General features: G+C 40.6%; 2 protein-coding genes and 1 non-coding gene across 3 annotated transcripts; 1 reads left to right on the forward strand and 2 right to left on the reverse strand.

Moving 5' to 3' along the window:
• Nucleotides 1–7821: 7821 nt before the first annotated feature.
• Nucleotides 7822–10744, reverse strand: LOC104613052 (1-aminocyclopropane-1-carboxylate synthase-like). Its single transcript, XM_010280741.3, has 4 exons — nucleotides 10472–10744; nucleotides 10167–10298; nucleotides 9882–10042; nucleotides 7822–9102 (listed from the first exon to the last, which is right to left on the reverse strand). The coding sequence occupies exons 1-4, from the start codon at nucleotides 10634–10636 to the stop codon at nucleotides 8112–8114; spliced, it is 1449 nt and encodes a 482-aa protein (XP_010279043.1). The 5' UTR covers nucleotides 10637–10744; the 3' UTR covers nucleotides 7822–8111.
• Nucleotides 10745–22969: 12225 nt separating this feature from the next.
• Nucleotides 22970–24436, reverse strand: LOC148791029 (uncharacterized). The gene has a single exon (XM_088890377.1). The coding sequence runs from the start codon at nucleotides 24434–24436 to the stop codon at nucleotides 22970–22972; it is 1467 nt and encodes a 488-aa protein (XP_088746503.1).
• An 88-nt stretch (nucleotides 24437–24524) lies between these two features.
• On the forward strand, nucleotides 24525–24631 carry LOC148791030 (small nucleolar RNA R71). The gene has a single exon (XR_016078026.1). It is a non-coding gene; the product is annotated as a small nucleolar RNA R71 (small nucleolar RNA).
• The last annotated feature ends 47458 nt before the right edge of the window (nucleotides 24632–72089 follow it).

Raw genomic sequence — 72089 nt, forward strand, 5'->3', positions numbered from 1 at the left:
GAGTAGAGAGTGCAACACTGTTCCTTGCAGCCGAGGGAGAGATCCTCTCTTGTCGGGCAGTGCTTGATCATTATGGGCTGAGAGGTTAAGTGTAAGGCCATTTAGGATAATACCTGATGGGCTAATCTTGCATCTACCCACAGTCCCTGGGTTTTTATTAGATGGCTTGGCCCAGGGACCACTTAGTGTAAGTGTTGGGCCCATAAGGTCCATGTGATGGGCTCAAGGGGTTCCTTGGGCTTTCCAGTGAATTTGGCTAGGCCTTGTAATAGAGGCTGGGCCGAACCATGTGGCTGGTGTGTAGATCAATGCTTGGGTCCCACGCCACACAAAGAAACCCAACTGGGCAGCAGTTTGGAAGACTATTGAGCACTTATTACATATTGGGCCTAAAGCCCATTTTGATCTGGGCTGATTTGATCAGTCACTTAAGGGGGCGGATCTGAGATTAGGTTAAGCCCAAAAGCTGATCTAATCTGCAGATAAGATTAAGAAGAGTCCTAATCCAAATACAGATTTGGTTAAGGGCAACTCTTGATATGATTAGGAGGTTTTCTTAATCATTAAAAAAGAGGAGGAAAACCCTAATTTCGAATGACTTGAATTCAAACCTAGGTGTTTTCAAGAGAACACTCTGCATTCTTGAGATAGGATCTCAGAAACACTAGAGAGGAAAATAGCAGTTCGCCATCTTCTTCTCTAGCATTCTCCTCCAGCAGCCGCCGCCACCTTTTTCTGATAGTTCGAGAAGATCAAGAAAGGTTCTTGATTGTTCATGTGGTGCTCACAGTCTTCCACCGAGTTCTTCAGAAGAACCTGGTTTGTGGGACGAACACTGCTGGTTTGGCTCCATCATCACTGTGTCATCTTCAGTGGGAGCTGATCTTGGTGTCTTCTTTGGGCGTGAACACCAACTTTGGGAGATATTACTTCTCTGGATCAGGTTAATCACTCTCTTCTCCTTTCGTTCAAATCTGGTTTGGTTTGGTTCAAGTAGGATCATTGAATTTGATTCTAAAATCAGGGAATGCGATTCCCAGTTGGAAGGAAGGTAGGAAATTTTTTGAAATTCGCCCACCCATTCCGCAACAGTTTTGGCGTCCATACAATGGATCCTACCATCCCTTTCAGTAGTATCAGAGCCACAGGTTCGAATCTTGAACCAAAAAGATCAGATCTGAACCTGTGCAATTCGGTAGAAGTTGTTATATCCGAGTATTGCGCAATTTGCTGTTTTATTTCAAGAAACTGTTTCTTGTTAAGGGCGATTGATCTGAAATTTATTTAGAATTGTTCTTTATTTATTTCTTGATTTAATGGACTGTTTGTACATGGAGATCAAAGTGCAGCCTTGGCACATATTGTCTGCGCATTCTTTCTTTGCAGTTTCTATTCAATTCGGTCTGTAAAATAATTTTTTTTTTATTTTTCTAGACTAAATGTATAGGATTCAATCAAGGATGTAATTAATTAATAGAAATAGGATTTTTGTTTTTTATTTTATTTTCTTGATTGGAGAAGGCGGCGGCACTGGAGATTTGCAGATGGAGGGATCACATTCTGCGTTTTTGTAGTTTATGAAACTGCAACCCTAGTGACTAACCTCTGTTTTGCAGGTGGTGCGAACAATCCATGTCTGATTTATGATTGTCTAAAATCAGAAATATTAATTTCAGATCTTTCCTGAATTAATTCTTGAATTGAAAATCAGTTTCAAACCATCTCGGACCAGATTGGACCAAATCTAGGGTTCGAAAGGGGACTGTTTTCAGTCCAGATTTCTCACACTTTTAGGCCCAAACTTGATGTTCAATTGCAAGGATTAATTTGGCCCAACCTATAAAGCCTAGTTTTAAAGAGTTAAAACTACAAAAGTCCACTTTTGTGAGAAAAGCTATATGGGCCGAACTGCTAACTGCTATTCAACCCATATACCTAGATGATAATAATTGTTAATATTGTGTTTTTTGTTGGGTTGATTAATGGGCTTTACAATAGTTAATTGATTGGATCAATTCTTCCATATCATGTGATGTGTGGGTGTTTGATGTGTTGCGACCATGGGCCATAAGTACTTGGCCCATGATGATTCGTTAGTGGCTCTTGCGCACACCATGGCTGAATGCACATCATTTCCATGGTGTCCCCTAAGGTCATTGGATGACCCCTCCTTGCATGGTGGGCCCCACAACCCTGAAAAGGGGCGCGTACGGAAACCCTAGCCGATTTAGGCCCACCAGAAATCTGACTTTATGAATGTTAGTGGGAGCCACTTTGGTTTGACCTAAATTAAAATTAGGGCGTAATTTTGTTCCCTCTGGTAATATGAGTGCATGTGATAGGGAGATCCATATGATGGACTCTCTAAAGGCCTTCCATTATTAGCATGATGATGGGTCCTTTAGTAATGAGGAAATGCACCATAAAATTGGGCTATCCATTTGCTGTTGGGTCTGTCAGAGTGTTTCATAAGATGATAGGGGCGTCATAGACCGATGTGGGAGGGGCTTCACTAGAAAATGGAAACTCTCTCACGGTACCTTGGCGTAACCTGAATATGATGGGTGAGCACTCACTGAACAGAAAAGTTTACTTGAAAACGACTCTGAACCTTGTCTGACAGGGGCCAAAGGGAAACTCATATGATGAGTGGATGTGATCCGTCGCAGAAAGGTGGTGGGGTTATGCAGCTGAAACAGTTGGCTCCACGCACCCTATGTGATTTCCCACATTTCCAGAGACATTTTGCCGTCTCCATCACTGAGATAGGAGGGAAATCTCAGAGATGAACAAATGGAAATGGAACATAGATTAAAAGTCATATCTATGTAGATAACATGAATCAAACTAAGGTTGTGGACTAACGTTTTGTTGTTTTATTAGAAAATGGTAAACGAATAATTTGCTAAGTTGCTTGATGACAACAAGCTTAAGGACCCAATTATGTTGACTGGTACAGAAACCTTATGCTGGTCCTGGCTTCAGAAAAACTAGATAAGGTGGCTAAAAATCCTGATCCGGATCGTCCGGGGGATAGGGCTTCTGAGGCCCGAAGGAGAGAATACCAAGAATGGGAGGATAAAAACTCCCTAGCCCACTGCTTTATCATAGCATCTTTGGACAATCCGAATACAAAGGCAGTTCGATCAGATCGAACTCACTAAAGACATATTGGATAGTCTGAAAACTATGTACAAAGAGCAGAATCATTCTACTCGACAGAAGGTCCTGAAACAGTTCATGACCGCACAGATGACTAAGGGGCAGCAAGTGCATGACCATTATCTTCAGATGATGGGCTATAGAAACGAGTTGGAGGCCCTTGGTTCTAGGCTAGATCTGGTCACAGAGATCGATGCTATTCTCAACTCTCTGCCTCCGTCCTTCAACCCGCATTATGAATTATAATATGAACAAGCTGAATGTCAGCGTCCAAGAGCTCAGCAATATGTTGCAAAGAGTTGAGGAATTAATAAGGAAGGATGAGCCAATAGCCATGCTTGTTGAAACTAGCAAATCCGGCAAGAAGAGGAAGGCAAAGAGAAAGCCCCAGAAGAAGGCCACCAAATCTAAGAAACAAAAGAAAGACAAGGCATCCGATGCCTGTCACTTCTGTAAGCAAGCTGACCACTGGAAGAGGAATTGTCTTGCCTACCTGGAATCTAAGAAAGGTACTTTCGAAACTTGTGTCATGGAAACTAATTTATTAGTGACTTCTGTGTCCTGGTGTGTTGATTCCGAGGCTTTAACTCATGCGTGTAACTCACTGCAGGGGTTCAAAGTAAGCAGAAGGCTGAGTGAAGGAGAGGTGACACTTTACTTGGGGACTTCTGCAAGTGTTGCAGCTACGGTGATAGGAACCATAGAATTAAGTTTTAGAGAAGGGATTTTTGTACTAAAAGACTGTCTTTATGTACAAAATCTAAGAAGAAATTTGATTTCTATTTCTAAACTGTGTGTGGATGGATATACTGTCTCTTTTAGTAATGTGATTACTATCAAAAGGAACAACAAATTCGCATGCGGGGAACTAGAGAACGGTCTCTATGTTCTACATCCTTCTCTAGAAACTAACTTAACCAAAATTACGGCGGTCGAAATCCCCAAGAAAAGGACTCGTGACATAGTTAGTTCCACGTGCCTGTGGCATTACCGACTTGGCCATATCGGTATTGACCGAATCACAAGATTGACAAAGGATGGTCCTTTGGGTTTTCTAACCGTAGAAAACCTTCCCACTTGTGAGCCTTGCCTTAGAGGTAAGATGACAAAGCGATCATTTAACGGTAAGCCTGAAAGATGTACAAGCACGCTTGACCTTATACATTGTGATGTATGTGGTCCCCTGAGTGTTAGGACCCGCAACCAACATGTGTATTTCATCACCTTTACCGGTGATTTCTCACGATATGGTTACATGTACCTAATGAGACATAAATCTGAATCCTTTGAAAAGTTCAAAGAGTTCAGACAAGAGGTCGAGAAACAGTTAGGGAGAGAAATTAAGGCCCTTCGATCAAATTGAGGTGGCGAGTATCTCTCTGACAAATTCAGGGACTATTTGAAGGCCAATGGGATTATCTCACAATTAGCTCCTCCTGCAACACCCCAGCTTAATGGTGTTTCAGAGAGGAGGAATAGGACATTGTTAGACATGGTCCGGTCACTTCTCACACGCTCGGAATTGCCCACATCCTTTTGGGGATATGCATTAGAGACTGCAATCTTTGGGTTCCAACCAAATTGGTTCCGAAAACTCCATACGAACTATGGCTTGGAAAGAAACCGAGTGTCAGACACTTGAAGATTTGGGGTTGTCCTACGCACGTTAAAAGAATGAGTGTATCCCCGATCATTACCTTTGTCCGACAAAGGGGCTGATCCCGTCACTATGATCACCCACTCAGATGAATTCTCAGACTGTCCCAACATACCCAGGTTTTGACCCCCGCTAAGGATCTCACTGATTGGCATATCAAAGACAACCCAATCCAACACCTAGTGCAGTACCATAATCAGGTCTAGAGGTCATGTGTAACTTTCCAGTTTTGCCCATCAATCTCCAAGGTCCAGGGCAATACTGGAAATCTGGTCCGATTCAATGGTTTAAGTAATCCTACACTGCATGTGCCTTGGGTCTCACCCTAGCGGCTGAGACAAGCCACCCCAACAGTTGGCAGCACCCTAGTGTCAGCCTTGGCAGGATAAATCTCCCCAGACTTATCCAACGACTGTGAATATTTAAAACCAACACAAGCCTCATTAAGTGTCCATTTTTAGGGTCTTACACAGAAGTATACCATACAACATGAATCAAACATGTACTTCATTTATTTACATTAAATATCAAAAGTACATCAGAATTGATTGAAGCTAAGGGCATACAAAAACTGTCCAACACTTCCTTGGATGAGTTATAAAAGAAAACAAGAAAAGCAGATGAGACGACTTGCTTTTGCGAACTCAAAACCGATAGTCAAGGGGAAAACCTAGACCTGAAACCATGAAATTCACCGAAGTATTGCCCACCCAAAAAGTTGTCAAGGATTTTTAAGGGGAAAGGATTTCTTGGTGAGATGTAGGCTTCTTCTTCCTTGGATGAGTTATAAAAGAAAACAAGAAAAGCAGATGAGACGACTTGCTTTTGCGAACTCAAAACCGATAGACAAGGGGAAAACCTAGACCTGAAACCATGAAATTCACCGAAGTATTGCCCACCCCAAAAGTTGTCAAGGATTTTTAACGGGAAATGATTTCTTGGTGAGATGTAGGCTTCTTCTTCCTTGGATGAGTTATAAAAGAAAACAAGAAAAGCAGATGAGATGACTTGCTTTTGCGAACTCAAAACCGATAGACAAGTGTAAAACCTAGACCTAAAACCATGGAATTCAGCGAAGTATTGCCCACCCAAAAAGTTGTCAAGGATTTTTAAGGGGAAAAGATTTCTTTGTGAGGTGTAGGCTTCTTCTTCCTTGGATGAGTTATGAAAGAAACCAAGAAAAGCAGATGAGACGACCTGCTTTTGTGAACTCAGAACCGATAGACAAGGGTAAAACCTAGACCTGAAACCATGAAATTCAGCGAAGTATTGCCCACCCAAAAAGTTGTCAAGGATTTTTAAGGGGAAAAGATTTCTTGGTGAGATGTAGGCTTCTTCTTCCTTGGATGAATTATGAAAGAAAACAAGAAAAGTAGATGAGACGACTTGCTTTTGCGAACTCAGAACCGATAGACAAGGGGAAAACCTAGGCCTGAAGCCATGAAATTCAACAAAGTATTGCCCACCCAAAAAGTTGTCAAGGATTTTTAAGGGGAAAAGATTTCTTGGTGAGATGTAGGCTTCTTCTTCCTTGGATGAGTCGACCTAAAAGCTTACTCTATGAAATCGAAGGCAGTTCAAGGTCGTTCAGAGTTGTTCTACTCCGTTTTTACTCTGTTTCTCCTCTATATACTCCATTTCTACGTAGTCACTCGCAGCTACCTTTGGCTCGCAATTCAGAGTCGCTCTCCGTTCTCCTCTCTCTTTTCTTCGAGTGTTTTGGAGAAAAAAACTCAAAACCAATGAAACCACAATACCTATTTACTTCGACCGACCATAGGAGCAAGTTTTTCTTTCATTTTTAGAAAGTAATATTTTCTCCTCTTTTAGATACAAACCTAAGAAAATATACAAATTTCATCGAAAATTCATGCTTTTTTGAAACCTAACCAAACGAATGCAAATCTGAACCGGAGTGCAAATTTGCAACGGTTCAAATTTGCACTCCAACCAAACGCAGCCTTAGGCTGAGTTTGGAAGAAGTACAAATGCAAATATGTAGAATGCAAAACCTTATATTTTGTATTATTTTGTATGTATTTACGCTGTTGTACTGCTTCCAAACTGAGCCTTACCGATTTTTGGACTGCATTCCCCCTCAGAAATCTGAGTTACAGCCCGCTAGTCTACTAGTAGCCCCCAATAAACCGCATGCATCCTGCTCGTGAATTTGACATCAATCCACGGTCAAGATTCAGTCCACCCCTAGATGGACCTCTAAATTTTAAGGGTTGGACTGACCTATAAAAACCCCTTCTCTTTATTAATGATTCAAATGTCTTTCTTCTAATAAATTTGAACCATCTCTAATCTTATCTCTTCTCAAGTTCACAACATGCTTTTCTTCCCTAAAATGACACCATGAAATCACAACCTTTCTACAAGAAATTATTTAGCAACTAGACATTCTTTTCCTTAATCAAATGTTCCACTCTCACCATATATGGCCAAATTATGATGTCCTTCAATTGGTGGTCAACAACTCTCCTACCCTTTCGAAATAATTTGGGTCTGGCCCAGTCTCCATTTGAAGGTTAAAACTTAAAAACCACAACTGCAACAAGATCAGCCTGGTTTCTATCTAACTTTGAATTGAGGCAGCGTCAAATATTATTGCAGCTCCACCACCAATCTGCAGCCTTTGCCAGACTCACCATTTGGGTAAAAAGTTAAATGATCTTATTATCATTATACATGTACGACCTGGATCACAATCCACCGCAAAATGGCTACTAAGTAATATATTAGAAGGTCAAAGATTCAATCTTCCTCATATCAAAAAATGAAAAAGAAAAGATTAAATCTTACGGGAAAAAGAAAAGATTAACATACTTGAAACTACAAGGTGGGATTGGTGGTGGAAAAAGGAAAATATCTACATCCAAATTTAATTCATTCATATTCCAATTCAAATGGAACGTTTTCTGTTGTGCATTAATATTCCGATTCAAAAGGAAAATGTCTACCAAAACAACGTTTTCCACTATTATTGTGCCTTCTTTCAAGGTAGAAGACAATGACCAATGTCTTCTTTTAAATGATAGTTTTGACATTTTAAAAAGTTTTAAGTGATACATATCATCATGTGATACAGACAATTGATGAAGTATTAACGGCAGAGACCTATATTAGAGGCATTTTGAAAGTTCAGATATTACAGAGACACGTTTTAAAGTTTGGGGACTGACTTGATACAAACCCTAAATAAAAAAGGAGTACAAACTTGAAGTCAAATGGGATGTGAGTGAACGGCAATATCATCACTAATTCCTTGGCGAAAAGAATAAGCTAGTCAAGTCCTGGCACTAACAAGAGGCGAGTGAGGCGATATCAAGTGTGGTGACATGACCACCTCTTCATATCTCCGAGATGATAAGCTTAATCGGAGGTTATTTTTCAGCCAACTCTTGTTCTTTACAGGCACGTTTGCTTCCTTGGGATGAAGCACGAAGTTCTGAATTCTCCGCAGAGCCACTTCCATAATTTCACTGTCCATATTCGCAAAGCATACTCTGAACCAACCAGGTTCCGTGCAATGGAAAGATGAACCAGGCGAAACATTGAGCTTAACGTCGTTGATAATCACACGCCACAGCTCCATCTCTGCTTCGGCAGTTGGTTCTTTGAGGAGACCCCTCAAGTCCATCCAAAAGAAAAGACCGGCGTTGCTCTTCAAACAATCAATTCCCACTTGGGCAAGCTTCGTCGTGAAGATCTTATGTCTCGTCGCTAGCCTTATTGCACTCTCCTGGATGAAGCTCTCAACAAACTCGTTATCTGACAAGATCGATGCGATTAGGTGTTGCGTCTGTGTGGAGACAAGTCCAAAGCTGGACATCTTGCGACTGCTGTTCATTACGGCATCATTATATGAGTACACTATGCCAACCCTGAAGCCTGGTAGTCCCATGTCCTTAGAGAGACTATAGACGATGTGAATGAGATCACGATTGCACTCGGTGTCTTCCTCTATTATCTCAGAGATGCTTATGAAATTGGTAGGATGGCTGAAGACAGTTCCTGCGTATATCTCATCAGAAACTAGGTGGATGTTCTTTTGGTTGATGAAGCTTACTAGGGTTTTTAATGTGTCTCGATCTAAGATTGTCCCTAGTGGGTTTGATGGATTTGTAACGACCAAACCCTTTACTTTGATGTTGGCCTCTTGGGCTTTCTTGTATGCCTCTTCCAGTGCACCTCTAGTGATATTGAATTTGTTAGAGCTGTTGCAAATGACTGGAACAAGTTGAACTCCTGTTCTCCACCTCAAATCTCGATCAAAACTGCAGCACAAGTGTACGACAAAATTAATGAAGGATGCACGACAAACTAACAGAGAGAGAGAGATTACACGAGTGCAGGATGGCAATGGGGCAGGGCACCTCCTCCCTGTAGCCAAAATCTCTTACCCCGTTTCTGCCTATCGGGATGGGGAATCCCTAAATTTCCCCCCTTTTGAAATTAAATTATTAGAATTTAAAGGTATTTTAAATATTGGATTATGAGAATTTAAGGATATTTTAAACATCAGATTATGATCGTAATGGTTTTAGGAATTTAGAAGAAATTTAAAGATATTTTAAAATTAATATTAAATCAAAATATATTTTAATAATTTACCATTGAATTTGAAGAATTATATATATACAAAACCCATCGCCACCCATCCCCATTTCAACAGGAGTGTCACAACTGAATAGTCATAATAAAATCGAAAACGTAAAACCATTCCCAACCATTGAATAATCGAGACTCATCAGGTTGTTTAGCTGAAAAGCTTTGGCAGTTGAGTGTTTAGATCCATGGCCGGACTGGTCAAACAATAAACCGTAGTTGATAAATCTTATTACATTGGTCAGCTTCAATCCCTTTTTGCTTTTAAGCCTTTTAACCTAGCTAATAGCGATTAACAACTCCTAGAAAAGGATGTCAGCAAAAAAAGAGAAAACAAAAACGAAAAGCAAACACCTGGAATGGTATATTCATATAACAGTCATCACTGTAACTCCTAGAAAATAAAAAGTTTACATAAATTAATTTGAGAGAGAGAGAGAGAGATTACGCAGGATAGTAGGGTGAGGGGACTAGGAAGGCATCACCAGGGTCGGCCAAACAAAAAGCTAGCATTTCTTGAGCTCCAGTTGCTCCACCGCTCATGACTATGCGCTCTGGGTCGAACGTGATCCTACCTCCTCTTACTCTCCCCATAAAATTTGCGACAGCCTGGGGAGATTGAGAAACATGTTTTATTAATATAACATCTCGACCACTACAACTGAACTAAATTTCTGATTATAACAATACCACAGACAGTAATATTAACTACTAGTAGCGATCGAGTTCGTACCTTTCTGAAGGACAACAACCCATGATAGTCCTGAAAGATAGCAGTATCCTTGAATCCGTTAACTCCTTGGGTGGTGCAAATTGAAGCTTCCGGGTGTCTGTTAATCCAGTCTTCAATCAAGTCAAAGCAAAGCTGCAAATGCAATTAAGCAAGAGAACATGATAACTGTAAGGAACAGTGTATAACCTTGTATTTTATATTATTTTGTATGTATTTATACTATATATATTTGTATTTATATTCCTTCCAAACTAAGACTAAGGAACAGTGTATAAAAACGATATCAAACCAATCCTTCAAAGGACCTGATTTTCTGCAAGACCCATCTGTATAACTCCATTAGGATTCTGAGTAGGGTGAAAAGGATCCCTATCGTAAGCCTTCCATCCATCAAAGTAAGGAGACTCTTCGCTGTGCCCGTCGTTGGTTGCAATCTTAGACAACACGTTGTATTGTTGTTCGCACCCCATTATCGATGAAATGTAGGTAGTGCTAACAGCAATTATAACTTGCTAGTTGCTAGCTACCAATGCTGTGAGAGATGTGGATAGCAGGTGGAGATGGAAGGAAGAATTTATAGAAAATGGAGATAATGGCAACTAACCCAGTCATCATCACTCATTGCTGGGAAGAGAGGAAACAGAGGGGAATTCAAAGTCGTCTATAGCAATTCTGAAACACGTGATATTGAGACATGGAAAACTGAAAGTCTTTTAATTGGACTGAAGTTTTTGATTCTTCGTTAATTAGCTTAGTAGATTGCAGCTGGTAGTGCCTTTGATTTTTAACCGCCTTCTCTTCTTCTGAAGCTCATGAGAGAGCTTAGGTCTTAAAACGAAACTTCGTGCGAAGAAACTACCATTGAAAGTTTGACAAATTCTCAACCCAGAAAACTGAGCCAAGTTAACTGCATCCCTACAGACAGCTTTATCAGTACTCACAAATCACAAGCTAATCAGCTTAAGAATGGGAAATTACATTTAGCCCATCTAGTTTTGATAAGATGGAGTTTTATATCGATTTTATCAGTGCTAACTTTTCAGTGTTATTTTATACTCATTTAAGATGTAAAATAACATCTCATCCAAACGTAGGGAGAAGTACCGATTAACCCAGCTCAGAATTTACTAGCCACGAAGTACAGGGGGAATGCATCCCGTGAATTGAAGCCAAATTCACTGGCAGGATGTGGTTTATAGGGGCATGAAGGCTAGTCGTAGGGAGTGGCTGGAATTCAGAATTCTGCATCATGTGTATTCGTACTTTTCCCATATAAAATCAAACGAACATCTAAAGTTTACCTTGATTCGATTTTTCACCTCAAACGAACATGTAAATTACGGGACCATATAATTACCAAAAAAAAAGGGGGACCATACGTGGGTTTTGGCCCCAAAGTTCTATATGTTTGTTTTCTCCCATGCATAACTTAATTTTCTTCACCTATTCCGTGTTTCTTGCATTGGGCCCTACCATGGTTGAATCTTGTAGTTTGGACCTACTTTGACCTTACTATATTTATATGTCGGTGGAGAAGTTTCTTAAATTTAAAAATAAAAGATAAAAATTAGGATGAAAAAGAAAAAATAAAAAAAAAATAACCTCTTAGGATTGGCAATGGAGCAGGGTGAGGCCGGGTTTTGCATAACCTGTCCCGGCCGACCCCAAACTTAAATGTCCCACTATGTTCCTGACCCGAACCCTAGCAGGACCAGAAATCCTAATCCCATCGTTATGGGGAATGGGGATTTCCAAATTTTCTATGCCCGACCCGAGTCATTCTTATTTGTATATTTATAAGTTTTTTTTTTTATTTTTTTTACTTGTATACTTTCAATCCTGCCTCACGCATCCAAAACGTTTATTGTTAAGCTCAGGTGGTATTATTTGTCGCTTTTTCCTTTCTCTTGAGTCTTGATGCAGTGAGATCCGGGCACTCCTAACAGGCTAGAACCTGGCTCCTAGCTGTGATTGACAGCACCAGAGACAAAGAGGAACGTGAAGAATTTCCGGGGAGCTCTCTCGGCGGGAAGGCTCCGATGCTTAAGTTAGAACTTTGAGAAGACTCAAGGAAAATGCAGAGAGAAAACTAAGAGTGCTGATAGTGCTAGCTTCAATACCTTTGTTTTGCAAGGGTCGGGGTTCTCTTATACCGAAGATCTGTCAAATCAGGTGTAACCGCCTCTTCCGTAGTCGTTACTACTAGGGCTGAGGTGACGGGTGTAGGCAGCTGTTGCAAGGTACGGATTCATCAAGCGTGCCATGCTTTTCAGAGATGACAGGCACGACGCCGCCTGACGAGGGACGTGGACGCTACCTCCAGATTCGGCAGGTACGACTGTCAGGCGAATCTTCCCTGCAGGTTGTCGATCTACTTTGCACAGATCTACCTTGGGCTGAACTACCTTGCACCGAGGTGCTTACACTGGAGGCGAGCCTCAAGCAAGTATGGACAGGAGTGTTGACAGTGCTGGCCCGAAGTGTTTCTACCTTGGGACACTAGCCAAAAGTCGGAGTGTTCCCTTCTTAGGAAGGAAGAGCTCGAGATTCATTAGGGAGAGATTGGGTCTCAAGGGGAGCTTGGGTCTCCTCGCATGGAGGGAGCTTGGGGCACTCCACCCTTAGGGAGGATTTGGAGTGAGCTGGGTCTTGCTTTCCGGCGAGTTGCCACATCCGCTAAGTCGTTCGGCCAGGCCTCGGCGAGCTTGTTACGCCGAGTGTGGCCAGGCTGTCGCGCTAAGTTATCACCTATACCAGGTCATGTCCACATGTCCCCGTGCTACGAGGTCGGGCCAAAACATCCCCTACAATTGCCCCCCACTCCCCGTGCTGGGGGTTCTGACCCAGCGCGGGGAGTTCGCGGTGTGCCTGGTGGATTTGGCTCGGAGCTTAGGGCTTCTTGTCCGCCAGCTCATTGGTCAGACCAGTTCTCTGCTCGGCTAAACCAGGAGCAGCCCGGGTCGCGTACAGTCTACGCGCGAACATCACGCGATTTATGAACTCCGCGGACGTCAAAAATGTGCTAAATTGAATTCGCCTCGAGGGTCGTGTAGCTGGTATTCATGAGAACCGTCAGATCATTTGAATCTCGACCGTTGACGCCCGCGTATAGTGGCTATAAATAGTAGGGCTCCTGGCCATTTTTCCTTCGCCATAAGTTCCCAGCCTTTGTCTTGAGCTCGCGTCCAAAGCCTCCAGCTCGAGTCAGTTCTCCCTAGTTCAGTTGTCTTCCTTTGGTGAGTCACCTTAGCCTCCTTTTCTTCCAATTTCTTTTCATTATGTCTAGTTTCGATAGTCAGTTAGACAAGCCCGAGGTGGGTACCTCAGCTCAGGGTGACCCCGCCGGAGTCCAGTCTCCCGAGGTGCGGGAGGCCTCGGGTAACCTGGCGTCCACCTCTCATCGAGGTCAGATGCCGGATAGGTTCGGTCCTTCCACTATGACCTTGGAGAGGCTCTGATACCTCATCCGGTAGTACAATCTGCCTAGGGAGTATGCCTACAGTCTACCTGCAGGTAACTTCCCATGGGAACACGGCCCTGACGAGGTCGTGATCTTCCAGGAGCATCTTATAGCCGATCTCCATCTTCCTTTCCACCCTCTCATTGTAGAGGTCATGAACCATTTTAATGTTACAATAGACCAACTTCACCTGAACTCCGTTCGTAACGTAGTCGGGACCATCTCCCTCTGTTGTGAGTACGTCCTCCCTTTAAATTTAGACATCTTTTGTTCCATCCTAACAAAAAAGAAGAGTGCTTCATGCTTCCCGAGCACAGGAGGGCCTACTACTTGTCCCCTCGCCCGGGCTTCAAGCTGCTACACAAGCTTCCTAGCAAAATCCCGGCCTACCGGAACACTGCGGGGTGGCCCTTCCCTACTCATTGGAGGGCGGCTGTTCAAGACCCCAACATTATTCTGGATAAGAAGACAAGGGAGACGCTCTAGTCGTGGGCTGAGCTCGGGTTTAATTACAAGAATTATATCGTCGAGAGCAAGCTCATACAGGCCGACTTGAGCCCGGGTAGGTAGTCTTACTTAGTACCTTAGTCACTTGGCTTGCACCTTCTTGTTTTTTGAGTTTACTAATGTCGAGCTCTGTTGCAGGTCCCATGGAAGCAGAGAAACTTAAGGGGGAGAAGCTCTTCAACCACATGAAGGGGAGAAAGAAGCGGGCTGCCAAGAGAGCTCGCATCGAGTCCCCACAAGCCCCCACTCCCGAGCCCAAGCTCCCGCAGGCTCCTATTTCTGAGCCCGAGCTTCCTGATGCTCCTCCGATCATTGATTTGGAGGAGTCCTTACCACCTCGGGAGCCCAAGACCTCGGCTTAGCCTGCTACAAAGGCAGCTGCGGAGCCTAAGGTCATCACCGGGGCCACCGACGCAGCAGCTGAAGCCTCCGCCGAGCCCATCCGCACAGCCGAGATGGCGATTTCCAGCTCTGGGAGTCAAGAGGGAGCCCGAAGCATCCTGGTCCCTCATTGCAGTCTTCAGAAGAGCAAGGGGGCTGTCTACGCCGAGGAGGTCTCGATCTGGGCCGACCTCACTCCTGCTCATCTCGGAGCCCGAGCTGCTACCCACACAATGGTTGTAAGTTTTCTCTCCCTTTTTTTTTATATCTCCCCCTTTTTTTTCATTATCTCTTCGGTGCTAACCAGCCTTTTTTGTCAGGCGAACTCCATCATGCATGCCTTGACCCTTCAGTCTAAGAGGAACCTAAAGCGGGCTCTAACTGCCAAGGAGTCGTCTCGCGCAGCCCACGCTGATTTGAGGGCAGCTTGCGGCCAAATCCACCATCTGGAGAGTGATGCTGTGGCTTAGAAGAACGTCATCGCAGCACTGATGGCGGAGAAGGAAGAGTTGGCACGTGAGAGGGACGTGCTGAGGAGTGAGGTGGACGCCCTCAAAGAAGAGGCAGAAGGCCTCAAGGAGAATAAGAAGGCCCTTCTACACGAGGTGGAGTTCCTCAAGGTCGATATCGAGGAGAAGACCAAGATCTTCGCTCAAGCCATAGACGAGACAAAGATCAAGGTTGTTATGGACTATGTCCAATCGGACAAGTTCGATGCCGTTCTGGGGCAGGCCTATCGTAAGGGCTTCAAGCTCAGTAGGTGGTTAATAAGGCATACATACCCCGAGCTCAACACAAGTGCCATCACCACCTCACGAATCACGAACGAGGTAGCCCATCAAGCTATAGAGAATCCGGATTCTATAGCGGAGAACGGTGACGAAGAGGCAGATGTCACCGACCGGGCTGAAGCTTCTGAGGAGGTCCCGTGCAGAGATGACGAGCCCTCGAAGTAGTTGTTCTTTGTACTCCGAGCCTGCGAGCTCAAATTTAGTTTCCTTTTTCCTTTCTTTTTGTCAAGCTCATTGTACAAAACTATCTATTAATGAAATTAGCTTTTTTTTTTTTGCCAAGTGTTGTTACTCGCCAAAGTAATTGTTTTATCCGAGCTATCATAGTTAAGCACGAAGTAGGGTTTCTCAACCGTTTCCATTTCAAACTGTCTCCCAGTACCTCGCAAGGGTGGTTTTCATGACGTACACCGAGGTGACTGACATAGTAAGGCATATGCCCGAACTGTCTTCCAGTTGTACGCCGAGGTGAGCCAAGCATCATGGAATCCATACCAATCTACTTGCGTCCTTGACATACTATGCACTGTGGTGCCAAGCCCCTTGGTCAGCTCGGTATTTTAGCCCTTTGGCTGGGGGGGGAGTGGCTTCAGCCACTTTGAGTTCTCGTGTCATAGAGGCGACTAGGTTTTTACGTTGAGGTCTTTTGTTAGTTCGGCATTTTGGCCCTTAGGTTCTGGGAGTGACTCGTGGTCTACTCTTGGAGTTCGCCCATGGCATAGAAGCAATTGGGTCTTATCGCACCAAGGTCTTTGTTTGCTCGGCATTTTGGCCCTTAGGCTCTGGGAGTGACACGTGGTCTACTCTGTTATTTATAGGTAATATTGCCTTAGGTTGACAATATTCCATGCCTGAGGTACTTGTTTCCCTTCTAGGGTTTTGAGCTCATATGTTCCTTCCCCGAGCACCCACTTTACTCAGTAGGGTCCTTCCCAGTTCGGACTGAGCTTACCAACACCGGGCTTAGGCCCCTTAACCTTACGGAGAACCAGGTCGCCGACGCGAAGAGTCCGCTTCTTGACCCTGGCGTTATAGTACTGAGCTACTCTTTGCTGGTAGGCCGTGGTCCTGATGTATGCGAGGTCCTGTACTTCGTTAAGTAAGTCGATGTTGGTATGTAGCTCGTCTTCATTTTCCTTGTCATCATACACTTCTAGTCTCAGCGAGGGAACCTCGATATCGGCTGGTGTGGCTGCTTCGGTGCCGTAGGTGAGGTTGAAGGGGGTCTCTCTTGTAGCGGTCTTTACCGTGGTACGATAATCCCATAATACACTGGGCAGCTCGTCTGCCCATAGTCCCTTAGCTCGGTCCAAGCGTGCCTTTAGTCCGCGGAGGATAGCTTTGTTCATGACTTCCGCCTGACTATTTGCTTGAGGGTGCGCCACTGAGGTGAAGTTCTATTGAATTCCCATGACTTGGCACTAGTTCTGGAATTTGATGTCCTCGAACTGCTTACCGTTGTTGGAGATCAGTACCCGAGGTAGTACAGAATGACACACTATGCTCTTTCGAAAGAACTTCTGCACATTCCAGGCTGTGATTGTTGTGAGAGGTTCAGCCTCGACCCACTTGGTGAAATAGTCAACTGCCACCAATAGGAACATTCTTTGCCCTGTTGCTGGTGTTAATGGCCCGAGTATGTCGATCTACCACTATGCGAATGGCCACGGGCTAGTGAGGTATTTTAGGTCGGCGGCAGGCCGGTGGTGGATGTTGGCGTGCTTCTGACACTTGTCGCATTTTTTGATGAGCTCGGTCGCGTCTGCCTTCATCGTTGGCCAGTAATATCCCTGTCGCAGTGCTTTCTGAGCGAGGGCTCTGCCCCCCAAGTGTCCATCGTACAGGCCCTCATGAGTATCGCAGAGTACGAGTGATAGCTATAAATATATAACCCTAGAAAATGCACTAGTTATCAAGTAGTAGAAAAATATCGTTCCCACAGGGATTTAACAAAATAAGTATTAGAACTACCGTCTTCCCTAATTATCTGGACAATCGAATTTCAGATTTGAGCAAGATCTACTGAAAATAAAAACTAGGGAAAGATAATAGAAACAAAGGTGATCACTAACCGAATATGTAATGGATGAAATTGCTAGGGCATTCGGTCCACCTAACCAATGTAATGAATATTGATGGGTTCGATTAACCAAGATTATTTGTCATTCCCATAAGCTGAGATCTTTCCAATGTTATTTAATATTCTCTCTCGAGATATACTAAACCTACGCCCATCAGGTAGTCCTTCGATCTCTCGAGTAGAGCTCTCAAGATGGGACTGCATTAAGTCCAAGAAGACCATGAAATTAAGATGAATCATGTATATATATCTCTATATACCATTCAATTCACACTATGAATTATTCAGTCGATTATGTGAATTCCTCTCTCAATTCATTCACATAACTCAAATCAATTAAGAGGTGGCCAAGCTCTTAATTGCATTAAGCACAATAATTCATAGACTATATGAAAATCACAATCTTGGATAAATCATAAAGATAAAAATATATTTATTAACATGATTAGGCTTTCCTCAGCCCTAGCAAGAAACAAATCAGTTCATGATAGAAGAATTAAAGCAAACAAAGGGAAAGAAAGAACTCTTGGAATCGCCCATGGTGTTGAGATCTCCTCCTCTTGCCACCACCTTCTTCTTGCAGTTTCTTGAGTTCTTGCTCATTTCTTGATTGATTGCTCCTTGCTTCTTGATTCAATCCCCAAGATTGAGTGATACCTAAAGCTGGTCTGCCCTCTCCTTTATATAGCTTAAAGGGGAGGGGGTGGTCTCCTACTTCCTCTTGAAGTTGATCTTACAAAAATAGAAAGTCCTATCCTAATTCTACTCTTATCACTTTATCTAATGAACTCAATCCCTTTATCTCTCTAAGATTACATCAAGAATTTAGATCTGTGAGGACTCTTCTCAGTTTCTTGTTCTTGGATTCGTATTAGACGTCCTCTGCGAATTGGGCTTCAGCCAGGCTTTTCTGCAAGTTGGGATTCAGCTGCGGATTGGGCCTTCCTATGAATTTTCCCCAACTTTGGACCCGGATTTGACCTCGATGCAGGCCAAATCTGCGAAAGCCCAAAACATGAAAGTTGTGGATTTTCCTCTTATCTTTCCCGTGGGTCTTGAATCAGCCCAATCGGAGTTTGGAGACACGAGTTAGGCCCAGATTACTGAACGATGTTGAAACTGTGAAAAATCATTCGATTTGTCTTTCTTTGCTCCTGATGCCTTTTTTCATGCCCTGAACTGAAATACAAGAAATATGAGTCCAATTAAGTACTAATTTAGTATCAAAGACAGAATAATTGGGGATAAAAAATATGATAAATTCTACTCTCATCAAATCCCCCCACACTTAAACTTTGCCCGTCATCGGGCAAGAGAAAACTCAACACAAAATTAAAACAAGAACAAGCTAACTAAAAGATTGTTTTGGATTTTTCTCAACAGGGTATTGGTTCTCCCGCATGCCTTGATCCAGTATTAAAAGTCCTTCCATTCATCCATTTCTTTTCCTCTTTAACTTGTCAAAGAATAATCTTAAATTGCCAATCCTCATGTCTCCAAGTGAAATCGCCAATCAAGGGAAAGAGGCACCTCTTCGCATGAATAATTTAGGGCTAGAGTAAGCCTTCTTTGTTTTCATAATCACATGCAGCAAGATTCAAAAAAAATACCCTCTCATGATTTTTTTCAGAATGAAACAAGGAATGTTATTACATAAGCTTGCTCATGTATCACATCTCCACCACTTATCATGAGTCCAATGCATCAAAAGGTGAATTAGGGTTTGGGATCTAGGGATGAGTGCATTTTATGCTCCATCTCACCATTTCCTTATTCTTTTAGTGTGAGTGCATTTTATGCTCCGTCTCACACTAGTTCTTTTTTTCTTTCGGTGTGAGTGCATTTTATGCTCCATTTCCCACGAGTATATATATAATTTTTTTTTTTTGGATAAATAACACGTTCCAATACATGAACTCATTATCGTGGTCTCAACATGCCTAACAAAACAAGTTCTAGAATAATCAAACCATGTTTGTCCGTTAAAAACCAAATGCTCACAAGGGTCAAATCTGTATTGCATCTTTCCCGTTGATCATTCAAACTACTAAGATACCTTCCATAGCCAAAACTTTCAGCTAGATTTGCTTGCATCCTTTCTTGTCTATCCTACCTAAGCACATGATTCAAGGTATTTTGCAATCATTCACAAACAAGTCTCTAAGGAGCAGAAATTTCAAAAGGAAAGGTTAAAAAGTGATGATCAAAGCATGCTAGAGTTCTAAAAAAAATTATCAACCCCTTAATCCTCCCCCACAATTAAGATATACATTGTCTTCAATGTATGGAATATGCATAACAAGAACAAGGAGAGAAAGATTTAAGAGGACTTCCTTGAATGCCTTGTTGAGATCCTACAGATGTGAGATATGAAAAAAACACACTCATAAGAAAAAAAAATGAACAAAACAAACAACTAAACTTAATGGGTTGCCTCCCACAAGCGCTCTTTTTAAGTCGTGAGCTTGACTTTCACATTTCTTTCATGGCAGTTTCAAAGAGAGAATGGGCCCATGGTGGATGGGTTGCTCTCCTTCAATATAATGTTTCAACCGTTGTCCATTTACCTTGAATGTACTCCCATCATCATTATGTAGTTCAATTGCTCCATGAGGGAATACCTTAGCCACTACAAAGGGCCCACTCCACCTGGTTTTCAATTTCCCAAGAAATAGCTTCAGGTAGGAATTAAAGAGCAGCACCTTATCTCCTTCCTTGAACTCCTTCCTAGCAATTCGAGAGTCATGCCAAGCCTTGGTTTTTTCTTCGTAAGTGCAGGCATTCTCATAAGCTTGATTCCTCCATTCATCTAACTCATTGAGCTGAAGTTTCCTTGCATCACCTACATTGCTTAATTCAAAATTCAAAAATTTGGTAGCCCAATAAGCTTTATGTTCCAACTCGACGAGTAGATGGCATGCTTTGCCAAAAACTAATTGGTAGGGAGACATACCAATTGGGGTTTTAAACGCAGTACGGTAAACCCAAAGTGCATCATCTAACTTCAAGGACCAATCTCTCCTGGATGTGGTGACCGTCTTTTCTAAAATCTGCTTTAGTTCCCTATTAGAGACTTCTACTTGGCCGCTGGTTTGAGGGTGGTAAGGGGTTGCAATTCGGTGTGTAACACCATATTTATTTAACAGTTGTTCAAATTGTCTATTGCAGAAGTGCTTTCCCCCATCACTTATGATAGCTCGAGGTGTTCCAAAACGAGTAAATATGAATTTTTTCATAAATTTAATGACAACTCGAGCATCATTAGTAGGGTAAGCCCATGCTTCCACCCATTTGCTCACATAATCCACAGCCACAAGTATATAAGAATTATTAATAGATTTTGGAAAGGGTCCCATGAAATCGATGCCCCATACATCAAATATTTCGCAGACAAGAATGTTGCTTAAGGGCATCTCGTTTCTTCGGGAGATATTACCTGTCATTTGGAAATGATAGCAAGCACTTACATATGCAAAGACATCCTTGAAGAGTGATGGCCAATACAAACCGCTTTGGAGAATTTTTGAGGCGGTTCTTGATGCTCCATGGTGACCTCCTGCTTCTTTGTCATGATAGAATTTTATAACACTTTGTACTTCCCCCTCAGGAATACATCTCCTTATCAAACCGTCCCTGCAGATTTTGTACAAGTAAGGTTCGTCCCATAAGTAATACTTAACATCAGAGAAAAATTTCTTTCTCTGCTGATATGTCAGGTGGAGAGGCATCACATTCCCTGCCAAGAAATTATCCAAATCAGCAAACCACGATTCATTATTAGCATTAATTGCATATAGTTGCTCATCTGGGAATTCATCATGTAAGGCTGAATTATCAATATTTTCAACATACTTTTCATCCAACCTTGATAAATGGTCAGCTACTGTATTTTCACTACCCTTCTTGTCCTTAATTTCTAAATCAAATTCTTGCAACAACAAGATCCATCATAGCAGCCTAGATTTTGCATCTTTTTTAGCAAGCAAATATCTCAAGGGAGCATGGTCAGTGAATATGATAGCTTTAGATAAGAGCAGATAGGATCTGAAATTTTCAATAGAAAATACTACTGCAAGTAGTTCCTTTTCGGTAGTGGAATAATTTTTTTGTGCTTCATTCATGGTCCTACTTGCATAGTAAATGGTATGAAATTTCTTATCTTTTCTTTGCCCTAACACTGCGCCCAAGGTATCATTGCTTGCATCACACATTATTTCAAAGGGTAGTTCCCATTTAGGAGCTGATACAATCAGCGCTTGAACCAATTTCTTTTTAAGAGTGTTGAATGCATTCAAACACTCATCATTGAAATCAAAAGGCACATCCTTAACTAGTAGATTTGTTAGGAGCCTAGCGATTTTAGAGAAGTCTTTGATGAATCGCCTATAAAAACCGGCATGCCCGAGTAAACCCCTAACATCCTTTAATGACTGAGGTGGGGGTAGCTTTTCAATCAGTTCTATTTTAGCTTTATCAACTTCGATGCCCCGGGAGGACACCTTATGCCCTAGAACGATTCCTTCCCTAACCATGAAATGACATTTTTCCCAGTTCAAAACAAGGTTAGATTCCTCACACCTTTGAAGTACATTTTCCAAATTAAGCAAGCATTCATCGAATGATGATCCATAAATAGAGAAATTGTCCATGAAGTCATCGATGAAGTGACCAAATAATGACATCATACACCGTTGGAAAGTGGCAGGTGCATTGTACAGTCCAAATGGCATTCTGCTAAATGCAAAGGTTCCATATGGGCAAGTAAAAGTAGTTTTTTCCTGATCTACCAGTGCAATGGGTACTTGAAGGTACCTGGAGTAGCCGTCTAGGAAGCAATAATATTCATGCCTTGCAAGTCTCTCTATCATCTGGTCAATAAATGGCAAAGGGAAGTGATCTTTCCTAGTGGCCTCATTTAGTTTTCGATAGTCTATGCACATCCTCCAGCCAGTTATTATTCTTGTAGGAGTTGATTCATTATTTTCATTTTTAATTACAGTAATCCCACCCTTTTTTGGTATGACTTGAATGGGGCTTACCCATGATGAATCTGAAATTGGATATATAATACCTGCTTCGAGCCATTTCAGAATTTCTGCCTTTACTACCTGTTGCATTTTAGGATTTAGCCTCCTTTGCGGTTGTGCCTTGGGACTGCAATCTTCCTCCATTAGAATTTTGTGTGTGCATACCAACGGGCTGATCCCCTTTATGTCTGCGATGCTCCATCCTATGGTCGGTATGTGTTGCTTGAGCACCCTATAAGCTTTTCCTCCTGGAGACCTGTCAATTTAGAAGAGATAATTACAGGTAAGGTGGAACTGTCTCCCAAAAACATATATTTTAAATGAAAAGGTAAGGGTTTAAGTTCCAAAGCTGATGGTGCTTTGATGGAGGGTAATAATTGTTTAGAGGAAGTCAGCCCATCTAATGGTAGAAATCTCCCTTGTCTTGGCTTGCACATTTCTTGGCCGGCCTCTAAATAATTTATTGCCTCCTCTACTTCGTCCTCCATTACCTGCATGTTATTACAAGAATTAATGAGATAGTTTGCAAGGGGGTCATCTAACTTTGATTTATTAATTTATGCTGCCACCACATCAATGGAGTCGATTACATATATTTCATGTTCTTTCGTGTTAAGATACTTCAGGGTTTGGAAAACGTTAAATATCATTTCTTCTCCATTAATCCTAAGAGTAAGTTGACCCTTTTGTACATCAATTAAGGCATTACCAGTAGCAAGAAAGGGTCTCCCTAGAATTAATGGCATCGATCTGTCATCCTCCATATCCAACACAATGAAATCAGTAGGGATGATGAAATTCCCTACTTTAACTAAGACATCTTCCACTATTCCCCTAGGGTATTTAATGCTCCGATCGGCCATTTGTAAGGTAATGGTGGTAGATGTTAGTTCATGTAATCCAAATCTCTTAAAAATAGAGTAGGGCATTAAATTTATACTAGCACCAAGATCACATAAGGCTTTATCGAATTCAGCATTCCCTATGGTGCAAGGTATAGAGAAACTCCCTGGATCCTTCAGTTTTGGGGGTAGCTTATTTTGAAGAATGGCTGAACATTCTTCATTTAGCTTTACCATCTCGCAATCCTCCCATTTCCTTTTGTTGGATATCACTTCCTTCAGAAATTTGGCATACTTGGGCATCTGTGATAATACATCAAGAAGAGGAAGGTTAATATGAATCTTTTTAAACACTTCCAAAAATTTTTCAAATTGCTTATCTAATTTAGCCTTCAAGACTCTTCTTGGGTAGGGAATAGAAAGTTTAATTTCATGTAAATTCAGTTTAGGGGTACTTCCCTCATTCTCCTTTTGCAGATGGGTCGATTCAGCTTCCTTGTCGTCTTCTTGGGCTTCACCGATTGTCTTCCCGCTCCTTAAGGCTATGGCATTCACATGCTCTCTGGGGTTCTTTTTTGTATTGCTCGGTAGCCGTCCCTCTTTTCTTTCTGACAGCATGCTTACAATCTGCCCCACTTGAACTTCTAAGTTCTTAATCGATGTTTCTTGACTTAAGAACCTCTTATATTGTTCTTGAAATCTTGCTTCAGTAGCAGTAATGAACTTAGAGATCATATCTTCCATATTACTCTTTTTTTCTTGTGGGGGTGGCTGTGGTTGGAAACCCATGGGTGCCTTTTGCTGATTATTACTCCATGAGAAGTTTGGATGACTCCTCCACCCTGGGTTGTATGTATTTGAGTATGGATTGAAGTTTGACTTACCAACATGAGAGATAAAATTAGCAATCTCATGAGAAATAAAAGGACTATTTAATAGACAATCAGAATTAGTATATCCCATTTGACAACATAAATCGCATGAGATGCTAGATGGTGTATTAATGGCTGCAACACTAAAATTATCTAGTCTCTTATTCAGATTAGCAATTTGTGTAGATAGGGATGCAAAGGAATCAATGTGGTGTACTCCCCTCTGATTATTTTGGTCATTGCTCCACTGGTAGTTGTTTAATACCATCTCCTCCACTAGGTCATATGCTTCGTCTGGAGTTTTCCTCATGATCGTACCACCTGCGGCTGCATCAATAATGGATCGGTTAGAGGAGGTAATACCATTATAAAAGGTCTGAATTTGACGCCAAGTTGGTATCCCATGGTGAGGACACTTCCTAAGCATCTCCTTAAATCGTTCCCATGCTTCATACAAGGATTCCCTCTCAAATTGAGCAAAAGTAGTAATATCATTAATTAGCTTTGCTGTTTTGGAGGGTGGGAAATATTTAGCCAAATATTTTTGGGTTAGATCATTCCAAGTGGTGATACTTCCTACAGGGAGTGAGTTAAGCCAATCTTTAGCTCTATCACGCAATGAAAAAGGAAATAATCTAAGCCTATTTGCATCATCACTAACTCCATTATGTTTAAAAGTATCACATATTTCCAAGAAATTAACAATGTGTGCATTAGGGTCGTCACTTGGTAACCCACTAAACTGAATACTTGTTTGGATCATTTGAATTATTGCAGGTTTGATTTCGAAGTTGTTGGCATGAATGGTGGGCTTGCAAATGCTGGATGTTGCCCCATCAATGTTTGGACAAGCATAGTCCAATAGGGTGCGATTTCCTTTTGCCATCTCTTCTTCCAACTCTATTTCTGGTTCGCCAATAACAACCTCCTCTCTTGTCTTACATTTGTTGGCCCTTTGCAACAAGTGAAGGGTCCTCTCAATTTCTGGATTGAATTCAGCTAGTCCTGGCAATGGCACCAAAAACTTGATAGCTATAAATATATAAACCTAGCAAGTGTACTAGCTATCAAGTAGTAGAAAAATATCGTTCCCACGAGGATTTAACAAAATAAGTATTAGAACCACCATCTTCCCTAATTATCTGGACAATCGAATTTCAGATTTGAGCAAGATCTACTGAAAATAAAAACTAGGGAAAGATAATAGAAACAAAGGTGATCACTAACTGAATATGTAATGGATGAAACCGCTAGGGCATTCGGTCCACCTAACAATGTAATGAATATTGATGGGTTCGATTAACCAAGATTATTTGTCATTCCCATAAGCTGAGATCTTTCCAATGTTATTTAATATTCTCTCTCGAGATATACTAAATCTACGCCCATCAGGTAGCCCTTCGATCTCTCGAGTAGAGCTCTCAAGATGGGAGTGCATTAAGTCTAAGAAGACCATGAAATTCAGATGAATCATATATATATATATATGTATATACCATTCAATTCACACTATGAATTATTCAGTCGATTATGTGAATTCCTCTCTCAATTCATTTATATAACTCAAATCAACTAAGAGGTCGCCAAGCTCTTAATTGCATTAAGCACAATAATTCTTAGACTATATGAAAATCACAATCTTGGATAAATCATAAAGATAAAAATATATTCATTAACATGATTAGGCTTTCCTCAGCCCTAGCAAGAAACAAATCAGTTCATGATAGAAGAATTAAAGCAAACAAAGGGAAAGAAAGAACTATTGGAATCGCCCATGGTGCTGAGATCTCCTCCTCTTGCCGCCACCTTCTTCTTGCAGCTTCTTGAGTTCTTGCTCATTTCTTGACTGATTGCTCCTTGCTTCTTGATTCAATCCCCAAGATTGAGTGATATCTAAAGCTGGTCCGCCCTCTCCTTTATATAGCTTAAAGGGGAGGGGGTGGTCTCCTACTTCCTCTTGAAGTTGATCTTATAAAAGTAGAAAGTCTTATCCTAATTCTACTCTTATAACTTTATCTAATGAACTCAATCCCTTTATCTCTCTAAGATTACATCAAGAATTTAGATCTGGGAGGACTCTTCTCAGTTTCTTGTTCTTGGATTCATATTAGACCTCCTCTGTGAATTGGGCTTCAGCCAGGCTTTTCTGGAAGTTGGGCTTCAGTTGCGGATTGGGCCTTCTTGCGAATTTTCCCTAACTTCAGGCCCGGATTTGACCTCGATGCAGGCCGAATTTGTGAAAGCCCAACACATGAAAGTTGTGGATTTTCCTCTTATCTTTCCCGTGGGTCTTAAATCAACCCAATCGGAGTTTGGATACGTGAGTTAAGCCCAAATTACTGAACAATGTCGAAACTGTGAAAAATCATCTGATTTGTCATTCTTTGCTCCTGATGCCTTCTTTCATGCCCTGAACCGAATACAAGAAATATGAGTCCAATTAAGTACTAATTTAGTATCAAAGACAGAATAATTGTGGATAAAAAATATGATAAATTCTAATCTCATCAATGAGCTCGGCTTCAGAAGGTCGCATGCAGCGCAGATAGGGGAGCGTGTAGGATATTCGGTACAGCCATTCGTCTATCATGACGTATTTGGCTGCCTGACGCTCTACTCTTCTGGAGGCATTACGATCCGTAGGGAGGGTCCCGTGTAGCAGGAAGCTCACGAGCGGATCAATCCAACTCGGCTCTGCTTGAATGACGGGAGCGACCTCCTCTGCCCCCTGAGAATGCTAGGTCGAGGCAAGTTCTCTATATACATGGTTTTCATGGTGTTATCACTAGTGCTGGATAACCGAGATAGGGCATCAGCCTCAGCGTTCTCTGATTTCGGGATTTGCTGGATGAAGTGTGACTGGAAGTTGAGCAGAGCCTCTCTTACTTTGGCTAAGTAAGCTATCATGGTTGGCTCGTGAGCTTCGTACTCACTCGTAACCTGATTGACCACGAGCTGGGAATCGCTACAGACGACAATGTGCTGGGCTTTCACTTCCTTTACTAGATCCAGCCCGGCTAGTAGTGCCTCATACTCTGCTTCGTTGTTGGATGCCACGAACTCAAAGCATAGTGCGTACTCCAGTTTCACACCGCTTGGCACGTACAGAATGATCCCAGCTCTGCTGCCCTACTGGTTTGACGAGCCATCTACGTGAAGGATCTAGGGCTCCTTGTCCCAGTTCGCACTTGGCCTAACTAGGAGAGATGCCGCACTGGTTGCTACTTCACGGTGCTCGAGCTCAACCGGTCTGGGAACCTCGGGCTCGCCCACACTAGGGGCCTCGTGTTCGACCGACCTGGGGACTTCGGAGCTAAAGGTGCATTCTGTGACGAAATCTGCTAAGGCTTGGACCTTGATAGCAGTTCACAGCTTGTACTAGAGCTCGTACTCGTTGAGCTCGATGGCTCACTTCGTCAACCTTCCAGAGACCTCGGGCTTGAGCAAGACTTGCCTCAGAGGTCTATTGGTAAGGAGAACAATGGTGTGAGCCTGGAAGTACGGATGGAGCTTCCGGGCTGCTATGACCAGTGCATAGGCTATCTTTTCTATCTCTGGGTACCTCGTCTCTACTCCCTGCAACACTTTACTAACATAATAAACTGGTCATTGGACCTGATCTACTTCTCTTATTAGTACCGAGCTGACCACCTCGTCACTTGCCGAGAGGTATAGCTCTAAAATATCACCCTCTTCGGGTCGGGTTAAGACCGGGATGCTGGCGAGGTACTTTTTGAGGTCGTCAAACGCGAGTTGGCACTCTTCGATCCATTCAAAGCCTTTACCTTTTATGGCCTTAAAGAAGGGCAGGCAGCGATCTGCTGACTTGGACATGAAGCGACTCAGAGCGGCTAACCGGCCATTCAATTTCTGAACCTCCATCAATTTCCGGGGTGGTCTCATTTCTAGGATGGCCTTAATTTTGTCCAGGTTAGCCTCAATGTCGCACCGGTTAACGATGTACCCTAGGAATTTACCCGAGGTGACACCGAAGACACACTTATTTGGGTTCAATTTCATATTAAACTTACGCAGAATTTCAAAAACCGAATGCAAATCTTGTATTAAATCATGTGAAAATTGGGTTTTGACGACCTTGTCGTCTACATAACACTCTATTTTCCTGCCAATTAATGGCTCAAATAGTTTATTTACAAGTCTTTGAAAAGTTGCCCTAGCATTTTTCAACCCAAAGGGCATGACCTTGTAACAGTATAAGCCGAGCTCGGTTATGAAGGCAGTCTTCTCTTCATCAGCTGGGTCCATCCTGATCTGGTTCTAGCCCGAATAGGCATCCAGAAAGCTCAGCAACTCATGCCCCGAGGTCGCGTCCACTAGGTGATCGATCTTGGGAAGTGGGAAGCAGTCCTTTGGGCAAGCTCGGTTCAGGTCGGTGTAGTCGACGCACATGTGCTATTTACCGTTAGCCTTTTTCACCAGAATGGGATTGGCCACCCAGCTCGGGTAATGGACTTCCCTGATAAAATCGGCTGCAAGAAGCTTTCCAACCTCCTCGTCGACTACCCTCCATCGCTCTGGGGCTAGGTTGCTTTTCTTCTATCTAACGGGCCTAACTACAGGATTAGTATTAAGATTATGAGTTATGATGCTAGGGTCTATGCTGGGCATTTCTGCCATGGACCATGCAAAAATATCTAAATTCTCAAGTAAGAGACTTACTAGTTGAGATCGCAGAGGCTCCTCAATAGAAGCGCCGATCTGAAGTACCCGAGCTGGGTCCTCTGTCGAAGCCGGGATGGAGACGGTCTCTTCGGTGAGTGTGGCTTGCTCTGCACACTGCTCCGTGGGTCGTTCCAACTCGAGGTTGTCTGCTACCTTGGCTTTTCCTTCAAGGGTGGCTACAAAGCACTTGCGGGACTCAAGTTGATCGCCTCGCGTCACCCTGACTTTGAAGTTTGTAGGGAACTTCGTTGCCAGATAGTAGGTGGAGACCACTGCTCGTAAGGCGTGGGTGATGGGCTGACCTACTATTGCATTGTACGGGGAGGGAGTCGTGACCACTAGGAAATCATGGTTGAGCCTTACCACGCTAGGCCAGGTGCCGACCTCCACAGGTACAGTGACTCTCCCTAAAGGCCTAACCTCCTCTCCATTGAATCCCACCAGTGGAGTGTTTGCGGGCTTTAGGTCGCTTTCTTGGAGCTGAAGTTGGTTGAAGGCTGCTTTGAAGAAAATATCCGCTGAGCTGCCCGAGTCGACGAGGACACGCCTGACTTCAAAGTCGTTGATCTTTATCTTTATGACGAGCGCGTCATCATGGGAATAGTGGACCCCTCGCACGTCGTCCTTTGTGAAGAAGGTCGGTTCCTTCATCCTTGGCTGCTTCGGGGGATTCTGTTCTTCCCTGGCGGCCTCGCAAGCTGATGACCGAGATGCAGCCGAAGTGCAGCCCGCGATAATTGATCCTCCAACAATTACATGGATGGTCCCCCGGACTAGTCTCTCTTCGGGGGGCTGCCTCTATGACTGTTCTGCCTACTTGCTGGACTCGGGAGCATCTCTACTCTGCTCCCCCTGCCGACCTGCTTTATTACTATTATTGTTTTGTACAAAATTTCTCAGATATCCGTGTCGGATGAGTTCCTCTATCTCGTCGCAGAGGTTTTTACAATTCTCATTACTGTGACCGTGATCTTTATGAAAACTACAATACAAATTCTTATTTCTAACATTAGGGTCAGCCTTCATCCGAGATGGCCACTTCACATACGGAGCATCCTTGATCGCCATGAGGATCTCGGCCCGCTTTACATTGAGGGGCGTGTAGTCCCTTTCTGCTACTGGAGCTCGGAAAGGCTGATTTGGCTTTGCCATGAGCTTGGTCCTTCTTCTTCTTGCTATCGCCCTGAGCTGGGGGCTCTGGTTCCCTCTTTCTTTTCTCAAGCGTCTGCTCGCCCTTCTGGTTGATCTCTTCCTCTATCCCTATGAACCGATCTACGAGCTTGAGGAACTCGATCACGGTCTTGGGCTGATTGACAACTACGTGCCACTTGAACTCTTTGTGGGTGATGCCTCGCTTGGCCGCAGTGAGCCAGACTACGGGGTCCAGGTCGGGTCTTTGTAAGAAAGCGTCATTGAATAGCTTGATGTAGCTTCGGATGGACTCCCCTTTCTTCTGAACTATGCCAAGGAGGCTCTCTTGAGTTCTTGAGCACCTCTTGCTAGTGACAAAGTGGGAGGTAAAGACTTGCACGAACTGCGCCCAACTTCTTATCGAACCGAGCATGAGGTTTCGGTACCAAGTGCGGGCTACCCCTTTAAAGGTGGTGGAGAAGGCCATACACATGCAGGATTCATTGGCACTTGTCAGGTGCATTTGGGACTGAAAGGCATCCATGTGATCATTCGGATCGAAGGATCCATCATACTTGTCAAATGGGGGGAGCTTGAAGTCCCTTGGCATGGGGACAGCAAGGAGCTCTAGTGATAGAGGGGAAGGGACTGAAAGAAGCGGAGTAGCTTTTACCTCGCCTGAGCTTACCTCTTCCTTGCCTTTGAGTTTGGGCAGATCGTGGGTGGCAGCTCGGCGAGCTCGGCAATGCCTCCGCTACTTCTTAGCCGGCTCGGCATTGGTGCTGCTGGCCTCGGTATTACCGAGCTCGATGAGCCCAGGGAAAGGCTCGGACTGCTGTTGGTAGCTGTGAACTGAGGAACCTTGTCCCAGGTCGGTGGGCAGCACCTTGAACCAGTTTTTGGCAAGTGGGAGCTCGAATTGCGAACGCTGAGGTGATGCAGGCCTAACTGGCTGGGAAGCCCCCGACCTGACTGCAGGCTGCGAGGCGGGGGTAGGTGGTCTCTCCTTTCTCTCGTGAGACGATACCCAGGTCTATCCCTGGCGGGAAGGAAGTTCATTCCGGCGGCGGGGCTTGGTTTGCTGTGTGGCTGGATGTCGAGGAGGGAGTGAAGGAAACTGTTGCTGATACTGGTATTGAGAGACCTGATGCAGCACTTGCTACTGATAAAGCTGAAGCTGCTAGAACTGTTGCATCTGAGCCTGCATGGCTCGCATGCACTACATCAGATCCTCAAGCTAACCTTGGCTGGCCACCGAAGGGGGGATGGTGGGTTCAACGAAGGTTGTTCCGACCGTAGAGGGAAGTGGAACAGTCACGGGTGCCACTGTTTGAGGCACATTCAGACTAGGAACTCCGTTCGCAGAGAGGGGGACGGTGAACTGTCCGATGCAGACAGTGGGAAACTGGGGTTGTTCCTCAGAGGCGTTTTGGCGTCCAACGTTGCTGGAGGAAGCCATGGGTGTTGATGGTGCTGATGAGTTCTTTGGAGAAAGTTACACAGAAGTTAGAGGAAGGCCTTTTGAAGCACTTCCCACAGACGGTGCCAAATGATGCAGTGGGATCCGAGCATTCCTAGCTGGCTGGAACCTAGCTCCTAGCTGTGACTGATGGCACCTAAGATGAAGAGGAATGTGAAGAATTCTCGGGGAGCGCTCCCGGAGGGAAGGCTTCGATGCTTAAGTTAGAACTCTGAGAAGACTCAAGGAAAATGTAGAGACAAAAGTAAGAGTGCTGATAGTGCTAGTTTCAATACCTTTGCTTCACGAGAATTGGGGTTTTCTTATACCGGAGCTTTGTGAAATCAGGCGTAACCGCCTCTGCCGCAGCCGTTACTGCTAGGGCTGAGGTGGCAGGTGCAGGCAGCCGTTGCAGGGTACGGATTCGTCAGGCATGCCATGCTTTTCAGAGATGGCAAGAATGACGCCACCTGACGAGAGACATGGGCGCTGCCTCTAGATCCGACAGGTATGGCTGTCAGGCGAATCTTCCCTGTAGGTTGCTGAGCTACTTTGGACCGAACTACCTTGGGCCAAACTACCTTGCACCGAGATGCTTACACTAGAGGCGAGCCTTAGGCAAGTATGGACAGGAGTGTTGACGGTGTTGGCCCGAAGTGTTTCTACCTTGGCACACTAGCCCAAAGTCGGGGTGTTCCCTTCTTAGGAAGGAAGAGCTTGAGATTCATTAGGGGGAGCTTGGGTCTCAAGGGAAGCTCGGGTCTCCTCGCATGGAGGGAGCTCGGGGCGCTCCACCCTTAGGGAGGATTTGGGGTGAGCTGGGTCTTGCTTCCCGGCGAGTTGCCACATCCGCCAAGTCGTTCGGCGGGCCTCGGTGAGCTTGTTACACCGAGTTGTGGCCAGGCTGTCACGCTGAGTTGTCACCTATGCCAGATCATGTCCATGTGTCCCCATGCTACAAGGTTGGGCCAAATCACCCTACATCAAGTCTCAGTTTGGAAAGAGTACAAATACAAATATGTACAGTACAAATACATAAAAAATAATACAAAATATAGGATTTTGTACTCTACAAATTTGTATTTATACTCCTTTCAAACTGAACTGACTCAGTTTAAAAAGAATACAAATACAAATACGTATAATACAAATATATGCAAAATACATGGTTTTACACTCTACAAATTTGCATTTATACTTCTTCCAAACTGAACCTGAATGGAGCAATATAAAAAGAACAAACAAGCTCCATAGCCATCTGAATCCTTATAAAGGCAGAGATCAGTTCAATGTCTCCTCTAAGTAATAAACAAATATGCCAAAGATCGACCACATGGATTCTTAAGGTGGTCTCCGATATATGCTGTATTTTGCAACAAACAAAAGAGCAAAAAGAATGTGGGCAACACGTTTTTGCAATATTTATACAAAGGAAGATTTCAGAATAGTTACACATGAAAGTCGTGGAGAGAATGAGATTTCTTGTTTTATCTTCTAGAGTATCTGTTGAATGCTTTCACTGATCCGTGGCATTTATACAAAAGAAGCTTTTAGAATCTACACATGAATGTTGTGAAGAGATTGAGATGTTATTTTTTCTAGTGTATCTCTCTTGAATGCTTTAACTGATCCATGACTAATGAAGGGGAATTTGGCCCGACCTTGTAATAGGGAGACACGTGGACGTGACTCGTTATAAGCGACAATTCAACATGATTAGATCGGCACATGGACGTGACTTGACACAAGTAACAACTCAGCATGATTATTTCGCTACAAAGCAACCTCGGGTACCCTGATACCCCGAACTAAGATCGTCTCATTACCAGATCGAGACCAGGATAACGATATCAAGTCCGCTACAGATCGAACCCGGAAAGAACGACCACCTCGGTCAAGACTACCTCGGGACAAGTATACCTCGGTGCAAGGTCACACCAGGATCACCTCGGTCCAAAGGCACTTCGGCATTCATATCAGGGCAGGTCTGAAGAGCACGAGCTCAGGCAGCTTGCCACTAGTCAGCTCACCACCAGACAGCCCAATACCTTACAGGCAGCTCGCCTCCCATTCAGACCGACCACTGCATGGAAACACCAAGGATCTCACCACCGTGTTCTGCGTCTTATGGGATCGTACCTTGTAACGGCTATATTTGCTCACCCACTCCCCGATTCAGACAGGAGCAAGCAACCTTACTAGTTGGTGGCATTTTACCCACCTAACACGCAAGCGGATCCCATCACAGCGAGCATCCAGGAATCGCTCTACCAACCCACGGGGACTCTAGTATATAAAGACTTCACCCCCTAAGGGCGAAGGGATGATTTTTTTGTGTGTGTAATCTTTGCTCTCTAGCTCTCAAACTCACTATTATCATCTTCAAGCTCTCTACTACTGCTACTGTGTATTAACTTAGCCATCGGAGTGTCCCCGCCGGGTAAGCCACCCCAGGATCTCTGACTCCTCTCTTGCAAGTTACCCCAGTTCTCGTCATTGCCGGCAGCCAGACCATCTGTGGGATGTCGTTACTAAAAGCCTTTTATCTTCATTTCAAAAACCTCAAGCTCAAGATCAAACCCATGGCTTCCTCCAACAATGTCGGATAGCACAACGAAGCAAACATCTCCAAGGTCAACCTCAGTTCCCGTCTGTTTGCATAGGTCAGTCCCTGCGAGTGGGAGTCCAACACTCACTATGGCTCAACCAACTGAGCCTGTGAACGCCCCACTTCCCCCTATAGTGGGTGTGACCTCCGCTGAAACCTCTGTAGTTCCCCCTGGAGTCAGATAGAACCAATTAAGTGACCTGGTATACTATGTGCGGGCTATTCAAGCCCAAATGCAGCAGGTCCAGTAGTTCCAGTAGTACCAACAACAAGTTCTGCACCACATGTACCAGCAGCAGTTCCCACTGCTACAGCAGAACCAACAACCAACCCCACCTCAGTGTCCAACCCCCCTATGCAAGCCTCGCCGCCAAAACAGCCGTCCTTGCCGGGGAGAGACCTCCCAAGTCTCGTCTCGCGGCAGGAGGGAAAGACAAGTTGTTCCTCCCATCTCCCAACAAGTAAGCAGGTCGAGAGATACTCAACCCACCAGAACTAGTCCACCTCGGCCCTCGCAACCTGAAAGCACTCTTGCAGGAAACTGGTTCGAGGTCCTAGCCGAGGACTCCAAACAAGGCATTCTGGTCCGTAGTAACTGGCAGTCCAAATCACTTCCGACCAAGGTACCATCTGACAATGCGGAGGTCAGCAGCACTGCTGCGGAGCCTGTCCAGCAGCCGCAAAGGAGACGTGCTAGGGTACCTCGCACAGTAAATCCAGGCTAGCTCGTGGGACCTAGCCAACCTGAGCAGCCTAAAAGTAAGGTGGAGGTAAGCTCGGGAATTACAAAAACCGCTCCCCTCCTCTTTGTACCCTCTCCACTATCCCTTGAGCTCCTGGCCACCCCAATGCCGATGAACTTCAGGGTCCCCCCGTGGACAAGTATAACGGGTCTTTCGACCCCAATGATCACGTAGACTCTTTCCAATCCCAGATGCACCTCACTGGGCCTGACAAAGCTTGCATGTGCGTCGCCTTCTCCATGACCTTCAAAGGGGTAGCTCGCACTTTGTACAGAAACCTCACACCTGGGACAGTTGAAAGTTGGGCGCAGCTCATGCATTTGTTCACCTCGCACTTCATCACCAGCAAGAAGTGTCTGAGGTCACAAGAAAGTCTTCTTAGTATAGTCCAGAGGGAAGGAGAGTCGATTCTAAGCTACACCAAACACTTCAACGACACTTGTTTACTTATCCCGGACTTGGACCCTGTTGTAAGACTCGCGACAGCAAAAAAGGGAATCACCCACAGGGGGTTCAAATGGCATGTGGTGGCAAACAAACCCAAAGACATCACAAAATTCCTTAAGCTCGCCGATCATTTCATCGGGACCAAGGAGGAGATGAACCAAAGGACTGAAGCCTTGACAAGGAAAAGAAAGCGAGAAGACCACAGCTCGAACAATGGTGGTTGCAAAAGGAAGAAAAGAAAGTCCCCAACCAGGGGAGGGAACATGTCAGATTTTCATCTCCGAGCTCCCCCGATTGAAAGAACGAGTTTCACTCCTCTCAATGCGAAGCGAGGGGAAATTCTCATGGCGATTAAGGATGCCTCTTTTGTGAAGTGGCCGCCCCGGTTGAGGGGAGACCTGACCACTAGAAATAAAAATGTATTTTTTCATTTTCATAGAGATCATGGTCATAGTACCGAAGATTGTAAAACACACCGTGACGAGATCAAAGAGCTCATCCGTCGTGGGTACCTAAAAAATTTTGTACAAAAAAGTAATAAAAACTAGGCAAATCAGCAGGGGGAGCAAAGGAGAGATGCTCCCGAGCCCAGCAGCCAGCGTAGCGAGCAACCGCAAAGACAGCTGCCCGAAGAGAGACCAATCCGCGGGATGATCAAGCACGATCACTGGCGGATCCATAGTCGCAGGCTGAACCTCGACCACAAGAAAGTCCTCGGTTCGCGAACTGGAAGACAAAGAGCAGAATCCACCAAAGCGACCTAGGCCCGAAGACCCAATATTCTTCACAGAAGATGATGCACGAGGGGTCTAGTACCCCCATGATGATGCACTGGTGATAAAGATGAGGGTCAACGACTTCGAGGTGAAGCGTATCCTGGTCGACTCCGGTAGTTCAATAGACATGTTGTTCAAAGACGCGTTCGAAAAGCTCCAGCTCCAAGAAGGCGACCTCAAGCCACCAAGCACCCCATTGGTAGGCTTTAGCGGAGAGGAAGTCAAGCCCTTAGGGTGAATCTCAGTACCTATGGAGATCAGTACCTGGCCTAGCATCGCGAGGTTCGACCACACCTTCTTGGTGGTCGCGACTCCCTCCCTGTACAACGCCATTATAAGTCAGCCTATCCCCCACGCGCTTCATGCAGTGGTGTCCACTTACTACTTAGCTATGAAGTTCCCTACGGACTTCGGAGTTGGGACAGTAAGAGGCGACCGGCTTGAATACCGCAAGTGCTATGTCGCCGCTCTCAAAGGGAAAGCCAAGCTGGCAGACGACCTCGAGCTAGGGCAACCTGTGGAGTATTTTGAGGAGCGAGCTACGCCAACCGAAGGGACGATCCACATCCTAACCTCAATGGAAGATCCAGCCAGGACCCTCCAGATCGGAGCAACGATCGAGGAGCCTCTTCGCTCTCGGCTGATAAGATTTTTACTTAAAATTTTAGATGTATTCACATGGTCCACGGCAGAGATGCCCGGTATAGATGCTAAGATAATAACTCACAAGTTGAACACTGATCCTTTAGTCGGGGCAGTTAGAGAGAAAAAATGCAACCTCACCCCGGAGTGCTGGAGGACAGTTCGAAGATAATAAGTTCCAGAACTGGTGTGGTGAGATAGGGATACAACAGAACTTCACTTTGGTAGCATACCCTCAGGCGAACGGGCAGACGAAAGTCACGAATAGAGCCATACTCCGCGGACTGAAAGCTCGCTTAACCCGAGCTAAGGGGCTATGGGTAGACAAGTTGCCCAGCGTACTATGGGCTTACCGAACCACCGTCAAGACCGCCATAGGTGAAACCCCCTTCAACCTCACCTATGGCACGGAAGCAGTAATCCCAGCCGAGATCGAGTTACCTACATTGCGCCAGGAACCATACGATGAAGAAAACGGTGATGATCTCCTTACCAACCTCGACCTGGTGGAAGAAGTATAGGACCTTGCATATATCCGGACCGCAGCCTACCAGCAAAGAGTAGCTTGGTATTATAACGCCTGGATCAGGAAGCGGCACTTCCGTGTCGGGGATCTGGTCCTTCAGAAAGTTATGGTACCTGAGCCCGGTGTAGGTAAGCTCAGACCGAACTGGGAAGGTCCCTACCGAGTAAAGAGGGTACTTGAAGAAGGTACATATGAGATCGAAACCCTAGAAGAAAAGCAAGTACCTCGAGCGTGGAACATCAGCAATCTAAGGCGATACTACCTGTGATTGCCAAACTAAAGGCACCAACCCCTAAAGCAAGTAAGCAAGTTCTAGCTCTCAGACTGTGATTTTTAGTTTGCAGTCTACTATGGGAGTACTAACTTAGCCAAAATGATGTGGCGTAATCCGGCTGCTCCTTGCTGGAGACGATCTGGCTGCTAGCAACGACGAGAACTAGGGTAACCTACAAGAGAGGAGTCAGAGATCCCAGGGTGGCTTACCCGGCGGGGACACTCCGATGGCTAAGTTAACACACAGTAGCAGTAGTAGAGAGCTTGAAGATGATAATGGTGAGTTTGAGAGCTAGAGAGCAAAGATTACACACACAAAAAAAAACATCCCTTCACCCCTAGGGGGTGAAGTCTTTATATACTGGAGTCCCCGTGGGTTGGTAGAGCGGTTCCTGGATCCTCGCTGTGATGGGATCCACTTGCGTGTTAGGTGGGTAAAATGCCACCAACTGGTAAGGTTGCCTGCTCCTCTCTGAACTGGGGAGTGGGTGAGCAAATATAGTTGTTACAAGGTACGATCCCGTAAGACGTGGAACATGGTGGTGAGATCCTTGGGGTTGCCATGCGGTGGTCGGTCTGAATGGGAGGCGAGCTACCTATAAGGTACCGGGATGCCTAGTGGCGAGCTGACTGGTGGCAAGCTGCCTGAGCTCGTGCTCTTCAGATCTGCCCTGATATGAATGCCGAAGTGCCTTTGGACTGAGGTGATCCTGGTTTGACCTTGCACCGAGGTATACTTGTCCTGAGGTAGTTTTGACCGAGGTGGTCGTTCTATCCATGTTCGATCTATAGCAGACTTGATATCGTTATCCTGGTCGCGATCTGGTACTGAGACGATCTTAGTTCGGGGTATCCTTAGTTCGGGATATCAGGGTACCCGAGGTTGCTTTGTAGCGAACTGATCATGCTGAGTTGTCACTTGTGTCAAGTCACGTCCACGTGCCGATCTGATCATGTTGAGTTGTCGCTTATGCTGAGTCACATCCACGTGTCTCCCTGTTACGAGGTCGGGTCAAATTCCCCTTCATCAATGACATTTATACAAAAGAAGTTTTTAGAATATACACATGAAATTTGTGAAGAGATTGAGTTCATTTTTTCTTTCTTTCTTTTTTTTTTTCTGGTGTATCTGATCTCTTGAATGCTTTAATTGATGCATGGTTTCCGCATGTAAACAATGTTCTTAGCGTTTTGCAAGATGGAATGAGCAAAGGTGAGATAGACAACCCTGGAATGCTTAATTCCTTGGCCACCATCATAACCAAAAGCATGTATGCTCATCCCAAGGACCTTCCAATCTCCAACTATTGAACCATTTAGCTTAGCTTGTTGACCATTATTTAATTATGTGATCTAGGGTTTCTTAATCTGAATTAGATAACTGATATGGGAAAAACAGTTGATATAGTAGCAAATAAGGTTGGGATTGAGTCTTATTTTACAATCGTTGGATTAATTTTAATCTAACAGTTGGTGTGATCCCTCTTTAGGTCAAAAAGTTTTAACATATAAAAGTTTTTTAATATGTATGGTTAAAGCTTTTTGGGGAGAAAAATTGAGAAAAAAATACAGAGTGCTCTTAGTGTGAGAGTGGGTTTTTTCTCTTGTTTTTGTTCTTCGAGTTGAAAGGAAATGGAGAATAGGTGTATAAGGGCAAGGGCTGGTTTGGGTTGCAAGCTGTAAGGTACTTGTATTGTTCTCAATTTTTCTTTCATAGTGAAGATATAGATTTCATTTCTTCCGCAGACATAAGCGATAAGGCCGAAACACATAAATCTTTGTGTTCTTTGTAGTGCTTGTTTTATTTGTCTTTACTTGGATTTCATCTTTTTTGCTGCTATTAGATTTCTCTTGACTGTTATTTTAAATACCTTGTGATTTTATACTGTGGGTGGTTGTTGTGTAGTCCCAACAAATAAGGTATTATTTATCAAAAATTCATGGGTGGATTTTGATTGGTTAAAACTCTTTTCATATCATATTTTTTCTGCATTATAGATTTTTCCTTTATTGTTTTACTAGTGGGGGCCGTGCCAAGCACGGGAAAAGCTCATATCAAACAATAAGATTGAATAGATTAAATGAAATCTAATTATCAATTTAAATAAATCAAATAATTAGGTTTGTTATTATTTTTTTAAATTATCATAGTTGAATATTTTTGCAGTTAATTACAGCTATTAGAGTAAACTAATTAAGGGGGTGTCGTCAAGTATCGTCATATTCCTATGGCAGAAGAATTTTGGAGAATTGCATAAAACCATACTATTAGGGGCACAAGTCTGATTGGCCTGAATTAGCATTTAAGACATTTTTGGGCTTGGAATTTAGGGCCAAGTTCATCCAAATTTTGACAAAAACGAAACCCTAATCTATCCAAATTGCACCCATATTTATTAGTCAGACTATGACAACTAAAAGACATGATACCTTAAAACTGAGAACCAATCACTGATATCATAAAGGAAATGCGAATTGAATACTCCAAAACTCTAAGGAAGCAAACGAATCGGATTGGATTCTTATCAAGAATAGAAAATGCATAGGATTTGAATTTGTTAAGATTTTCTAACCCTCTTATTCGAGTTTGATTCGGATCATTTTATCGAATATCTGATAAGGATCTGATTCAATTTGATAGAAGAGTTTTGATCATTTTCCAGTTTTAGATCTATGTTATTAATAAAATTACAACCATTTTAAAACAATGTGGGAGTATACATGTCTATATAAAAAACATAAATATAATATAAAAATCAAATTACAATCATTTTATATATATATATATATATACACACACTAAAGTAGAAACATGCCACATCATGGTCTTTCTCCCTTACCCCAACGGAGAACTCTCAGCCCCTCTTCATTTTACCCTTCCTTGCTCCTTCATGAAGCCACCTCATCACTCCCTTCTCCCTCTCTCATCTTGACATCTCACCATGCTCAGCCCACTCCTCTTTCCTCTAAGTTTACACCTTTGGATATCCCTTCCTAAACTCTCTCTCCACCAAAATCTAATCTAATTTACCCAAGTGACACCACTATCCCCCACTTTCTCCTAAATTATCTATAATTCCTATTTATCTTCTAAATTATCTCTAATTTGGTAGAGGGTTTCTCTCCTAAATTCTAATTCCTATTTATCCTCTCCCCAAATTTTCATCTATATCTATCCAAAGAAAGATTGAATTAAAAATTTAAGAATTATTTAAATATTATAATAAAATTATTTAATAACTTTAAAATATTTATTAAAAACACAAAAAAATATTATATATTTAAAAATATTCATATTGTTAATAATTTTTATACATTTACGAATTATTCAATATAAATATTATTTAAATAATAAAAATTAAAAATTAAAAAATATTATTTAAAATTTTCAATAACTAAATATTATAAAAAACAAAATATTAAAAGCATTATATAACAAAATACTTAATATTATGCAATAACTATAAAATAAATAAAAATTAAATAATGAAAATGTTTAAATATTTTACATTTTATATAAATATTTAACATAACTAAATTTTAAATAGTTAAAATAACAAAATTATGTAATAAACTTAAAAATTTTATTAAAAGTAGAAAATCGTTATAATAGATTTCATAATATTTGAATTAATAACAATTTTATATTTTACAAACTGAATAACGAAATTATGTAATAATAGTATAACTTATAATCTTATGAATTATTAAATTCAATAAATAAGTAATATTGAAATAACTAAATAGTGATATTTTTTAAATAGATAAATAATATTATAAATAATTAATTTTAAATATTTTAGATATTAAAAACTTAATAACTAAATTATATTTTAAATATTATTTAGAAACACAAAAAATATTATTTAGTTACGAGGATGAGGTCCACATTCCAGGCACGGGGCACCTGCCTCCCCTACAATGTCTAGAGCTCATACATTCCTTCATTGATCACCCGTAGTACTTTGTAGGGACCTTCCCAATTCGGGCCTAGCTTACCTACAACAGGCTCAGGTACCATAACTTTCCAAAGTACAATGTCGCCAACTCGGAAATGACGTCTCTTGACTCGGGCATTATAATACCAAGATACTTGTTGCTAGTAGGCCATAGTCCGAATATAGGCCAGTTCGCGAACTTCTTCCACTAGGTCAAGGTTGGTCCACAGCTCGTCATTGTTGGCCTCTTCGTTGTACGCCTCTAACCACAAGGTGGGGACTTCAATCTTGACAAGGATGACGGCCTCCGTTCTGTACGTTAGGTTGAATGGGGACTCTCCAGTCATCGTTTTGATCGTAGTTCGATAGGCCCAAAGGACGTTGGGCAGCTCATCTACCCACAAACCCTTAGCTCAAGAAAGTCAAGCTTTGAGTCCGTAGAGGATTGCCCGGTTTGTCACCTCATCCTATCCGTTTTTTTTTTTTTTTTTTTTTTTTGTGGATGAGCCACCAAAGTGAAGTCTTGCTATATCCCCATCTCAGCACAACAATATTGGAACTTTATGTCCTTGAACTGCTTCCCATTGTCAGATGTCAACACCTTCTGAGTCTGAATCTCCGTACTATGTTCCTTCAAACGAAATTCTATAAGTTCTGGGTTGTGATTGTCACTAGTGGCTCAGCCTTTACCCACTTTGTGAAGTAGTCAACCACCACGACCAAGAACCTTCTCTATCTGGTTGCCGATGGGAAAGGACCAAGGATGTCTATTTCCCATTGGGTGAAAGGCCATAGGTTGGTTAGGTACTTGAGGTCGGCAACGGGCTGGTGGGGTATGTTGGCATGCCTCTAGCAGTTGTCACAGCTCCAAACAAGCTCAAGTGCATCTGCCTTCACTGTAGGCCATATCCTTGCCTTAGCGCCTTTTGGACGAGCGCCTTACACCCCAAGTGTTCTCCACAGAGACCCTCATGGATTTCGTGTAGCACCTAGATTGCCTTTGAATGATGCAAACAACGTAATTAGAGGAGTGTGAAAGATCTCCGATATAGTTGCTCGCCAATAATGACGTAGCGAGCTGATTGGCGCTCTACCTTTCGAGCTACATTGTGGTCCGCTGGTAGGGTCATATGGCATAGATAATCAATGAGAGGATCCCTCTAGCTCGGTTCTGCTACAAAAACAAGAGCGACCTCTTTTGCCACCCTCTCAATGCTAGGTTGTGGTAGGTCTTCAATGTAGACCATTCTCTTTATGACCTCGGTTGCATTGACCAGTTTGGACAGCACATCGGCCTTTACATTCTCGATCCTTGGTATTTTCTACATATGCCAGGAGTAGAAATCGGGCAGGAGTTCTCTCACCTTGGCCAAATAGGCTGACATGACAAGCTCCTGGGCCTCGTACTACCCATTCACTTGTTTTACGACCAGTTGAGAATCGCTACACACCATGACGTGCTTTGAGCCGATCTCCTTCACCAAAGTCAACCCAACTATCAATGCCTCATACTCTACTTCATTATTCGATGCTTCGAATGCAAACCAGAGAGTGTACTCTAGCTTCACATTACTATATCAGCCTAGCTCCACTTCCACACTAGTTAGATGAGTCGTTGACGTGGAGAATCCAAGGCTCCTCATCCCAGGCCAGGATGAGTGTTGCCCTGGTTGACACCTCTGACATGTTAACTGGCTCAGTCACCCCAAGGGCTAGCCTGCTAAATGTGCACTCGACAAAAAAGTTTGCTAAGACCTATACCTTGATTGCTAGGTGAAACTCGAACTGGATTCCGTACTTGCTTAGCTCGATTTCTCACTTCGTCAACCTTCTTGAGACCTCAGGCGTCTAAAGGACATGCCTCAGAAGTCAATCAGTTAGGACTATGATGATATAAGCTTGGAAGTAAGGGCATAGCTTTTGAGCTACCAAGACTATGGTGAAGGCCAGCTTCTCTATGTTAGGGTACATGGTCTTAGCTGCATGCAATACTTTACTTATATAGTAGATGGGTCATTGCACCCATCTACTTGTCTCACTACCTCGTCACTCATAGAGATGTAGAGTTTCAGCTCGTCTCCGGATTTAGGTCAAGTCAACAATGGAGGTGAACTGAGGTATCTTTTGAGCTAATCGAATGTCAGTTGGCACTCCTCCGTCCACTCAAAGTCTTCATTCTTTTTTATTGCCTTCAAAAATGGAAAGCACTGCCCAACCGACTTAGACATAAATCGGTTCAGGGTGGCAATCTAGCCTGTTAATTTTTGTACCTCTTTGATTTAGCTAGGTGGTCTCATGTATAGGATTGCCTGGATTTCATCTTGGTTGGTTTTGATGCCACATCAGTGCACTATGTAGCCAAGAAATTAACCTGATGTGACCCCAAAGACACGCTTGTTCGAATTGAGCTTCAGGTTAAATTTTCTTAAAATTTGAAACATAGAATTTGAATCTTCAACTAGAGAATTTGAAAATTGGGTCTTCACGACCATGCCATCAACATAACACTCAATTTTATTTCCAATTAAAGGAGAAAAACTTAATTTACAAGTCATTAGAAAGTTGCTCCAACGTTTTTTAGTCCAAAGGGAATTACTTTATAACAGTAGAGCCCTAACTTGGTTACAAAAGCAGTTTTCTCCTGGTCTTTTGGGTCCATCTAGATCTGATTGTAGCCAGAGTAGGCGTCCATGAAATTCAGCAACTTGTGCCTCAAGGTTGCGTCTACCAAGCAGTCTATTATGGGGAGTGGGAAATTGTCCTTTAGGTAGGCTCTATTGAGGTTAGTGTAGTCAATGCACATGCGCCACTTGTCATTGGCTTTTTTCATGAGCACTGGGTTGGCTACCAAGCTCGGGTACTGGACCTCTCTAACAAACTCTGCTACAAGGAGCTTCTTGATCTCCTTGTCTACTACCCTCCACCTTTCTAGGGTGAGGTTTCTTTTCCTTTGCCTGACTGACCTGATTAAAGGGTCCACATTAAGTTTATGAGTGATTACTGATGGATCTATGTCGGGCATTTCTGTTGCTGATCATGCAAAAGCATCTAAATTTTGAAGTAAAAAACTTACCAGTTGCGACTGAAGTGGTTCTGTTAAGTGAGCTATGATCTGGACCATCTTCTTAGGCTCGATATCAGAGACCAGGACTAGGGCGGTGTCCTCCATTGGTCGAGCTCGCTCATCTGTATTCTTGAGGGGTGTCTCCAACTCGACATCGTCCGCCAGTTTCCCTTTGCCCTTTAATGCCACAACGTAGCACTTTCACGACTCCAACTGGTCGCCCCGTATGACCCTTACTCCATACCTCGTCGAAAATTTTATCAATAGGTAGTACGTCGACACCACCGCATGGAGTGCATGCAAGATGGGCCGACCTAGGATCATGTTATAGGGGGACGGGGTGAAGACCACTAGGAAGTTGTGCTCAAAGCAAACTGTGATGGGCTTTGATCTTGCTGCAACTGGCACCTTGATCCAACCTAAAGGCCTCACCACATCTCTACTAAAACCGATAAAGGCCACATCTATTGGTTGCAAGTCCTTTTACTCTAGTTGCATCTTCTCGAACGCGTCCAAGAAAATGATACCGGCTGAGCTTCCAAAGTCGACCAGAATCTCTTTAAAGTCATTGATCACCATCTTGACAACGAGTGCATCATCGTGCGGATACTGGATACCGCGAGCATCATCCTCGGTGAAGTAGATGACTTCCTCCACAAAAGGGCACTTTGGAAGGTTCTCATCCACATGCTCGAGCTCCCGAATTGAGTTCTTCCCCATCGCACTGGTACGTCTTGATACTATGGAACCTCCAGTGATCATGTTGATCACCCTGTGAACTCTCCGGTGGTGGTGGATCTTGAGGTGAATGATCATGATCCTAGTGCCTGATCATGTTGGTTTAAATGCGTCATTTTGTCCTGCTTTAAAGGGGCATAATTGTAATTTTCTTAGGGTAGCTTTTTCATTAAGCTTCGTTTAGGGTTCCGTACTGGCATCTGTTCACCTTCTCCAGTGTCGTTTGGTGTTTTGCCTTCTTGTAGTTGTCTTCATATTTTACTATGAGTTTGCCGCTCTTGCGAAACCCTCCTTTTTCTTCTTTTATTTCCTTCTTCATGTCCTTTGAATTTCGTCTTGTCTACCTTTTGTGGATTCTCATCAAGGGAAGGTTGGTTGCCCCTTCTTCGAATTTGTTAGGGAAATTGACACAGTTGAGTTATTGTTAGAGAGGGAGGCAGCCTTGGTGGCTGATGGTGGGAAGGGTTTTTGGCCTCCGATGCCTATTTTTAGGGGTGTGGAGGGTATATTTGATCCCATCCATGGATCAGAACTGATGTGCCTCTATGGGCGACCAGACCGCTCTGTTACTTATAAGTGTCAAGAACCTAAGGCAAGTAGCTCCAAGTCCTCTACTAGTTATTCTGCATGGGCGCAATACATATTAGGGAACCCTATGTACTATCGTATCTTACAAGATTCTCTGTTAGAGCACTGGTGTTGCCGCACCCACACTTTTGTGGGTGCATTCCAGGAGTTTACCATTATGGTGGAAGATGTGGTTGCTTTGTTAGGGTTTCCGGTTGGAGGTGTTGTGTCTGCTCAGCACCTTCAACATGTCAAATCTATTCCCGCCAATTTGAGGTGGCTCTCTGACGAACTTCTGCGCGAAATTGCAGCCTACAAGGTTCGAGTGGATCGAACCACTGCACATGGTAAGATGTCATTGGATACTTGGGTGGCGTTTTGGTTCAAATCTCATGATGGGGCAGACGTTATGGTGCGTCGTGTGAATTCTCAGTGCCACCTCGCTGCTTTCATCTTGTATATATCTTCTAGGTTCCTTTTGCCTGGTCTACTTGACTGCGGCTTGTGAATAATTTTGATCCCGCTTACCATTTTAGCTGCTAGTGGTCATCAGCTGCCATTAGCTTCCATGTTCCTGGGTCACCTGTACGAGCAGATGGACCACACCGTCCAACAGATAATTGACTTAGGTTGCAAGAGGTGTGTCAGTTACATTTGCGCTCCTTTCCACTGGATGTTCTATTGTGAACGCTTCGATCTCAGCATCACGCCTTGCCGCCTGTCTCATCTTTGAGTTGCCATTGCCACTACGAGGGGCGATGAGTCCGAGGAGAAACAATTCGAAGTCTGCAGGGGTAAGCGTTGGCTTCAAGCTTCCAAGCACAAGGACTTCAGACTGGATGAGATTAATATGAAACCAGCGTCTCTTGATGGGATTGTTTAGCAGTCGTATGCTGAAGTTGTTCGCCATGCTATGCCCTCTTGTGTTGGGTTGCCTGTTCCTAAGGGTGGTGACCGGCAATGCACGATGGCTATTGATAATCCTACTACGGGTGTAGCGTGACTAGTGACATAGCCCAATGTGATAGCCTATCTCGACCATACCGGGGAAGCGCAACTGGCTGTGTACCGTCCAGACAGGGTGATGCACCAGTTTGGGTATTATGACATTGTCGGGCAATTCTTGAGGTCTCCTGGGGAGGACGTGTTCTGGGTCTTTCGCCACAACCTCGCTTTCCCAAATTGTGCGAAGTTCCCTATTGCTGGGCTTGGGAGGGTGTCAACTTGAAAGTCCCTCCAGTTTGCTTATTTGTGTTCGCTATTTGGGGGATTTTAGGAGCTTGTAAGGAAAAACTCCCATCCTCGCCATGTGTTGGCTCCCCCGGTGGGCCATGTTGCTGATCAGGGAAGCATTCCATCTACTACCATATCGCATTCGCCATAGAAGGTCGGAGCAAAGCACAATAGGAGCCATGCAGTATTTGAGCAAAGAGAGAGCAGTCGTCCTCGCGTTACGAAGAGGGCTAGGTCCGTAAGGGTGTCGCGCTTTGTTTGGACTCCAGTTGCGCCATGATCTATGAGCTCGGATGTGGCCGCATCGCAGGCGCCCAATTGTCATGCCGAGGGTACCCGCGGAGTCGACCGTGTTGGCTGTGGTGGCACCCTCTGCTAGGGTAACTTGTATCCGCTTCTCGAGCGGGCGAATGAAGAGGATGGCTCCTCGTCGACCAAGGTGTGGTTCCTCAGAGGATAATCCAGTACTACAATTGAAAATCCTCGCTTCCCCTTTGTTTTATGTAGTATATATTGTCGTTGGTGGGGATGACTGATCTGTTTTTGTTTCAATGTCTTTGCAGTCTGTGGGGAGCGACGACATTCTGTCAGCCGCAGAGGCCCCTATAATCCCTCCTGAAAGGGCTGGTTTGGTGAGTGAAATTTTATAATTATTATATGTTCTTTAGAAGCGTTTATTTTCCTGACCTTGCAGTCAAATGTTGTGGTCGTAACTAAACAACATATAGTCTTTTGTTTTGAAGCGTGTGGAAGTTGAGGAAGCTCAGCCCAGCGCAGAGGCTTCGGGAGTCCCTAATGTGGTCAAGGAGGTATGTATGAATTTTTATTGATATACTGCTTTATCGCGTTTAGGCTTATCGCGCTAACTACTTATGTTTTACCTCATCGCATGCCCCATTCCATGTAGATATTTCCACCGTGCCTACCGCACCTAGTATCAGGCAACTAGTGAAGGAGCTGAGATCATCACAGCCCCCCATTTGAGTTCCTGAAGTTGTTGAAAATGCTAACTCTAGTGATGCCGCTTCTGACGTTGTGGCGCGAGAAGAGGAAAGTTTAGTGGCCGCTGAGCCGGAGCCAGCAGTTTGTTGCGAAGAGGCTTCAGCTCCTTCCATGGCTGTTGGGGTCGAGGTCCCTGGGGACTTGGAGGTCAGGGCTCCTGCTGAGCCCGAGGCCCCTATTGAGGGAGTCAGGGCTCCCGTGGTCACAATAGACCAGGCTGAAGACAGGGATGTAGAAGCAAGGGCCATATCACCAGTCAAAGAGTTGATGTATGAGGAGGAACTTGCATAGATACGGCAGGAGCTCGCTGAATATTGCAATAAGAATGACGTCCCTCCCTTGGGTTATGCCACCGTAGATCCCCTCCAAGTCCAGGGCCATCGCCGGCGCGACAAGTAGTCCGTCTCACATTCAGTGGCAGAGTTTGCTTCTACTGTCATACGGGCTGGGTGGTTGTCGTCTACAAACCTTCACCCAATGGTCATTGGGCCTGCCTTAAATATGATTGCGACCATGATGGATCACATAATAAACCGTCCTGTCGAAGAGCTCTCATGGTCAGACTTTGCTCGTTGGCTGGAGGCTTGTAGATCTTTTTCCGCTGTTGGCTTCCAAATGGGTCAAATCGAAAGGCGGGTCATGATGTTGGCCCATGCATTTTGGAAGGCCGGTCTGAAGGTGTCACAGTCAGTATTATTTCGCTCACTGAAAGACGCACGTCTTCGTCGCAAGGTTGTTAAGGCTAGTCTTGCGAAGGCCACTGAGAAACTGAAGGCGCTTATGGACGAATACACATGGCAGTGGAAGGTGGTGGCAGAGTATGAAGTGGAGCTGGAGGACTTGGATAGGGCCTTGGAGAATATCATAGCAATGAGGAAGGAATGGGCCAATGTATAAATTCATTGTAAATACTTGTGTTCATTGTAAAGAGTTTTGTATTGTTACTAAATAGAACATGATTTTCATTCTATGTTGTTTGTCTCCAATGTCCATTGGTCTCTACGCATCATTATTAGTTACTAGCATATATCATAGTTAGCATTTGTATATCCATTGTATGCTAGTGTTGGTATCGGTGCGATGAACTTTATCGTAGACGGAAAAAGGAAAGCAAAGGTAGTAACATGCAACCGGCGGGAGTTGCCTCAAGTAGCATTGCATAGATGATGAGGTGATTCGGCAATCGCACAAGGATAGTCACTGGACTACTTTGTTTCACGAGGCTTGGCCTTCCGAGAGATTTTGGCCATTTCATGACAAAAACACATGCTCTGTCATGTGAGCAAGATATGGATAGTTAAGATGGTGTAGCACTTGACTGATTATTGTTGCAGGAAGATCGCTTGGTTTCAAAACTTATTACCTTTAGTTTGTTGCGTTTGTGAATTGGACGACGGTATAGGTATTTTTTGAGTGAGGCAAAGGTCGTACCTGATGTCGTCGAAGCCCCCCTAGGGGTTGCCTAGGGATGTGAGTGTGCTTGGGGTTTGCTAGGTGATATGAGTGCTCCTGGGATTGTCAGGGAATGTAAGGACACGCCTTGGGTTATCAAGGCCTTCACATGGAGCATGCAGAATCTTGGGCGGACCAGGGTATGTAAAAGCACACCTGCTGGAACAAGGCCTTCGCATGGAGCATGCGGCATCCTGAGCGGACCAAGGTATGTGAGGGTGCACCTATTGGAACAGGGCCTTCGCATGGAACATGCGACATCCTGGCAGACCAGGGTATCTAAGATTGCATTTGCTGGAACAGGGCCTTTGCATGGAGCATGTGGCATCCTGGCGGACCAGGGTATGGGAGATCACACCTGTCAGAACAGGGCCTTCGCATGGAGCATGCGGTATCCTGACAGACCAAGGTATGTGAGATCATACTTGTCGGAACAGGGCCTTCGCATGGAGCATGCGGCATCCTAGCGGACCAGGGTATGTGAGATCGCACCTGCCGGAACAAGGCCTTCCCAGGGTTGCTGGGGGTTTTAAGTGCAATCCTGGGGTTGCCAGGAGACAAAGGAATACGAGAGATGTTGTCAAGGGTCAGTACATAAGTTATATTGATCAAAGGGAGATTATGTATTTGAATACATCGGGACTTTATCACCAGAACTAAAAAAGATCACCTTATCGCAACACGGCCCACTACCCAAGCCCGTGCGAGCCTACGCCATGCCGCCCTCCCTAGGGATAATTTCGGGGTTGGCCCAACACGGCCAACTACCCAAGCCTGTGCGGGCCTAGGCCAGGTGGGTAGCAGGTCGTGTCATGGGCTTGGGCCATGTTGGGCTAGACCATAGGTCGAACCTTGGGCCTGGGCCGAACCAAACCTGACTATTTTTTTTGGTTTTTGTTTATTGTTTTCTGTTTTTTTGACATTTTTACTTATCTTTAATTTCTTTTCTAAGTAAAACTAAAATATTTAACTTGCCTTTAGAAACTATTTGAAAAAAAAAAGAAATCTAACAAAGAAATGAAAAAACATACTTAACCAAATAAGAAGTCAAAGAGACAGACTCAAAGTGAATAACAAATTGGAAGAAAAATAGCAATTTTATTTCATTTAAATTTGAATGATACAAAGCATACAATGGTTGGATTAATGAAATATGAAAATTGGAAAATGAAATAAATTAATAGAATATAAAAAATACAATTTAGTTACAAATTGAAAATAAAAATTACATTATAAAAAAATATCAAATAAATTAAATAAAATTAAAGCAAAATTTACAATAATTTGAAAAAATGCTATACAACTATTGAGTATACAAAAACATATTGACTTCATCATTTTCTCCTTTTGTTCTTGACTTTGATCATCTTCTTTAGGTGAAACATCAGGTATAGTGTCATGCCCTCCTTTGTCTTGTAGTCTATCTTTAGCATCCAACCAATCTTTAAAGCAGATGCACATCTCTAGACTTTCATCATTCATACAGCTTCTCTTGTCATCCAACACCCTAGTACTTGCACTAAAACAAGATTCCAAGGGAACTGTAGACACCGAAGAGGTTAGTAGATCACGTGCCATGGTGGTGAGAACTAGATAATTTTTTGCATATTCACTCCACCAAGCTAAAATATAAAAATTATATGTTCCCTCCGAGGTGAAGGAAGAATCACCTAAACTAGAAAAAATTGCTTGTAAAAAAAAATTAAGTTCAGTAAATGAACGTGTTGTCGAAGTAGTGGATTTCTACCTCTTACTTATTAAATAAAAAAGTTTTTCTCTTCCACTACTAGACTCAAGTTCAGAAGTGGAAGATGCAGTTGTACAAGTTATAGAATTTTTATTATTCCTCATTACTTCAAATTCATATAAACAAGACATTTCAAATAATAAACTATTAATTTTTTCTTTTTTTATTTCCAATTTCAATATTCATATTTTTACAATATGTTTCAAATAAAATATCTAAACCATCTTTCCTAATCTTAGGATCTAATATTGTAGGTAAGCAATAAAGAGGAGAAATGTTCTCCCAATATTTTTTTAAATTTATTTTCCATTATTTCAAAAATACTTTTAAATTGTGAATTCTTTCTATATTTTGCAAAAAAATCACTAATCATCATTAATTGATAAGCTAAATTACAACTAGTTGGACAATAAATACCTGATAAAATCTCTTATACAAATTTTCATTTCCTAGTCTTCCTCAAATATAATACTAGTGGGCATTTTTGTGTTATAACTATCACTAGGAATTTGTTTGTGAGAAATACAAATTTCTAACATAGCATAGGTAGAATCCCATCTATGTTTAACATCCAATATATCATGTTTATATTTTAAAACATAATTTTGTTTTCTTGCTCCAGAACTTTTAATATATAATACAATTTCTAATTTTAAAAGTATGAGTTGAGATAATCTTTAAAGCATCCTAAATACATAAATTTAAGATGTGACATGCATATCTGATATGAAATAATTTACCATTTAAACATGGTTTTAATTGAGATTTTAAAATATTTATTATTGAATCATTATTACTAGCATTATCTAAACTAATAGAAAATATTTTTTTGTCAATCCCATAAGCATGTAAAGTATTTAAAATACTTACAATAACAGCTGGGCCAGTATGTGACCATTCAAGCTTAGTAAAACTTAAAATTCTTTTATTTAAAAGCTCATTTTTATCAATAAAATGACTAGTGACACAAATATAACTTATGTTAAATTTATAAGTCCAAATTTTAGAAGTAATTGCAACTTTAGAATTAAGATTTGATAACATATAAATTAAATTTTATTTATATAAATAATAAATTTTTAAAAAATTTGATCTAATAGTATACCTAAAAACTTTTTTAAATTAAGGATTTACAAAATTACGTAATCATTTTTCAAGTTCAATATCTTCAACTAACAAAAATGGTTGTTTAGCATGTACAATGTATTTTGCTAATTCTTACCTCATTTTTCTTGAGAATATTTAAAAGTACCAACCCACCCTGCCCAATTTGTGTTTGTGTTCTTTCTCTCCCTTCATCTTCTTCTTCTTTCTAATGGGTGAACAAATGTCTGCCCAAATTGCTAGTACCACCCTTGGTACAATAGCTAAAGGCTTTCCTACATTTTTTGCAAACAACTCTTTTTCCCTACCCTTGAACCTCCTTTATTTTAAATATTTTCCAAACTAGGTTAATCAACTTAGTGGCCTTCTTTTTCTTTCCCCTAGTATCAGTGCTAGGGGTGAAATTCCATCAATATCAATAGCATCCATATTGGTGCCAATACTACCATTTTGCAACTGAATATCGTCGACATTGAACATGTTGGGGAATTGGTTTTCAGAGGAGCCAGCCATTTTTTAATTCTAAAAGAATAAAAATTAATTTAATTGCACTTACCCAAATTGCTGGTTCGGAATCCCAACTTGATTTCAATGGTTGAAGCCTTTCAACTCCAAGAGTCCAAGCCTCCCAAATTGCTTACTTGAGATATTGAGAAAGCCTTCTTGTTGAAACTTCAATAAAGTTGAGAATTGGAGAATCAGAGAATGTATGAGAGGTTGAGACTTGAGAGAGTATGAGAACTAGAGAAGAGATTAAGAGAATTGTTGACTTGGTGTGATGAGAATAGTGGAGGATATGGCTATTTATAGGAATTGAAAATAATTCAATTACCCAAAATACCTTAAAAAGTAGTCATATTTTAGTTGTTGGGAGGGATATTTTCGTTATTATAAAGTTATTTATCAAATTACCCAAAATGCCCCCAAACTAGCTATTATATAACTATTGGGGCATTTGTATCATTCTTTCTCCCTTCAAAACCACAATACATAAAAGCCCCTATAGTTGTTAATAGATGTTTGGGGGTTATTTCTATAAAAAAAACCCCAAAAAGCTAGAACTAGCTGTTGGGGACATTGGATGAGCCGAGCATGGCTCACTATGGGTCCACGGGTTGTGCTATGCTGACCCGTGGGCCGTGGGCGACATGACACACACAGTCATGTCGTGCTGTGCCAGCCCAGCCCATCGACCTGAAACCCCAAGCCTAGCACGGCCTGGACCATTGTGTCGGGCTTGGAATGGCCCACATGCTATGTCGTGCCGAGCTGGCCCAAATTCAGGCCGGGTTGTGTCATGCCATGGGCAGCACAACCCAATTTATACCTCTACTGCAGCACAGCCCAACTCAAACCCATAAAGATATAAATGTAGTTAACATATACTTATTGGTTAAGATACTAAACTTTTAACTAAAAAGACCAATAAAAAATTTTTGAACATAGAAATATTGAGTTAAATATCTTCAAGGTTCTTTTAGTTGATTTTGTGGAGAATTTATAAAATCCAAATATAACCTGAATTCCAAATCTAATATATATATATATATATATATATATATATATATATATATATATATATATATATTAAAGGAAGACTTTCAGGCTACAACCCTCACCATTTAGACACGCGGCTTTTTCAAATTTTGACACATGGCATTTTCTGAGAAGTTGTTGTTAAAGTCCATAGCCCACTACCACCACTCAGATAAGTGGCCTTCTCACTTTCTAGAAAGCTAGACACATGGCAATTTTTGAGAAATTCCTACTAAACCCCACAACCCACTACCAGGCTACAATCCCCCCCCCCACCCACCATTCAGACACATGGCCTTCTCATTTTTCTGGAAAGCTAGACACGTGACATTTTCTGAGAAGTTGCTACTAAAGCCCACAACCCACTATCACCATTTTCAATCCATTCCTAAAAAATGCAGAAAATGCAAAAGTGGTTATCTACAACCACTTCTGCCTACATTCTATCAATCTTAGTTAATCATTAACCCTCTATGTATCATAACAAAAGAAAACTATCCATATTCTAATAATTATTGAAAAGCTATTTTTTGAAATAAATATTTCTTGAAAATTTTAATAATTATTTAAAATATTAATAAATATAAATTTAACATTATTGATTCCATAATGTAAATTTAACATTACTGATTAAGTACGGGGTCATTCACTAGTTGAAAACAATGAGTAGGATCCAAACTCAAACCTAGATACTCTACATGCATATATAATCTAGCAAATCCTGATCTAGGTATATGTTGTTCAACTCCAAATCCTTAACAGACCTAGTGGCATATGAGCGAGCATTATGAGTTGTGCCTTAAATACATCCAATATTTATGTATCATATTTAAGGATAAAGGTGGAAATTATGCTACAAAAGAGGAACCATAATATTTTTGTACTGGTTGCCTAGTTAGTCCATTCTTGTCTCGCATTTGTGTGCCCAAATCCAACTTGTGGCTTATAGGGCGAAATCAAGAACAAAGTATTGAACCTAATTCATGAACTCAACCCATGATTTAATAATTCAAGAGACTAGAGTACCAAATTGGAATTGAAAAGACATTGAACAGGGATGAATGTCATCTATGGCACTAAAGATCATCCAACTCCAATTAATTTGAAGCTTACTTAGTTCTCACAAAAACCTAGATCAAGTTCCCAAAGCTTGTGGAAAGTAAACATATTATCTGTTTATGGGATATCTTTCCATTTGATCAAGATCATTCTATCATTCAACATTTCTCATCAACATATTGCAATCTTCAAAACTGTCATTGCCCCCTAGCTCTTAAGGAGTAGTAGGGCTGGCAGTCTTGACCGTGGGTCATATGGGTCAAGTGATCCATTAGGGCCAGGAGAAGAGGGTTCTTGAAGGATTAGGGTCAGTTGGGTCAAAGGGAGGGTTAAAACAATCAAATGGAACTATTATGGAATTATTTCTTTGTCCAATCATTGAAGTTAGGGTTTCTCTATTTTTCCGTTGAAGCTTCAACACCACTATTTCTTCCCAAGGGATGACGTTGAGCACGATCATGACCATTGGATGGAGATCTCTAATGAGGGATGATTTGGCCCTCCGCTGACCTAGCAACATGTGGCATCTGTCTTCTTCACTTGACACCTCAGCGTCACACGGATAAATGCGTATCTAGCCAAATCAAGGACATGCACCTTGGAATCAGTCCAAGGCACCTAATAAACAACTCGGGCACCTCAGCAGGGAGCAGCACTTCTTCCAGGGCTGACCTGTGGTACCTCGTCATTACCAGTCCTAGGGACCTTGGCGTGAGGAGCGACCTCCCTCGAGGACTTGCCAACCTATGGTACCTCATCAGTACTGGTCCAAGGGACCTTAGCATAAGGAGCGACCTCCCTCAAGCACTTGCCGACCTAACTGAGGTCCAGGTGGTGACCTGCAAGACGTGCTCACCGACTTCCTCTGCAGGCGTCCCACCATTCCTAGGTCCTTCAAAAATCAAATCCCATACCGAATGCTCTAGATGAAAGCACAAAAGCCTAGTCTACATGCGAAACTACCTCCAAGGACTTTGGACTAGACAACCACATCTTCCTAGAGATCTCGGACATGGTGTGTGGAGATCATGGCATACAATACCTATATAGAGGTCTCATTTCTAACTTTAATAGGTATGCGCAGTTTAGCTCTTGCAGCTTTCAAACTCTTTTGCTCTCTCAAAAATCTCTAGTTTGCTGACTTAAGCATTGGAGTTCCCACACGAGTAAAGCAGCTGGGCACTATGATATTGCCTTTTTGCAGATTGACCTAGTAACATCGCCAACTCGACATCCTAGCTGTCCTCTAATAGGGAGCTACCAGATCATGTATCATCAATTGGCACCGTTTGTGGAAACCACTACTTAAATGCCAGGTTCTCAACATGGGAGTCAGTGGCCAAGCCTCGTCAACTCTGTTCGTGAGGTTGCCTCTATAGATCGAGCCCTTTGTGGCTCACGTGGGAGTCAGTGGCCAACAGACTGTGTAGTTGCCCTTTTGGGTCGAGCCTTTCAAGGCTCCCGTATGAGTTGGCAACCTATAAATAGTAGAGCCTCCCCTACAAGTTGAGCTCCCTGTGGTTATCGTAGGAGTAGACAACCAACATCTCCGATGACTGACGTAGTGTAGCTATAGCACTGACCTACTGTCCAACGCCAACAGCAAAGCACGTATTGAAAATGCTATCACAAGGGAGGCAGAATCTAAATGACCAGCTTGGGCAAGCTTCAGTAATCTGGCCCAGATAGTCTCTCAGCCCTAACTACAAGGCCTCATTGCTGATCAAGCCCTCCATGGCTCTCGTGAGAGTTAGCAGCTAGTTGATTGTGGAGCCGACCTCACAGGTCGAATCTTTCATGGTTTCCATGAGAGTAGGCAACCCGCAGGCAGTAGAGATACCCCCTCAAGGTGAGCCCCCGATGTATTTAGTAGGAGTGGATGACCAGAAGTTCCAAGAGGAGCAGGTGCAATACATGTGCGGAATAGACCCGCGAATACAGACCCAAGAGAGTCACTCCCTCGCGATGGCATAGATTCAACCACATTTTGTGCCCGACTCCCAGATGTGTCAGGTGCACCCACATCCGCAGGATGACTGATTAGCTCATAGGGTGGGCATAATTCCTAATACGTCTAATTGAAGTAGGGTAGAAAAGCTACTATAGAATGACCATCCGCTTTGGCGAATTGGTCAAACCGAACTCTAAGGGGAAAGTAAACCGCTTTCAGCTTCAAGGCCCCCTTAAGCTGACCTCGAAACGCATCGGCAACAAGTAGACCAATCTATGCAAGAGAAACAGATAAAAAAAAAGAGAAATAGAGAGGAAGGGAAGACTTTAGAAGTTCCATTCAAGAGAAGATTTCATACAACCAATGAAATAGAGAATAGGTCACAACAAATTCAAGTTTTACCGAGCTCGCAAGCATGATGTATAGTAGTCCAAAAAAAGACGTTCACCACTAGTCATCATTCTCGTTGCCGCCTTCACTATTGTCCTCGTCGTTGTCTACCTCCTCTAGAGTAGTTGCCTCTTCCTCGACTTCTCGGGTCAGATCGTCTGGGACTGACCTAAGAAAGATAGAGCTCAAGTCAATGTCCAGGTATTGGCTTCGAAGAAAGTGGTGGCATAGTTTGAAGTCCCTCTTCAAAGAAGGTACTACCGCTTCAATTCTCTCCTGTTCAAACTCTGGAGATTGGTGAAAGTGCTCAACAACAACAACTTCAGCTTGGTGAATATCACCAAATTGCCTGGCCTGTTGTCCCTGAAGCTTGCTACTCAGGCTAGCAATCATCCCCCTAACTTCCTCTAGCTCGCGGTTCATACTCGCACTAAGGGAACATAACTGTTGGCGGTCCTCCTTGGTGCTGAGATGGGCTGACTCTAGCTGTGATTGGAGTGTCTCTATGTTGGCCCTCATCTCGCGGGACTCATGCTTCAAAGCATTGACCTGCTTCAACATGACTTGACATAGCGAGTTGATCTGTGGATAGTAAAACAGCTCGGTAAGGGATAAATAAAGCAACGGAGCAAGTGTTGCAAAGTTGCCTACCTACATGGTGTTTCAAATAATTCACGCACCGAGTTCAGAGGGATCCAGCTCATGATAAATGCAGACATCTTCAGGAAGGAGAATACCCCTTCCTATACGAAGTGCCACATACGAGCCATGAATCCGATTAGTGATCAAGCAATTGACCCGAGGAACGAAAGGAGGGACCTTCAAACCATAAGGAGTCATCGCCTCATCGAAGTGGGATGCGCTCGCTAGTTGTACTAGAGCAACGTGAGTAGGGTCGACCTGAATTGGGTCACTACCCTCCTCCAAGTCAACCGCAACACGGCAACCTTCCACCGACCTCACGACTAGACTCACCAACCGCCCTCTTCTTCTTAAACGGATTTCGTGCTGCATTTACAGTCAATGAAAAGCTAGTCATCCCTGCGATCAAATGAAAAAGAAAATCAATCGAAATATGAAGGGTAAGAAATAAAATTTGAAGGTAATGAATATAGTGCGATCTACCTATGGGGCTAAGGCTGGCCACAATGAGCATCAGTTCGACCAGGAACTCATCAACCAAGGCTTGCCATTCAGCGAGGAGTCTAAGGTCGTTCAAAAACTCCTCGTCAAACTCGACTTCATACCTTTTTTCCTTGGCCCTCCAAGTCATTGGCATAGGCCAAGCCTTCCTCGCGACACAAAAAGAAGAACTTCGTCTTCTAGTTCGCGATCTTGGATAGAAAATCACCTAGTAGCCTAAACCCAAGACGATAGCTGATGTAGAAGCAATGGGTTTTGTTTGGCACTCACTTTACGTGACATATCCCATTGAAGATCTCTATATCTAAGGGTAAATTGAGGTGATAGCTAAGAGAAATGGTACCTACAATGGTCATGAATGATTTCGGGTGCATTTGATCTAGTGCCAAACCATAGTGTCGGAGGATTTCACAAATAAACAGATGAAGGGGAAAGCGGAGCCCGACAATGAGGGCTTCCTTGAAGACACATACCTCGGTCTTTCTATGGACCCACGGATATTGCCCATCCTCAGGTTGGATACAATTCAAGTTATTAGGGATTTGATAAGTGATAACTAGATCCATTATCTCCTCGCCAGACAGCTCGGAGGGCTCGAAACCTGTTCTAGATGGGGCTTGTTGAGAGGTTGAGGCCCCTCTATGGGAACCTCTTCGCTCTTGAGCCAAGGTCCCCCCTCGACTCGAGCATTTTGGTAGCACTCCCTCTCTAACCCGCTAGACATAACAAAGAAGAAATGCCATCTGTCTTCGTTGCTTGACACCTCCACTGACCTAGCAACACATGCCATTCGTCTTCGTTGCTTGACACCTCCACTGACCTAGCAACACATGCCATCCATCTTCATTGCTTGACACCATAATGCCATGCGGATAGACGCGTTTCTCGCCAAGTCAAGGAGACACACCCCGGAATCAGTCCAGGGCACCTCATACACAACTCGAGCACCATGATAGGGCAGCTAGCAGCACCTTGTCCAGTGCTGATCTGTGGTACCTCATCGTTACCGGTCCAAGGGATCTTGGCGTGAGGAGCGACCTCCCTCGAGGACTTGCTAACGTATGGTACCTTGTCAGTACTAGTCCAAGGGACATCGGCGTGAGGAGCGACATCTCTCGAGGACTTGTCAACCTGAATGAGGTCTAGGTAGGGACCTGCAAGACGTGCTCACCGACTTCCTCCACGGGCGTTTCACTATTCCTGGGTCCTCCAAAAGTCGATTCCGACACCGAATGTTCCAGAGGAAGGCACAAAAGCCTATCCTGCATGCGAAACTACTTCCGAGGACTTAGGACCGAACAGCCACATCTTCTCGGAGATCTCAGACGTGGTGCATGGAGCTCACACCAAACAATACCTATATAAAGGCCTAATGTCCATCTTCAAGAAGTATGCACAATTTACCTCCCACAGCTCTCTAGCTCTTTTGCTCTGTCCAAAATCTTTAGTTTGTTGGCTTAAGTATCAGAGTGCCCACCATGGGTAAAGCAGGTCGGGCACTCTGATATTTTCTTTTTGTAGATCGGCCCAACGAACTTGTCAGCTCGGCACCCGAGCTACCTTCCATTAGGGAGCTGCTAAATCGCACATCATCAATCTTAACCTAAAGTTGAGAAGGAGCTCTAAATCATCTGTTATCTTGCTTCGTCCACCGCCGCACTGAGTTTCAGGAGAAATACCGAATATGAAATAGGATTGAATAGGTTGCGGTCTTTCTTTTTAAGGGTTTTACTATTCAATTCACTCCAACAAATCTTAGCTCCACCATACAGATGGGATGAATCCTAACTGTGAATCGATGCCAAATCCATAGGTAGGATGTGGGTTATAAGGAGGCTACTAGTAGACCAGGAGGAGACTGTAATTTCATATTTCTAACTACTAGTAGACTAGGAGGGGGCTGTAATCCATCTATCATTTTTCCTTGATTTTCACTTTCATATGTTAATATGTTAATGCAACAACGGCTAACGTTTGATGCAGCGACGCTCGTTGCCACCAAGAGGCAAGAGCGCTCTTGCCATTTCTGTCTTCTGCCCCTACTTTTTTCTTATTTTACTCCGTCTGCTATTTGTTGTACCTTGGAACTGGACATCGTGATCCCGATCGACCATCAAAATCTTGGATTTCTTGGTGATGTGGAGGCCATTTTTCCAGCCCTACCACCTGATCATCGTCCAAGACGGAGATTTGGCCAAAACCATCCCAATGCCTGACGGCTTTGACTGCGAATTGTACAATCACAACCACATCAATCGGATCCTGCGAATTTTCACCCTCGACAGCGATTGATGATAATGGTTTTGTCTATCCAATTCTTACCCAAACCGGCATCTGCAAAACCTGTTCAAACTTTCTACAATTGAACAAGTATAAAAATATTTGATTTTAAATTTTCTTTTAATTTTTTTTGTTTTTAATCTGCTATGATTGTTTGAGTGTAGTTGCTTTTGCTTTAGCATTTTTCGATGAATGTCTTGCACTTTTTATGTATTTTTTAAATTTTTCCTGTTATTTCTTTTTTGCATTTTCATGTTTTTCTATAATTTCAGTGTTTAATATTTTTTTTGCAATTTATACATTTTCTTGTATTTTTTGTTATTTATTTGCGATTTTTTTTTGTTTTTTATATTTTTGTTGTTTTTATAATTATATTTGCTTCATTTTGTTTTCGAAATTTCTTTTTTTCATTTTTTATATCTTTCTGAAATTCTGTATTTATTGTAAGTTTTTACATTTTCTACAATTTTCATTTTTTATGTGAAATGATACATTCATTTAAACTATTATTGTTATTTTTATTTTTTTATAATTTCTTATGTTTTACATAAAATATATTTATCATTTTTAGTGTTTTATGCATTTTTATTTTTATTTGAAAAGTATTTTTAAACTTTTTAATATCTTTTATATTTTCTTAGTTGAAGTATACATTACGGTGTTTTGGAACTTGAAATAGAGAAAAAGTAAAAAGAAAAAACTTCAGTTTGGGTCAGGATGGATCATATGGATGGTTCAGGGTTAGGGTGGGTTATGACCCACTAACATCAATAAATATGGGTGGAAAATAGGTTAGATGATCAATATGGGTGAGTCGGTACTCAACCCTAACATTGTCCCAACCCAACCCACTCATTTGCCACCCCCTGCAGTAGTCATAACTACAACTAGAGGATATTCTATATTTATATACATTTTTTAAATATTAATAGTATAAGTTAAAAATTAATTAAGTTTTAATTTCCTTTCTTTATTTTAATGATAATAAAGTCGAGTCAGATTAAATCCAAATCCAGTATTTCAAATCAGACTCAGATTTGGGTATTCAACACCAGACCAGTTTTGATTGTAGCTATCCAACCAGTTATGTATATCTATATATATTAAAACAAAGTGGTCAAGAAACTTTCTCCTTTTTTTGAATTTTTTGTTTTTTTAATTCCATGTCATTTTTTAAACAACCAATGAGATGCACTTTCCTAATCACCTAAATAATCTCTTCTCCAAAAATTTCTCCTAAACTACCTCCCCACCACCCCTTACTTTCTCAAAAATCATCTCTAATTCCTATTTATCTTATAAATTATCTCTAATTCCTATTTATCTTCAAAGTTATCTCTAATTTAGTAGAGAGTTTCTCTCCTAAATTATTTCTAATTCCTATTTATCATCACCTCTACTTATTATCTATATCTATCTAAAGAAAGTTTAAATTAAAAAAAAAAACTTAAGAATTATTTAAATATGCTAGCAAAATTATATAATAACTTTAAAATATTTATTAAAAACATAAAAAAAATTTATATTTTTACAAAATATATCACAAAATTATGTACTAACAATCTAAGTTAGGTTTTTCCGGATTATCAATTTAAATGCTTTTCAAATATTTAATAGTATGTAATAGCTTTAAATAAATAAAATTCAAATAACAAAAAAAAATTAAATATTTTATAGATTATTTAAATATTTATCATTACTAAATTTTAAATAGTTAAAATAACAAAATTAGGTAATAAATTTAAAAAATTTCTTCAAAGTAGAAAAATAATGATAACATAATATTGAAATTAATAATAACTTAATATATTACAAAATTAATAATGAAACTATGTAATAATAGTATAAATTATGATTTTATGGATAATTAAATTCAATAAATAATTAATATTTTAAATTTTAAATATTTGACATATTATTTAAGTATTTAAATAACTAAATATTTAAAAAACAAAATATTTAACATAATAAGATTTTAAATAGTTAAATTAAAGAAATTACGTAATAATTTAAAAAAAATCTAAGAAATAGAAAAATAATTATAACATAATATTGAAATTAATAATAATTTAATATTTTTACATAATAATGTAAATAATTAACTTCACTGATATCAAGTAATAATTCAAGAAAATAACTTTCAAAAAAATTAATATTTATTAATAATAATTTTAAACTCTTAATTTGTATTTATTACATAATTATATACTAAAATTAATATTTATTGTGTTTTTGTGATAAATGTATTTTCAATGATTATGTATAATTTTTTTGTTTTGTTATTTAACAGAAAACCTTTAATAATTATTGGCGATTAAATTACTATTATTGAAAATTTTAAATTTAATTTATTGTACTTATTGTATTTTTATTATAAGATATTGATTAATATTTATGAGAGATTAAACTATTATTTAAGATTATACTATTTATTGACTAAGTTAATATATTTTTAGTACTTATTGTATTTTTGTAATTTCTATAATTATTGTATTTTTCATTATCAATATATTTTCAATAATTGTGTATTTTTGCTATAAATTTTCAATAATTATTGGAGATTAAACTATTGTTATTTATCAGAGATGAGACTATTAATTTAGTTGAAATTATGAGTGTTCATGAATTGGTTCGGTTCGGTCGTAGGCTATTTGGCCAACCAAATTGACCTAGTCAGGTTAGGGAGTTGGTCAGCTAAAACCGACTAACCTATTGTAAAAACTGACCCACTCAAGTTGTATTGATTTGGGTCGAATTTTTGGTTTGATCAGTAGGTTCAAAAGATTTAAACTTAAAAATTTAATTTAATTTTAAAAATTATAGTGCAATTATTAGAAAATAAATTTAAAAATTAGATTTATGATATAAAACATTTTAGACTAAGAAATATAGGAAATTTCCCACTTTTCCATATTAAAAATTATATGTAAAATATAAAATATAAAATATTAATATATATCCATTCTTAGGCCGTTCGATTTTGGTCAATTTACAAATGGCCAAAGTGAAACTGATCCAACTTGGTTAAATTGAGAAATTTTTTAACCAAAGCCAACCTAAAATACTAGAAAACTGACCAACTCGGGTTGAATTAAATTTATAATTTATTTTAAACAAATATTATTATCTAAAAACATTTGGGGATTTGGGTCCGCACATAGAACACATCCCCATTGAGGATTGGGGATGGGGGTTAATTTCAGAATTGGAGTCAGGGATGGGGAATATGATCCATGCATTGTTGCCATTCCTACACACCTTATAGTTTTACATATTTATTTAAACCTACCTTATAATTTTCATTTTACTAAAACATCCCATATATTTTACAGCTTATTTACTTAATCAAGCTTTCATTAAAGAGTGTTTGTTTTGCCAATAGAACCATGATTTTTTATTCCAAAAATACCCTTAACACACTTTTCTTGTATAAAAAACAAAATTAACCAAATATAACCAAGAGAGTGGTTGCATGTGTCTTATTAAGGGCAAAAGTTGTATTTTTATTTTTATTTTCTTTTGATTAAATTTATTTAAATGAAAATTAGGGTCAACACTGACATTTTCCACTACCATCTAATGGAAGATTGATCAAATCCATTGCAAATTATAAGTGGTGTTTTAGTAAGATGCTAACTATAGGGTAGATTTTAGTAATCCATGAAACTATAAGGGATATTTTAGTAAAAGACCCTTTCTATTATTTAGCATTCGCTTAATAAATCCCTTACATCCACTTAAAACAATGTGGTCAACAAATTTTCTCCTTTCTTTGAATTTTTTATTTTTTTTTATTCCATGTCATTTTTGTAACAACCAATGAGATGTACTTTCCAAGAACCTAAATAATCTCCTCTCCTAAAATTTCTCCTAAACTACCTCCCCCACTTTCTCCAAAATTATCTCTAATTCTTGTTTATCTTCTAAATTATCTCTAATTCCTATTTATCTTCAAAATTATCTCTAATTTAGTAGAGAGTTTCTCTCCTAAATTATCTCTAATTCCTATTTATCTTTTCCCCTACTTTTTATCTATATCTATCTATAGAAAGTTTGGATTAAAAAAGTTAAGAATTATTTAAATATTCTAACAAAATTATATAATAACTTCAAAATATTTGTTAAAAACACAAAATAATTTTATATTTTTACAAAATATATCACGAAATTATGTACTAAAAATTTAAATTATGTTTTTCCAAATTATCAATTTAAATTCTTTTCAAATATTTAATAATATGTAATATCTTTAAATAAATAAAATTCAAATAACAAAAAATTTAAAATATTTTATGGATTATTTAAATATTTATCATAAATAAATTTAAATAGTTAAAATAATGGAATTATGTAATAAGTTTAAAAATTTTCTTCATTGTAGAAAAGTAATTATAACATAATATTCAAATTAATAATAATTTAATATATTACAAAATTAATAATGAAATTATGTAATAATAGTATAAATTATGACATTATGGATAATTAAATACAATAAATAATTAATATCTTAAAACTTAAATATATTATATATTATTTAAGTATTTAAATAACTAAATATTTTAAATAAAAAATATTTAACATAACTAGATTTTAAATAGTTAAAATTAAGAAATTGTGTAATAAATTTAAAAAAAAATTGAAAAGTAGAAAAATAATTATAACTAATTTCACTTATATCAAGTAATAATTCGAGAAAATAACTTTCAAAAAAATTAATATTTATTAATTATATTTTTAAACTCTTAATCTGTAATTTATTATATAATTAAATATATTAAAATTAATATTTATTGTATTTTAGTAATTATTTATTGTTTTCGTGATAGATGTATTTTCAATGATTATGTGTAAATTTATTTTGTTTCGTTATTTAACAGAAAATTTCAATAATTATTGGAGATTAAACTACTATTACTGAATTTTTTAAATTTAATTTATTGTACTTATTTTAATTATTGTATTTTTGTTATAACTTATTGATTAATTAATATTTATTAGAGATTAAACTATTTATTGACTAAGTTAATATATTTTTAGTACTTATTGTATTTTTGTAATTTTCACAATTATTGTATTTTTTCATTACCAATATATTTTCAATATTTGTGTATTTTCACTATAAATTTTCAATAAATATTGGAGATTAAACTATTGTTATTTTAGGAGAATAAGACAATTAATTTAGCTAAAATTATGAGTGTTCATGAGTTGGTTCGGTCCAGTTGTAGGCTATTTTGCCAACCAAATTGGCCTAGTCAACTGAAACCGACTGGCCTTTTGTAAAAAACGATCCACTCAAGTTGTATCGGTTTGGGTCAGTTTTCACAAAAGTTTAGTCAGTTCAACATATTTAAACTTAAAAATTAAATTTAATTTTAAAAGTTACAGTGCAATTATTAAAAAATAAATTTAAAAATTAGATTTATGAAATAAAACATTTTAGACTAAGAAATATGGGAAATTTCTCACTTTTTGTACTAAAAATTATATTTAAAATATAAAATATTAATAGAAATGAAATTTTGTAATAATAGTATAAATTATGATTGTATGGATAATTAAATTCAATAAATAATTAATATTTTAAAATTTAAATATTTTACATATTATTTAAGTATTTAAATAACTAAATATTTTAAATAACAAAATATTTAACATAACTAGAATTTAAATAGTTAAAATAAAGAAATTATGTAATAAATTTAAAAAAAAATCTGAAAAGTAGAAAAGTAATTATAACATAATATTGAAATTAATGATAATTTAATATTTTTACATAATATTGTAAATAACTAAGTTCACTTATATCAAGTAATAATTTGAGAAAATAACTCAAAAAAAATAGTATTTATTATTAATAATTTTAAAATCTTAATCTATATTTATTATATAATTATTGGAGATTAAACTATTATTTGGGATTATACTATTTATTGTCTAAGTTAATATATTTTTAGTACTTGTTGTATTTTTGTAATTATTGTAATTATTGTATTTTTTTCATTACCAATATATTTTCTATAATTGTGTATTTTGTCTATAAATTTTCAGTAATTGTTGGAGATTAAACTATTTTTATTTGTCGGGGATAAGACTATTAATTTAGCTAAAATTATGAGTGTTCATGAGTTGGTTTGATCCGACCGTAGGCTATTTGGCCAACCAAATTGACCTGGTCAGGTTGGGGAGTTGGTTTGTTGAAACCGACTGACCTTTTATGAAATCCGATCCACTCAAGTTGTATCAGTTTGGGTCGGTTTTCACAAAAGATCAGTTGGTTCAAAAGATTTAAACTGAAAAATTAAATTAAATTTTAAAAATTACAATGCAATTATTAAAAAATAAATTTATAAATTAGATTTGTGAAATAAAATATTTTAGACTAAGAAACATGAGAAATTTCTCACTTTTCATATCAAAAATTATATTTAAAATATAAAATATTAATATATAGCTATGGTTAGGTTGTCCAATTTTGGTCGGCTTACAAATGGCCAAAGTGAAATTGATCCAATTTGGTCGAATTGGGAAATTTTTTAACCGAAGCCAACCTACAATACTAGAATACCGACCAACTTGGGTCGAGTTGATCGGGTTGGTCAATTTCATAAGTTTGATGAATGAATCTAACTAAAATTAATTATTGTTATTTTTGTATTATAAAAAATTTATTAAAAGTAGTATATAAAATATAAAACAATTGTATACTCTTATGTGTCTCTATTAGGGTCTGTTTGATTGCTGAGAAAATTGGACTGAGAAAGGATGGGATGAGAACAGGAAAATTTATTTTCTTAGTTAGTTATAATGTGTTTGTTTGCTGAGAAAATTTTTGTGAGAAAATCCACTTTCTAGTGTTTGTTTGCTGAGAAAATTTTTCTCAACTAAAAGAATGCATGTAATTTACTTTTATGACAACTTGCACCCCCAAATGTATGACACATATGATTGAACTTGCCACGTGGCATGATAGTGTTATTAAACTTGCTCATTCAAAAATTTTACTTAAAAAGAGTAAGAAATGCTTAATTATTTGGACCTACTCATTCATCATAGAATTTGTTCATAGGTCTACTCAATGTACTCATCCATAAAACACTTGTGCATGCATTCATAAAGAAACTACTAGGAACTAAAATTGCTCTATTATTTGGACCTGTTGGTACATCAAAGAAGTTGCATTCAATAACATATTTCATTCAAAAAGTCATACATACATCAATAAATCATTTGAATTTGTCTTTAACCTGTAATTAGTTCATCAATGCCAATAGTTCAACCTATTCATTCCATGTAGTCATAATCATCCATATACCAATAAATCCATTTGTGGTAAAATATAACCATTCATTCCACCTAATACAAGTAGATTGACCATCACAAAAAAAAGGGACAACAATCAAATTGCCAATGCATCCCCAAAAAATATACAAAATGGACGCAAAGGCTCAACCATCAAAACAAATTCTTGTCGTATATAATTAGTACCTAGTTTGTTAATAAATGTGAGTTATAATAGTTTAAGTCTTTTATCCATCCCTTCAATATGGAGGCCCTAACTTCATTTGAAGCAATGTCTTCCCCAAATTTGGCTTCACTCCGTAAAATGTCATAACTTGACTTTCAGACTCAGCTAAGAAGTCATATGCTTTTATCAAAAATGCCACTGAACATCCTTTTAGGCTCATAACATCGGCATACACCTTTTCCTTGCTAAATAAACCAAACCCTCTCTCAACTGTAGATGCAAGTTTCCCGAGATGTGTAGCAATGTCTTGCACTTGTTCAGCAACAATTGCAGCATATGACTTTCATTTTCCTAAAACTCTTCCTTCTGCAATTCGAGTCACTAATTTGCTTCACTCAAAACAACTGACTCCTAACATCTTTCTCCATAAACTTCTTTATCCTGATCTCAGGCTTGAGTTCATAAACTAATGACTTATACTTAAGCCCTTAGTTTGGTTAACAATCTTCTGGTTTTGCTCATGATTAAGGGTATGGTTCAATCAATTTTTACCGTTACTGAAATTATAGTTTGGAATTTCTTCTTGTCTTAAGTAAACTAAAGCAGGTGGTTGAGTTGAAACTTGAAACTGTTCAAATCCTACAAACTGCCTGAAAGTTTCATATTTGTGAACTTCTAGCATAGGATGGGTCCTAATGATTTGGATCAATTTAATCATGGTTGATTCAAAGGATTGTGCATACTGAAATTTAAAGTGGTAGAAAGTTAAGTGTTAGTTGACTTCCATGTTTGATTTCTTTATTTAAGTGCTAGTTGATATTTCCTAGAATGTAGTCTCTAGAAGGGGATTAAACAACTCATGGACGCAGTGCTACAGTTTTTTTTTTTTTTTTTTTGAGAAAAAGGTAAAGTAATATATTAGACAAAAAACATTAATAACAAAATCTGTACAACAAGGAGTTGTGCAGTGCTCAAACAGAAGCTATACATCAAACTAAAAGATTACTCTGTATGCATAGACAAAATAAGAGCTCCAAGATTGCAAAAGGAGCTATAATATCGATTCCTAAATAGATTATGAGATCCTACCCATGAATACATCCTACCCTAAAAACCTTTACATAAATTATCCTCTGAAACATACACATTTTCAAACATTCTTTTGTTTCTTTCTGTCCATATTGTCCAGATCACTAAAGCTAGACCTGCTCTCCAAATTACCTTGCCTTCTTTCGAAAGCCCATTCAAATGCCAACTCTGAAGGACTGCTAACACAAGCAAGAATCCTTTTTTCCTGTTCATTGATAATTGGATACTCATCTCATTGCATAAAGTACAAAAGGGAAGGTTTGGTTTCAAGGCTACTCCCACCAAGGTTGGTTTCACCAAGGCCAACCAAGGCTAGTTCCCTGAGTCGGTTCAAGTAGGGTAAACCCATAAACCCTAGAACTGGCTTAGTATTTATTTCTTCTTGATGCTGAACCATATGAGCTAGGTTTCTCCTAGGCAAGACATGATGTATAGGAGGTGGTGGCTTGATAGCAATGATAGATAATTCTTAGTAAATTGGAAAGAATTCAAGGGTGGACTGTCCATTGGATTGGAATGTTATTTCTTTCTTCTCTTTCCATGAAGTTAATTTTCCCCAGGCAGAGAAAGCACCATACCTCCAAGAGGATAACAGATCAGCTACAGAACAGGGTAAGACCCACTGGATATGAAAGAGCCCAAAGAAATGACACCACACCCGATAAGTAAGCAAGTAGTGAATCAACAAATGATTTACAGATTCAGAAGCTGACCCACACAAGCCACTGGTACCTTTGAAGGTCAAGCCTTGCTTTAGTAAAACAACCACTGTTTGAACTTTACCCCTTGCTGCAAGCCACAAGAAAGAGACAATCTCTGAGGGAACCTGAGACTTCCAAAACCAGGACCAGGCCACTTTAAAACCATTACCAAGCACGGCTGCACAACAAGATTTAATAGTGAATCATCCATTCTTTTCACAAGTCCACACTCTAGTATCACTAGAGTTCAGATTGACTTGATCCTCCTGCAAACTCCCTAACAGTTTATTTATTTATTTTTTTTGATAATTAACTCCCTAACAAATTTTGGAGTGCATCCACCTCTCAATCATTTAAGTTTCCTTCGATACCTGGGGAACCAAACTAACTAACCATTAACAAACTCCAAGAAATATCCTTACCACAACATCTCTATTAAAGGCAATGGAGAACAAAGTCAGAAAGGCCTCGGCTAAAGGCTGATCTAAACACCAAATGTCCTTCCAGAAGTAGACTCTGCTTCCCTCCCCTACTTTAAATTTTATATGTCTTTGAAACAGAGGAAGGCGCACCACAATACCTTTCCACACACTAGTGCCATGGGAAAGGTGAGAAGGGAGAGCAGACCAACCCAGGAGCTACCATACTTACTCTCAATTACTTGCCTCCATAGCCATTTACAAAGCAAAGCATCATTCACCCCTCTCAACCTCCTCACACCCACACCCACACCCCCACAATCCTTGGGAGTACAAATGGAATACCATAAAACCAAGTGTAGCTTCTTGTCCTCTCTAGGACCTACCAAAGGAGATCCTTTCTTAATTTCTCCAATGTAATAGCCACAAAGGCGAGTAAGGAAAACAGAGAGAAGTAATAGGTAGGCAAGCTAGATAGAACACTCTGAATTATTCATGATTCATAAAAACCAAAAGAAAATAATGTAGCAACATAAAAAAGAAAAAACTACGTTGTAGAGAAAATGTTTAATGCCTTCCTAATTCCCTACAAATTCATTCCTTGTTATGATTTTTCTTCTCTGGCAATAGCATAGATTTCAAATGACACAACAATTTTGAAGTTTGCTTGTTGCTACACGAACAATTTTGAAGCAATAAAACACAAGGGGTTCTTAGAGCTTGGGGTGTACGGTAAGGTACAAGGTGAAGTACTCTCAGAGTTCTCCATTCATAAAACACTATATAAATATGAATTTTCAAAGCAAGTTTGAAAAGGAACCTAAGCATGTTGCAAGTTTACATGGAACTTGACTTTGATAAATAAAAAATGGCAAGGTTTCTTTTTTTTTTTCTTTTTCATTTTCTTTTTCTCAATGATTAGATTGCTAATTCATTTTCCTTTTGTTTTGATACAGGAAGCACATAAGACAGTATTTACATTTTACTTCCCAGCACCATCCCATTGAATAAAATTATATACAATCTGAACAATGCAATCAAGTTTCAGCATGGATTTGATCATATCAGAACTTACATTAGACTCATATTGCTTTGTCAAATCAAAGAAACAAGTTTTATCCTTTTAACTCAACAAACAAAGCTTGTTAGAAAATACTCTGTATATGTAAATGCAAATATTCCAATTTAAAGACACTTATTTAAAGGGGAAAACACATAAAAATTTTGAAGTACATGAATAGGATCAATGGCACAAAATTATTATTAAACCAAATTGCATTTTCAAATGTTTTTAGCTTTTCTTTCTTCCCCATTTACCTCTCCCTACAAAAAGAAGTTAAAAAAAGTATATTAGAGTAATAGGTTAAGATAAGATATGAATGCTAGTAGCCTAGTATGCAATATCAACTGTTACCAGCTTTACCAGAATAGCGAACCTGAACCTACAGAACTTCCTTACATTCAGAAGAGACTTCTCAATAAGATAGTTAATTCGTTTTACCAATTTGATCAGCTTAAAATCAGGTTTCTGATTTTTTGATCAGAAATTCACTATCGTTAACTAGATTTGACGAACAACAAATAAATGAATAAAATCACATAAACAGATAATAACATCATTCTTTAGAGAGAAAAAACAAAACCCAAATATCTTATACCTGCAATAAAATGAATCCAAACAAAATGAATCCAAACCCAAATATCTCCCATCGATTTCATAAACAAGCACCTTATACCATCACAACTCAAACCATCAAAAATACCCTAAGCACATGAATAATTTCTAATTAC

The sequence above is a fragment of the Nelumbo nucifera genome, chromosome 6, assembly GCF_055504915.1.
Source record: "Nelumbo nucifera cultivar China Antique chromosome 6, China Antique-T2T, whole genome shotgun sequence".
NCBI classification, from domain to species: domain Eukaryota; kingdom Viridiplantae; phylum Streptophyta; class Magnoliopsida; order Proteales; family Nelumbonaceae; genus Nelumbo; species Nelumbo nucifera.

Bases quoted from the DNA above. Each gene is read 5' to 3' on its own strand.
- LOC104613052 (XM_010280741.3), bottom strand. From the start codon at position 10,636: ATGGGGTGCGAACAACAATACAACGTGTTGTCTAAGATTGCAACCAAC. The intron at 10,299-10,471 runs GTCCTTTGAAGG...TTGCATTTGCAG, and splicing joins TGGGTCTTGCAGAAAATCAG to CTTTGCTTTGACTTGATTGA. The intron at 9,103-9,881 runs GTAATCTCTCTC...CTTGTGCTGCAG, and splicing joins CCCTCACCCTACTATCCTGC to TTTTGATCGAGATTTGAGGT.
- LOC148791029 (XM_088890377.1), bottom strand. From the start codon at position 24,436: ATGAGGAAAACTCCAGACGAAGCATATGACCTAGTGGAGGAGATGGTA.